The following is a 69,053-nucleotide window of genomic DNA, read 5'->3' as shown; positions in this document are numbered from 1 at the left end:
GAGAAGGAGAGTGTTAGGAGGTGCCTGTCAGGCAAAGCCAACAAAGGGTTCAGATCTCTTATGCAGGGTTCGGTCTCAGGTCAAATGCCTCTCAGGTCAAATGCCTCTCCCCCAGCAAAGCCCTTGCTGACCTCCCAGATGGGGTGGTGCTCTAGGGCTGATATCCTAACAACCAATCAGTGCTTTTTCTAACACATCATAATCACAATTAAGTAAATGATTATGATTGGCTGCTTGGTGTCTCATTCCCTCCCTACAATGTAAGCTCCTTAGGGACTGAAGCTTGCCCTGGTCACACAACCTGTACCCATAGCAGTGGCTGTAGGCTCTCAATCAATATTGTTAGACAGAAACCAAGAGTCAGGCTAAATGGTTTCCAGCTTCCAAATCCTGCAAATCTAATCAGAACAATTCCTGAGGACAAATCCTTATACTGTAGATATGTTTAGGATATATACTTTTTCATTGCATAATGAGCCTTTTAATATTGAAAACACTAAGGAGAATATTAGAAGAATTCTACTGGTGATGGAAGAATGCAGTGTCTGAGGGCAAACAATTATTTCAGTGATAATATCACCATTTTTTTCTTAAACCAGCTAAAATTCACAAAGAAATCCACTGGAAAACAACAAATGAATTTTTAAAAAGTAAGCAAACAGCATCAACTAGGTTCAACATTCTAGGCCAATGGAGGCTACAAGTGGGTAGAAAACTGGAGTATCTGGCAGTCCATGTCTTGAGAGGCCACCAGATTTCCAACCCCACGTCCTGCAACGTCACGTGGAAGTACGCTATACTTTAATGGTCAAAGTCAAGGTGTCATTTTAACCAAGATTTGTTGCCTGCCCCATTTGATAAATTTGATTGAAAGCCTCTGGCTTTAGGTAAAGGATTTTGTTTTCAATTTTATTTCCTTTCCACATCTTTCCTCTTTTCTCTAATTGCCGTCTTGAGATAAGAGTCTGTGAGCTTAGCCTAGATGTGAATTCAATTTCCTGGGATTTCACAAATTTGTCGGGAGAGAAGTGGAGGATTCACTTGGATTCCCTTTGCCCTTTCACAAGAGCCTGTGGTTTCCCCAACACTCCCTGGTCCCCCCATATGGCTGCTATGTGGCCCTAGGGGAGTGGCGGGAGCTTTTAAGATCTAAGCTCTGTCTGGGCCCAAGTCCAACAAATCACAGAAGGCTCAGTCTAGAAAAAAGAAAAAATGTCCTGATGGTGCAATTCTGCCCCAAAGGTCATCTCCTTCTGATTCTCCTGGTATTCCAAGCACATCAGTGAACACAGGGTTCTGGGAGCACCAACAGGCCCCCTCTAGAGTGGGGTTTTTGGAGAACCAGGAAAGGGGAAAGAATGATACACCATTTTCTGCAGTTACTGACAATGTTTAGTCTCTAAACTGTGTATGCGGTGGGACATGTGTGTGTGTGTGTGATAGATGACTCTAAGGAAAATATGAATGTTACCACATGGTAACAATCCCAAGGGAAAAACCACAAAGAGGCATTTCAAAAAAAGTTTATATTTCAAGAAAATTTGTATTTTCTCCTCCAGAGAAATAAAGGACCTGTGAATAGTGATTCTAAAAATATACAGGATGGCTCTGTTAGTTTAAAGGGGAGTAGAAGCGACACGGCCAACTGCAAGCATTTTTTCCCAAATCATACAAAAGGCGAGATGAAAAACACTCAGTTTTGAACCTGGAGACTTAAATAATTGCTGTCTTTAAAAAAACTGCTTCAGAACCTGAGTCATTTGAGGTTCCTGCCCAACTGGCAATGACTTGAAAAGAATGAGGAAGCACATGTTTTCTCCCCGACTTGTAGAACACAAACGTAAATTGTGCCCACTGCCTTGAACTTGCTAGCCTGGCTGCACAACTGGGATAAGCAACTGGCAGACATCAACTCCATGCCTACTTATGTACAAGAGAAGAAACTAGGAATCGAGGGGCAGGTCGCACGTCCTTAAGGAGCTAAATAAACACTCAGGTTGAAAAGATGAAACACAGAACATACACATGAAAAGTGAACAGAACAGCAATACTGTCCTCCCCAATAAATTTTCATAATGGGCAGGGTTTCCTGAGGGAAAGAAAACGGAAAGATAAGGATAAAAAGAGAAAACAGGGCTTCCTAGGTGGCACAGTGGTTAAGAATCCGCCTGCCAATGCAGGGGACATGGGTTCAATCCCTGCTCCAGGAAGATCCCACATGCCACAGAGCATGTAAGCCCGTAAGCCACAATTATTGAGCCCATGTGCTGCAACTACTGAAGCCCACGTGCCTGGAGCCCATGCTCCGCAACAAGAGAAGCCATGGCAATAAGGAGCCCGCACACCACAACAAAGAGTAGCCCCCGCTCGCCGCAACTAGAGAAAGTCCATGTGTAGCAACAAAGACCCAACACAGCCAATTAATTAATTAATTAATTAATTAATTTAAAAAAAAGAGAAAACAATCACTCACAGTATAGCTTCTGGAGCGCATTGGTCATTGGTTATTTGAAAGACCAATCAACCGCCCAGAAGACAAAGTCTTCTCCCTGTAATATATACAGATTTTAACTGATAGTGGAAGGAAAACAGCCTCGGGGCTTTAATCAGTTCTCTGATGAAAGCAACCCAGTTCCTCACAGCTGACCCCAACTGTTCTGGAAACATGCATCCTTACTGTTCATTAAAGATACTCATATTGAACACTTACAGAGCAGCAGGCCTTGTGCTAAGCAACAGGGATAGAGATAAAGAGGTCCCAATCCTTACCTTCGATCCAGACTTTTTTTTTTTTTGGCCGCTTGTGGGGATTTTAGTTTCCGGACCAGCGATTGAACCCAAGCCCTCGGCAGCGAAAGTGCAGAATCCTAATCACTGGCCCCCCAGGGAATTCCCCAATTTAGACATTAAAGTCACATTTTATCCCAAAATTATGATGCAATCGCAGTAGATGCAATAAAATAGAATTTTATACTGTGTTTGGCAACATGGTGGGTTGGCTCCACCACTTCCAACCCAAACGACATTGGACGAATGAGTCATTCTCAGGCCTGATTCTTTATCTGTAAAACGAGGATAATGTGAGTATCCAGCTCCGGTCTAGTGCATAGTAGAGGGCAGTAAGTATAGTCACTATTCGTTATTTTATTACGTGTTATTATTATGATAATTAGGCTACGGGAGGAAAGATTAGTTCAACAGGTAGAAAATCAGCCCAAAAGAATGCTCAAAGCACTTGTGAATATGCAGGACCTATTTTTCTGGAATGGAACTGAGTCACAATTTACAGAGGGGTAGTTCCTCCTCTGCAAAATGCCAGTAATTCCCATTTTGTAGCATTGTGAGAATTTCCTGATAATAAACGTCAAGTTCCAGGGTGCAGGAGCCGCGGTATTCCGCTTGGGAACATGCTCAGCAACCGGGAAAACTGGACAAGGGCAGGTCCCAGACGTCGGCTCCAGCCTTCTGCCGCCCAGGACCGCTGGCCGTCAGTCCCTATTCGTGTCCGCCGTCGGGTCCTGCCTTTGGGCGTAATGTCCGCAGGCCCCGGGTCCTCCCTGCATCGGACGGGATGCTCCTACCCCGCGAGGCCTGCCCGGCGCGCGGCCCCACCTCCGCGCAGCGGTTCCCGACAGGCCGCGCGGAGAAGGCCTCCTGGACAAATCACACAAAGACCAAACCCAAACGAACGGTCGTTCCTGGAGCGATCAGCCTTCTCAGAAGGCGATGCTGTTGGGTCTCGTCTGCCTGTCACTCTGCAGGCCGCGACACCAGGTCTCCCATAGCAACTGCGGCCAATAGCAACGAGCGCCCCCGACAGGCCAGCGTCCTCAGCGCAGGCGCAGAAAGGTGCCGACAAATGGCTTCCGCTCGCGCCCTGCGTCCCTCAGAAACGAGGGGCGGGGCCTGCGTGATGGCGTCATGGGGCGGGGCCTCGGGCGGCGGGAAGAGGCGGCGAGAGAATGGAGGCGCGGGAGAGCGGCGCTGGCTCCGGGGATTGTGGGGCCCAGGACCCTGCCCCGGCCCCCAGCAAGGCCCCCGGCAGCGCCGGCCACTACGAGCTGCCGTGGTGAGGACCCAGGCCGTCAGCGATGGGTTCTCTGGACGTGTGGGTGGGCGAGTGGGCAGGCCGTGTAACGCAGGGGCCGGAGTTCATTCGGGGGTCACCTGAGCGGAGCAGCAGGCCCCGGGGTGGTGTCCGGTGGGTTATTATTTGAAGGAGGCAAGGGTGTGGGTCGCTGAGCCCACTTGGGGTGGAGAGTGGCCAGTCTGAACTCTGGAAGCGGGGTCTTGGTCAGAACAACGCTGATTGTGATCGTAGCCGCCCGCTGCGACCACCCACTCTGCCCCAGGCGCTGAGCCGGCCGTGACTCTGGTGGTCGCTCGGCGGGACGCACATGCGGAATCGGGGTGGTGTGCAAAGGGTACCCGCCTGTTTTCCGTGGCTTGCTCGCTTTGAATAGCAGCATCCTGGGTAGCTGGGCGGAAAGGTGACTTGGGAAGTCACCTGCCACTGGCGCAGGTGTGGGGCAGGCTCTGCGCTCGGGTTCCACTCCCTGTGTGCACCTCTCGGAACTCTCCACTGGGCGTGGAGGTGGTTTCCTCTCCACTGTGTATTCCCATCCCTCCAGTCCACCCGTCTTCTTGGTGAGAGCAGATACCTAAAGGAAGGGCGGTATAGCTTATCGGAAGATGTGCACCGCGCTGTCCATCCCCCAGCCACTAGCCACATGAGTGATGCTAGTCCGAATTGAGATGGGCTGTAATCGTACAATATACATCGGATTTCAAGGACATAGTTTAAAAAAAAAAAAAACTCAGTAATTTTTATATGGAGTAACACGTTGAAAATGATAACATTTTGAATATATTACGTTCTCTAAATGATATCAGTAAAATTAACTTCACCCATCTGCTTTTTACCTTTTTAAATGTGGCTACAAGAAAGTTTAAGATTGCATATGTGGTTTGCATGGTAATTTTCACACACAACCATATTTTAGATGCTTAAAGATACTTCAGTGTACAAAACAAACTCTGTTGTCACAGAGCTTACATTTGATAGAGAAAGACAACGTAAAAAATAAACAAGTAGACATATAGTATACATTTGGTGGTGACAAGTTCTGGTGTTGTGGTGGTCAGGGAAGGCCTCCAGTGAGATGAGATTTGAGTAAAGACCTGAATTCAGGGAGGAATCCATGTGGCCCGTGGGGGGAGAGAGAGCTTTCTGGCAGGAGGAGCAGCTGTCAAGTCCCTGAAGGAGGAGTATGTTTGCCTTATTCAAAATCTAGCTGAGATTTCAGCTCTTAACACTCCCAGGAGGCGACTGCTCCCTCCTCTGGGCCTCCACAGCCAGTGGTTTATATAAGCAGTGTAGCATCGCGGTGGGATTTGCCAAGCTCTATCTCCCCTCTAGTAGGAGAGCCCTTGAGAGCAAGAACCGTGTCTTGCTCATCTCCGCACCTACCACCTTCCTCCCCGCACCTACCACCTTCCTCCCCTCCAGAGCTCTAACTCCTTACACAGCGCTTGGCACCTGGAGGCGGCTGGGCTCAGAACGAAGACTAAATGAGTAGGAACAAGCGTGCTGTGTCTGCTGACCTTGAAGGAGGGCTGTCGCTTTATTTTTTGCTTTGCGTGCAGCTCCTTCTGGAGCAAAACCAGTACCTGGAGGGAGTACACGCTAAGAGTAAATCAGGGAATACAGTAAAGGGCAGTGAATGTCCTGATGGTCAAAGTATTGCACATCTACTTCCACTTCTATTCTCAGAGCTGGAGAAGGTCATTTTCTCTCATAGCATAGCTTGCATATTAATTAAAAGAGAGAAGTATTGGTCTGAAAAGGCCACTTGGTTGTCCAGTCCACACAGCCAAATGGGATCACAGCCTAGGCCTGCGGTTTCTGTCTAGCCAGCCCTGCTGGGCACCTGGCACAAGTCTGCAGACACCGGCAGGTAAGGGAGGAGAAGGGGGCTCAGTTGCATCCATGTCTGTCAGAGCAAATGATGTCAGTGCTGCGTGCGCCGGACCGCTGTTGTGACGGGCAGACTGTGTGGCCCCACAGTGTCACGTTGCGCCAGATGGCCTACTCTGGCCCTTCTCCAGCACCAACAGGTGTTTCTCTGCCGTGGCGGGTTTGAAGCCTTCGGTGCACAATCTCACACACTTGACTTTTCAGATGGCGCTCGGGCACCTTTTTAAATTTAAAACCTGCAACCACTTTGTATATTTTTATTGAATGTATATCATCTTCTGACAAAGCTCCCAGAACTGCCCTTTAGTTATGCTTTCTTTTGGGTAGCGTGAAGATAGCCATGTCGACGTCTTTATGCATTTTCTTAAAAACAGGGTTGAAAAATACAGACCAGTAAAGTTGAATGAAATTGTCGGGAATGAAGACACCGTGAGCAGGCTGGAGGTGAGTGAGTTTTTAAAAGATGACCTTACATCCCAGTACTGTGGCTTTGATAAACTTGAGGCATTTCAAGGAAGACAGCCAAGGTAGTGAGGTGGGGGCAAGCCACAAATCCAGAAGAATTAAGGGAATGGGAGACATTCCATTTGGCGAGGAGTCTAGAAGCCGGTGTGGGTAACTTCAGATGTTTGAAGGACTGGCTCATTGGAGAGGGCTTATCAGACTTGTTTTGTATTCTTCAAGAGCAGAGGTGGCAAACTTTTTCTGTAAAGGCCGATGAATAGTTATCTTAGGCTTTGCAAACCATATAAAGTCTTTGCCAAATATTCTCTGTTTTGTTTTGGGGTTTTTTTAGCTGCACTATGCGGCATGTGGGATCTTAGTTCCCCGACCAGGGATGGAACCTGTGCCCCGCACAGTGGAAGCGTGGAGTCCTAACCACTGGACCGCCAGGGAATTCCCAAAAGTGTTTTAAGAGATGTGTATTTTAGAAAATTAGTTGTGTTACAGTCTGGGAAATGGATTGGAATGGGACAAGATTAGAGTTAAGGAGACCAGTCAGTGGCCCATTGGAAGCAATGCAGGCAAGAGGTAATGGGCTAAGAAAGTGGCAGTGGGCTGAAGAGCAGGAAGTGGCCTCCAGATAAAGGAGAAAGAGGGGCCCAGCCTTTGTCGTTGAGGGGCTGCGTGGGGTGAGGGAGAAGGCCAGTCAAGGATGACAGTGACCTCCAGGTTCCTGGCGTGGGCGGGAGGGTTGATGGCGTTGACAGTGCATGGAAGGGGGAGCATGGGGGGACCTCAGGTTTGCGGGGGGAGTGATGAATTCAGTTTTGAATGTGTCAAGGTGAGCGTTCCACGGGGCATCCACGTGGAGCTGTTTGTAGCCACATTCGCTACACGTGTGTGGCTGGGGAGACCTGGCTCCTCAAGTTTGCAGATGAACGAGTTTCAACGAGCATTTCTTCCTTCAGGTCTTTGCAAGAGAAGGGAATGTGCCCAATATCATCATTGCTGTGAGTACGGGGTCCTGGCCCTGTCCGACATCTCAGTCTGGTGTTCGCCCCGTCTTAAGTGCTTTCTCGTGTACAGAGCTTCCTCCTCAGAGAGGCGCATGATCACCAGAGCCCATACCATTCCTCCCTCCCACTGGTCAGGCCTGTGGGTTGGTCGCTGTGTTGGTTTGGTGTGTGCTATGGGTAGGGATCAGGTTGGGAGGGTTCTAGACAGGCGTGAGCAATAACAGTGGTGAGCAGTCAGTCGGGAGTTCTCATTACGTTCTATTGGCTTGAAGCACTTACTGGAGATCTCATTCCTAGGGCCCCCCAGGAACTGGCAAAACTACCAGCATCCTGTGTTTGGCACGAGCCCTGCTGGGCCCGGCCCTCAAGGATGCCGTTTTGGAGCTCAATGCATCAAATGACAGGTACGCCTGGGAGTAAAGTCTGAAAGGTGGTGAGTGTTTTATATTTTGAGCTGTCACAGAAACACTCTTTTTTCAGGTCTCTGTAGCACTTGAAGCTTGTTCTGCTGGCTTTGTGTTTTCCTTTCATCTTTCCAGTGAAAGAGAACTGGGATTGCTGGCTTGTTAACGTGGCATCATGAGCACATGACTTACTGGTTTAGTTTGTTTTTGTTTTTCTTAAATGGGGGTTCGAAAAATTATTTTTAATTGTGCCAAAACACACATCACAGAAAGTTTACCATCTTAACCATCTTTAAGTGTACAGTTCAGTGGTGTTAGCTACATTCACAGTATTTTGCAACAGATCTCCAGAACTGTTTTCTTCTTCCCAAACTGAAACTCTACACCCATTAAACAACTCCCCCTCCCCCAGCCCCTGGCACCCACCATGCGACTTCCTGTCTCTATAAGTAGGCTATTCTAGGAACCGTGTGCAGGTGAAATCATACACTATTTGTGCTTTTGCGACTGGCTTATTGCACGCATGTTGCGGGTTCCTCCATGTTGTAGCACGCGTCAGAACGTCCTTCCTTTTTCAGGCTGAGCGGCATATGCCGCGATGTTTTGTTTATCCATTCATCTGACAGTGGACACTGGGTTGCTTTCATCTTTTGACTACTCTGAATTGGGAATAACGCTGCTATGAGCAGGGGTGTACAGCTATCTCTTTGGGACCCCACTTTCAATTCTTTTGGATATGTACGCGAATGGAATCACTGGATTATTTGGTAATTCTGTGTCTCATTTTTTGAGGGACTGCCATACTGTTTTCTGTAGTGGCTGCACCATTTTACATTCCCATCGACAGCACCCAAGGGTTCCCTTTTCTCCACATCCTCACCAACACCTGTTGTTTTCTGTCGTTAGTAACCATTCTCATGGAGGTGGGCTGCTGGTTTCCTTTATTTTTTTTAACATTAAATTTACCATCTTAACCTTTTTTTAAATTTATTTACTTTTAATTTATTTATCTTTGGCTGCAACACGCAGCTTGTGGATCTTAATTCCCTGTCCAGGGACTGAACCCAGGCCATGGCAGTGAACGTGCCAGGTCCTAACCACTGGACCGCCAGGGAACGCCCCCGGTTTACTTTTTAGATATGGGATAGTAGAGGATTATGGAATGAGGACCTGTTGAATAAAATGTCTGCAAAGTCTGCCTTTGGTTGTCCCCTGAGGACATGGTTCTCTACTCTGCACCATTGTTCTGGTTTTGATGATGTGTGTAGACCTGAAATGGGCTCTGTCTTGTGAATGCGGCTAACTTCTCATCGGCTGTCACGAACACGCCTGCAGTTGAGCCATTTTGTAAATGCCAACTCCAGATAGCAGATTGGAACAGAAAACTTTGAAAACTTTGGTGGCTCTTAATTTCGTTGAAGAGAAAATGGCCCATAATTGCAAATATTTTCAATTTTAGATTTATTAGAGTGATCAGTACAATGGCTTTTTTTGTTGTTCTTTTATCATCTGCCTCCTTCCAGTGGCCTTGTCATACACACCTGCCTTCAGCTTTTGATCACTTACAAACTGTAAACATGGGTGTCTGAACATCATCAAAGTTGAACAAATACTGTCACATGTTCTTTTAGCAAAACGGGATGGTCCAAGTTCTGGTCACAAGACATTGGGGAGCGAAGTCCTTCCTGTTGAGTGACTAACGAGGTGAAAGTATGTTTAGTTTTTGTCCTTAGAAATATGTTCACTCCTTGATTCTTAAGTTTGAGAGAATTCACGGAGAATTTTGGCATCTGAGGACTCATCTGAAATTTTGTTCATGTGATCAATTTCACCCTTATCATCAGAGTCTAGAATCCTGCTGTCTCTCTGCTTCACTTTCTTACTTGTCTAGAAATGATGGAACATCTTCCGCTGTCATTTCTTTTCTCTGTGACATTATGGGCAGAAAATGAAAAGTTTTGAATTTCCAGCTGTGGTCAGTGAAAGCTTTCAGATGATGTATCTGAACTACTTTTGTATTTTCCAGAAAGATAATATAGTACCTCGTGAAACACAATAAAAAACTGAAGGATGAGGCAGTAGCAACAGTTTCTCCCCCCAGTATTGTATTGATCTTCTAAGCAATTCCATCATTCTTTCATTTTCTTATTATTTTAGTGTTTTTTAGCGTAGTTGGGAATAATTGATGAGTAATGATGAAATAATTACTAGGAAGATGACATAGCAAACGTTTCAAGATACAGGAAGCATAAACTTACTGAGACCCCCAAAATGTATCTTAGAGTATAGAAGGGTCCAGTGGACCCCTATGATAATTGCAAGATAAATCGAGTTTCATTCTGTTTTTACAAAGTAAGTAAATTTTTCCCTTTGTTCTTCTGAAGACTTCCAAGAAGGAATAAAAGTAACAAAATGTCCATCCTTATAAATAGTTAGAATTGCCCAAAAAGAAACTTAAAAACCAAAATTGGGTCCATGATGGTGTCATGAGGGTTAAAAGTTCCCATGAAGGTGACCGAGTTGGTCTGCGAAGGCAACAGTAACGTTGTGGCTCATTGTTTCAGGGGCATTGACGTTGTGAGGAACAAAATCAAAATGTTTGCCCAACAGAAAGTCACCCTTCCCAAAGGGCGACACAAGATCATCATCCTGGATGAAGCAGACAGGTAGTGTTTTGCCAAGAATTTTTTACTTTGATCTCTGAGTCTCTTAGCTGGCTGTATTAAATCAGGGGAAAAGCTCTCACCTTTGCACTTCTGTGCTAGATTTGCTTATCACATCTTCAAAATTGATTTAATAGAGGCCTAAGCCTTAAACCTGATCTTAAGTAACATAAACTTTTGTCTAGGACTTCCTGGGTGGAGCAGTGGTTAGGGATCCACCTGCCAATGCAGGGGACACGGGTTTGAGCCCTGCTCTGGGAAGATGCCACATGCCGCGGAGCAACTAAGCCCGTACACCACAACTATTGAGCTTGTGCCAGAGCCTGTGAGCCACAACTATTGAAGCCCACGTGCCTAAAGCCTGTGCTCCACAACAAGAGAAGCCACTACAGTGAGGGGCCCGCACACCACAATGAAGAGTAGCCCCCACTCTCATCAAGTAGAGAAAGCCCATGTGCAGCAACGAAGACCCAACGCAGCCACTAAATTAAATAAATTAATTAATTACAAAAACAAAAAACATTTGTCTAAGACAGTTAATGTGTTTGTTCCAGCATCATTTACATGCATAATTTAAATGTTTTTTTTAATTGTGAAATACACTAACAAAATTTACCATTTCAACCATTTTCTTTTTTTCTTTTTTATAAATTTATTTATTTTTTGGCTACGTTGGGTCTTCATTGCTGTGCACGGGCTTTCTCTAGTTGCGGCGAGCAGGGGCTACTCTTCATTGCGGTGCGTGGGCTTCTCATTGCGGTGGCTTCTCTTGTTGTGGAGCACAGTCTCCAGGTGTGTGGGTTCAGTAGTTGTGGAACATGGGCCTAGTTGCTCCGCGGCATGTAGGATCTTCCCGGACCAGGGCTTGCACCCGTGTCCCCTGCATTGGCAGGCAGATTCTTAACCGCTGCGCCGCCAGGGAAGTCCCCATTTCAACCATTTTAAAGTGTACCGTTCAGTGGCATATAGTGCATTCACAGTGTTGTGCAGTCATTGCCAGTGTAAATGAAAAAAATGTTGTGACATTTAGAAAAAAACAGTTAATTCATGTTCTTTGAAGAAATTTTTAAAAATATGAAGTAATATCTTGTTTTATTGTATCTCCTGTTTTTCTACGCTGCATTTTTACATAGTCAAGCTGATAATAATTATAATTTTTGTATCCTGGTTTTGCCTTTTAACATGAAAAGCAGGGTTCCATGCTACTACAGTCTTGTTGTGAGCATAGTTTTTAATTGCTATATTCTATTCTGTAGAGGGGATGCATCTTCACCATTTTATTGTAACATTATTTGCAGCAGTAACAGCTGCTAACATTGATCCAGCACGCATATGTCTGCGTTTGCATCATGCCAGGTGCTCTGCGACACACTTTACGTGTTACTGTCCGGTTTAATTGTCATAACCACCCTCCGAGGTGGGCAGCAGCGTTACCTCCTTATAGGTGGTGACACTGAGGCTCAGATAATTTGCCTAAAGGTCGCATGGCAGTGGACGAAGGCGCTTCGAGGTGGGCCCAGGCAGCGTGCCTCCAGGGCCCCTGCTCCGTGTCTGTGTGCAGCCTGCTTGCCTGAGTCCCACATGGCATCCCGGAGAGAGACTGGGCATGCTCAGTAGGAGTGCAGGCTTCCCAGGGTCCGTAGGAGGGATTTGTGTCCAGTGGGCCTTGGGTCCCAGCTGCAAACCGCCCCTGTGTTTTTCTTCTCAGCATGACTGATGGAGCCCAGCAGGCCTTGAGGAGAACCATGGAAATCTACTCCAAAACGACCCGCTTTGCTCTTGCTTGTAACGCTTCGGATAAAATCATAGGTGAGGGTCAGCTCTGCCTGGCTTGGGTTCCACGTGGCGTTCACATTGGCTCTTTAGCAGCAGAAGCAAAGGGGCTTTTTGATCGCCTGCCGTGGGCTGAGCACTGTATAATCTACTTTCTCATTTAATCTTATATAATTCTGTGCAGAAGTATTATTAGCTCCACCTTAGAGATGAAAAAAATGGAACTCAGAGAGGTTGAATAGTTTGCCCAAAGTCACAGAGCAAGTAGAAGAGCTGAGATTGGAACCCCAGATCTGTGTCACTCTTGCATCACAGGCACACGTGATGTTTCGGTGTCCTGGGCGCGGTGTCCTGGGCGCAGTGTCATGGTCACGATCCCTCTGTAGACGTGCTCTCACAGTTTCCGTGTGTCCGGAGCACTTGCCACACACTGTGTTTGTACGCTGGGCTTTGTCATTGCCTCCCCTGTGAAACCTCTTCCTGGGCTGGCGTTGGTCCTTCTCCCTTCCTCCCTGCCATCTCTCTGCAACTTCCTGCTGGTTTCACATCCTTCCCTTTCTGATACAGACTGTGGGCACAGTGCAGCTTTTTTTTTTCCCTCTCTCTGACCACTTCTCACGCTCTCTTGTCCCTCTGTCCTTGCCCCATGTCTGCCCTCGTAACCCCCAGCCTGTGTGAGCTTGGCCGTCCGGCTCCCCCTTCTCCACCCAGACAAGTGTGGTACCAGCCACGACACCCCCACAAAGTCATCATCTGCAGCCTCAGTGGGCTTGGGTCCCTTTACCTTCCCCAGGTAGTCATCGGGTGTTCACGCATCTATTCCACAAACATTTACTCTGTTCTTAACAGGTGTCAGGCACCGGGCTAGTGCAGAGCAGACAGTTTGATGAGAAACATTGTCTACCTCCCGGTGGAGGAGACTGTGCTGAAAGGTCTTGATTTATGGCCATGTGTGTCGCTTGTCTCCTTAACCAGTGGTAGGACAGGTCTGTGACGGCAGGAGCTGTGTTATACTTAAAGAACTGCCCCCACCCCCCAGCACATTTTGCATAGGGCTATGGGTGGATGAGTCTGTTTAGTGGTTTGAAACTGCAGTTGTTGGAGAAAGCGCTGGCCTTCCCTTTTCATGAAATTAATTTTTCTGGTATATATAGCATTCTGATTATTTTATAATTTCTAAAGGGATATAAGAAACACGTAAGTGAATTCTCCAAAGCGATATATGGCTTAGCTTTGGAGGAAATGGTTCATGATCAGATCGCTGCAGAGTTGATTTTTGAAACTGTCAGTATCTGAACCTCATTTTAGCTCCTGAAGTTATACCAGTCAAGGGAGAGCTGTGCTTCCTTGGAGGAAGGCCATGGCTGCTTTATTCTGATGTGTATCTGAATTCGCAGCATTTCTGACTGGTCTTTCTCTTATCTGTGCTGATAAGCGAAATATGTAAATAAGGTTCTGTCATGAATCTTCCTGATTTCAGATAAATTGAAGTGGACTCTTAGGAAAGCTGTTCTTTGAAATGTCTCATCCATCGGACAGATACTGAGCACAGTATTCCATGTGCACAGCACCTCCTCTGCCCAAGGTGCAGCGGAGGCCATAGGCCTGCACGAGGCTCTGCCCCTGCCCACCTGGAGCTCACACGGGGGGAGGGCGGCATCCCGAAACCAGCAAGCCCCGGACCATCTCAGGTCCTCCTTTTTCTGCTCACCACCACGGTCAGCCCCTCACCAGAATCAAATCCAAGGTTGTCCCACTTCCCCACTGTCTTGAACCCCAACCCCTCCTTCCCTCCCTCAAGCTCTGGCCTCAGTTTCTCCTCTTCATTGGTGCAGCGGCCCTGCAACTTCTGTGCACCTGAGTCACCAGCTGGCTGCCAGGGTCTTCTAAGCAGGTCTGACCCTGCCACTCCCCCGCTTAACCCTTCAGTGGTCCCCGGTGCCCACACAGCCACACCCCCGTTCTAGCGCACAGAATCCCGTTACCTGCAGCCTCATCTCCCTATACCCTGTGCGATGCAGCTGCACAGCGTCTCACGCTTCCCCAAAGCCCCTGTGCCCTTTCATCACTCTTGCCTTTGAATGTGCTGTTCCTTCTGCCTTTCCAGCCTGGAAACTTTGTCCCTAAAGGCCCAGCTTAGAACTCACTTCCACTGAGCTGATGGCTCTCTGGCTGGGTTCCTGGAGCCGTTCCTACAAACCTCTTCTGTGGCCCTGTCCCGGGTGTGGGAACTTCCCTGTTGGTGCCTCCTCTGTCCCCATAAAGCTAAGCTCAGGGCCTGGTCACGATATTCGTCCACCGCATCCCCAGCACAGGGTGGTAACTGGTTTCTTTAATGCAAATAAACTAACAGGAGCATGTTCCTTGAAGGTGTGTGTGAGAGCAGACAGGGGCGGTCACTTCAGTCTGGGGTGGTCTGGGCTGGCTCCAGGAGGAGGGGGGTGGGAGAGGAGCTTTCAACAGTGGCTGTGATTTCAGTGGGAAGAAGCTCTTCCCTCGGTGGGAAGAGCTGCTGGGAAAGCGCAGGTCGATTGTTCCAGGGGAGGCACGCGGAGTGAGGAGAGGAGGGGCGGGTGAGGTTTGCAGAAGATTTTACAGACGAGGGTCAGAGGTGGTCTGTACTGTGACCTTGGAAGGATTTGCCTGGGCAGAGGTGGCAGATCAAAACATCTTGAGGAAGGCCAGTGGGGCAGCAGAACGGGATGGATCAGGGAGAGACCTACCGGGGCTTGGAAATCACAGAGACGCTGTTGTCGTAATCTGAACCCAAGGTCAGGGGCAGCGTCCAGCATTCTGCAGTCATCCGTCTGGTGGTTCTCATGTGCATCAGAATCTCCTGCGGAAGCTTGAGGGAGCCATGCAGGTGCCCCGTGCTCACCCTAGACTGGCTGGGTCGTGACCTGCCCAGAAGGGCCCAGACGTACCACGTTCACGGTGGTTCTGGAGTCCACCTGGGCCGACGCCGACTCTCCTGTGGGCTGTGGCACGGGATGTCCATCCTGGAGTGTCTTTTCCCCTTCTGGAAGCCCTGGCCAGCCAAGGTCAGCCCAGGCAGTCCTGGCTGGGGCCTCTATTGGTTGATATTTTGAAATCAAGCTCTGATTGCCAAGTCGCTCTTGAGCACCTGCTGGGCGGGGGTTGTGGCGCCAGCACAGCCGGGCCGCGTGCGGCGGCTTGCTAGTAACTAAAGGACTGACGGGGTCATCCCATGCTCTGCCGAGGAGCCTGAGTCTCTTCCCATCTCACCCAGAGCCCATTCAGTCCCGGTGCGCGGTCCTCCGCTACACCAAGCTGACCGATGCCCAGATTCTTGCCAGGCTGCTGAACGTCATCGAGAAGGAGAAGGTGCCGTACACAGACGATGGCCTGGAAGCCATCATCTTCACCGCCCAGGGCGATATGAGGCAGGTGCGTGTGGCTGCTGCCCGGGCACCAACCTCCCTGGCTGGCCGTGGGGAATGTTGACCCAACACACTGGTGGGGCTGATGGGGAGCAGGCTGCAGGGAGGGGGGAAGCTTGTACCCCAAGAGGAGGGATGGGGCGGGCAGAGACTGGAAATCACCCTGGCCTTGTTTCTGTTCCTTGGCAGGCGTTGAACAACTTGCAGTCTACTTTCTCAGGATTTGGCTTCATCAACAGTGAGAATGTGTTCAAGGTGAAAGCTGGCGTGGGCATCACAGTCGACAGGGCAGCAGTTAACTTCCGGGTTCCATGGTGGGGTGGGGCATGGGGGGATGGTTAGGAGGGGCACAGACATCACCACTACTGGGCTCGCCCCCAGGGGAGGGGGAGGGGAGCACGTCCTGCTCCCATTTGTCCAAGTCTGCTTCCCCCGCACCACCCCAGAGAGTGGAGGGGCGTGGCTGTGGCACAGTGTGGGTGGGGGACATGCCCTTGGGCTTTCACGTGCGTCCTGTCTGGTCCTCACACATCCCTGCACGCCGATGTTCTCATCATTTTGCGGCCGAGATCACGCTGAGGCTGGGGGCCGTGTCCAGGACAAGCCTGTTCCTATTCCAGGTGGGAGATTGGCCCCAAAGACCTCCCAGCTCTTAGGTGGATTCAAAGAATCCACTGGGCAAGTGATCCTCTCAGTGATGTAAGACAGGTGACTCGTGGCTTTGAAGCTGCCCCTCGAGTGTACACTCCTTATTGGCTCTAGTGAGTTCATCTTGTGTGTGAGAAATCTGTAATGATGTGTCAGAGGCTTTTCCTCACTGCACTGGGTCGACACCGAACTTTCTACTTGGTGACGACCTTGGTGGCGAGAGAGGCATTCCCAGGCCTGGTTCTGTTTGCTGGAGGAATGAACGCAAGCAGCAGGTGAAGGTGACGGTTACCTAGGCTGCCACGCGTGGGTCTGCCGGGCTCCTCCTCGGACGGTCCCCCGCAGCCCCTGAGCAGCCCCTCGCTCTGCCCGCTCAGGTCTGTGACGAGCCCCACCCCTTGCTGGTGAAGGAGATGATCCAGCACTGCGTGAGCGCCAACATCGACGAGGCCTACAAGGTGGGTTCCTCCCCCTCTCCTGACTCGGGGTGGGGGCCTCGTGCTCCTTGAGCAGGGCAGAGGGGGCGCTCCCTGTGCTGGGGACTTGGCTCCACCTCACTTTTAGCTGATGCTAGGAGCTGGGTACCCTATAGAGGTGAGAAAGCTGGCTCCGAGGCTAAGCTCGTTGCTCTAAATCACACTGCTTAAAAGTTATCAACCTGGAGTTCAGACTCATGCCTTTCTACTCTAATTATATTCCCTGCAAGAGGAATGTGTCCTCCTAGGACATGAGGAAAGACCAGCCCAACTCCTTAGTTTGTAGAGAAGTCATCTTTCTCTCTGTGGAGAGAAGCCGTCCCCCTCTGTCTTCCTGGAGAGGCTGGGGATGGGCATCCTGGGACCCAGAGCCTGGTCCTGTGGGCAGATTCCAGGGGGCCTCACTGGGGTTCGGGTGACCCTCAAGTCCACATGGAGGGCAGTGGTGTGATCTGAAGCCACTGGTCTGATCGCACCCGGTTTCCCTGTTCCTTTTGCCCCCAAACTAAGTTCGAAGCTGACTGGGTTTAGGGCAGAGCGTGACCTCTCAATGAAACTGGCGTGCAAGGCAGGGAGATAGAGCAGAGACCCAGGCACACGGCCTGAAGGAAGCCGTCAGATTTATGGTCACAGAGCTTCCCCACCCCCCGAATTCGCCCCAGGGAGCCAAGACAAAGGCAAAAGCAACTGACTCCAGATGCTGCAGTTGGGGTGGGGTGGTGTAGGGGTTGGAACTGGGGCTTGGGGTTGAGAAGGCGGGAGGCTGAGACCACTGTGGTCATCTCTCTCCTGGTCAGGACTTACTCAGGTCTCATCGTGCCAGGGGGTGTGCGTTACAAGTGGCAGCACAGAGAGCACAGGAGGCGCGCCGGGGTGCTTACTGGGGTGATTAACGTGGTGTTTTAAGAGCCTCGATAAAGACTTTACAGGGTATGGTGGTAGGCCGTCTTGCAGTGTGGTTTAAAACATCTGCAGTGTTATCTCTGCCAGCTGGAAAGATTGATGACCCCACATGACCTAAAGGGCGTGGCCCACCAGCAGGGCCCCTGTGTACAGCTGATTCTCAGAAGCACTTGTGCTGTCTCGGCCTGTCCGCTCCCCGCTGTGTGACGGGCTTGACACTGGTGTGGGTTTAACCTCACTTCCCCCAGTATCCTTGTCGTTCGCAGTTACACAGCCTCCATGTGTTTCCTTTCGTCTAGATCCTTGCTCACCTGTGGCATCTTGGCTATTCCCCAGAAGACATCATTGGCAACATTTTTCGAGTGTGTAAAACCTTCCAAATGGCAGAATACTTGAAACTGGAGTTTATTAAGGTCAGTGAGAGTAGGGCAGTGCTTCTCTCCTCAAGGATGTGGGTTTTGTTTTACTCACAGGCCAGGTGCCTGGAAGATGCTCAGTTAATGGCCAGTCGACCTGGGGGCTGGGGGTTTGTTTAAGCCAGTCCTGCCTGACAGTGACCTGGTGCTCCTTGAGGTGACTCTCTTCATGAAGAGGTATTTATTTATTTGTTGTTTAAGTGAGATTAATTTGAGGTGTAATTTAGAGTAAAATTCAGCCTCTTGGGTGCATTCTGTTGACAAACGCATTCAGTCTTGTAAACACCAGTACAATCAAGACAGGAATAGCTCTGTAATCCCCCCAAAATGTATGGGCCCCTTTGGAGTCAACTCGTCCCCCTAGCACCTGGAAACCACTGATCTGTTTTTCCCTCGGGGGACAAAATTTTCCAGGTCATACAAACGGAATCAAGCAGAATGTACCCAAGTCCAGCTTCTCTCGCTTCACTTAATGCACTTTGGATTTGTTCACGTTGCTGTTGCCTGTGTCGTTGGGTCCCTCCTTTTCACTGCTGAGTCGTGTCCCCTTGTGTGGACATCCCACTGTTGTTCACCAGCTGAAGGACATTTGAGTTTCCAGATTTTGGTGGCAATGAATAGAGCCACTGTAAGCATTCGTGTACGTGAGGTAGTGCGAACATGAACCCCAGTTTTCATTTCTCTTGGGTAGCTTCCAGGGAGTGAGGTTGCTTGGTTGAATGGTAGCATAGGGTTAACTTTATAGGAAACTTCCAAACTTCTCCAAAGTGGCTGTAGAATTTTGCCTTTGTATCAGCAGTTTGTGAGCATTCCAGACGATCCACCTCCCTGTCAGCACTTAGAATGCTCAGTTGGTCTTTTTTAAGCCATTCTGATAGGCGTGTAGGAGTTTCTCACTATGGCTTTAATTTACATTTCCCAATAACTAATGACATCAAGTACTTTTTCATGTGCTTGCCGTCCGCAGTCTTCTTTGATGAAGTGTCTAAGTCTGCCCATTCTTAAATTGGGTTGTTCATGTTCTTATTACTGTGTTTTGAGAGTTCTTTATATATTCTGGTGGCAAGTCCTCTGTCAGATATGTATGTGTTATAGATATTTTCTCCCAGTCTGGCTTTTTTTTTCCTTTTTCATTTTCTTAGCAGCTCCCATCAAAGAAGTGTCAGCATCCTTTTAGGAAATACATTGGACTTCTCAGAGTTCATTTTCCAGCTGGGGTTTGAGTTCACTGCATGGATTTTAAGCCAACTGTTCGTTCACGTTCAGATTTTAAAAATTAAACTTCTCCCTCACTTATTAACAAGTTTTAAATTTGATTTTTTTTTTTCTTTCAGGAAATTGGATACACGCATATGAAAATAGCGGAAGGGGTGAACTCCCTTCTGCAGATGGCAGGGCTCCTGGCCAGGCTGTGTCAGAAGACAATGGCCCCAGTGGCCAGTTAGAGCAGAGAACTCACTCGAGAGCCCCCGTTGCTGAGAGGCAGGAGTCTCGGCCTACTGATTTGGAAACAGTGCTGCCTTGGGCCGGCCCTGAAGCGCGTCTTGCTGGCCTGCACCTTGCTCCCAGCACACCGCCGGTGCTCCTCAGGCATTTACACTCAGCCTCAGACGCGTGATGGGGTGACAGCGTGGAAAGGCCCAGGGCATGGCACCTGATCTGTGCGTGTGTTGGCATTTTACTAATAAAACTGTACAGTTTTGTCGGCAGAAAGGTGAAAGTGCAAGCCCGCAAGGAAAGCCGGCTTCCTGTCTCTGTGCATACCCCTAGCATCCTGCAGGTAGAAAGGTGACTTCAGTAATAGGCTGGACAGGCTAATCTCAATTTTTCCAGAAGTCTAGAGGACAATTCCACAGGGTGAGGCAGGGTTTGCTGTAATTTACCAGCTTCTCAGAACAGCCCGGGGCCCTGAGACCTTCAGAAAGGACTTGGCGAGAATCACCGAGGAGGGTGGTGCAGACAGGCACGGGGGACCCTCCCGCCAGGTTGCCTTTTCTGTGCAGCTGGGTGTATTCAGTTGCTTTGGAATTTCCCAGGGAATTTTGTATTAATTTGAAGAATTGCTTTTTTTTTTTTTTGGAGAGGTGCTATTTTTTTCCATATTTAAAAATTATGAAAAATATCAGTTGTGCATGAAACAGAGAATGATAGTGAACTTTCACATACTCATCATCCATCTTAACAATTTTACCAACACGTGGCCAGTCTTGTTTCCTCTCCAGCACCTTACCCCAGCTTCAGATTGTTCTGAAGCAGAAATCCCAGGCAGGGCTAGCCACATGTCTGGACCCCGTTAACAGACAGAAGAAAGCCTCCAGAGTCACTGGCTCTTTGGGGTTAGGTTTTGATTAAGAGGGGGGCAAAAATTTAAGGTCCTCAAAAACTTCAGGGTGAAGTTTCACAAAATACTTTGGCATACCTTCTCGATCTTTTTTTTTTTTGGCTGCACTGCACAGCTTGCAGGATCTCAGTTCCCCCCGCCCCAGGGATCTAACCCAGGCCTCTGCAGTGAAAGCGCCGAGCCCTGGACTAGCAGGGACGTCCCTACCTTCTCAATATTACTTTTTTGTCTGGCGCCTTGGGATCCTTGAGAGATGAAGGGGTGCTTGTGACTGTTGTACAAGTGACGCCCCAGCTGCCCACACTCGGTGAGGGCAGAGCAGACCCCCCTTCCCTCTGGAGCCTCACCGCAGCCCTGCTGCACCTGTGCTCAGGCCTAAGCTGTCCTCTCTGCATTGTGAGGTCAGGACTGCAGGGTGTGAAGGCACAGGTGGCCACCAGCTGTGTTCAAGATGATTTTTCTTCTAGTTTCCTAACTTGCAGCATTAATTTCTTATGGAAAGAATCGGTACAGCATCTGGAAAGAGGGTCAGACTCGGGGACCAAGTTCTTGTCTCCAGCCTTCTCTCCAGGCCTCAGGGTCCCTTTCTATAGACAAGAGGCCGGACCTTCACGGCCTTAGAAGGTTCTATGCGAAGCAGGGAAAGCAGACAGGAGAATCACTGCTCTTAAACTGGAAAGATTTATTGAGACATTCCGGTTGGAGGAGGCATTTTGTTCCCCTGACTCTGGCTTTTCTGGCTCAGAGGGTCCCTTGGGCCCCTGTCCTTCCCGTGAGGTTATCACGTTTTTGCCCAATCAGCTGAGGCTCCAGGCCACTCCACTCCACCTGTCCCCTCCCCAGAACTGTGACGCACTCTGTGCACATCAGATGCTCCCGCTGAAGGGTCGTGACAGTGGCTGTGACCTCATCTCTGATTCAGTCAACTGAGGCCCAAAGAAAGGAGCTCCAGAGTTCCCTGATGAAATTAAGTACAGGTAATACTTACAGGAGATAAGACAGACAACCTCTACCCCGAAAAGCAGACTATTAAATATGATTCCACCTGTATAAATTAACTGTACAAGCTTATCCATCACAAAAAAAATCCCACCAACCAACATTAGTAAGCGATTTGGGATCAAAAGCGAAAAAGGACACAAACATCGTGTAGTATGATGTTTTAAATGAGGTTAAGGGGATGCGACCTCCCTGAGTCCTAGGCATCTGACCACGGCGGGAGCCAGCCTCTGCCCCAGGCTCCAGCCTTCCTTGTGGGAGCCAGTCAGAGGGCAGGTCCACATAGCTGTCCTTTCCCGGGCTGGGTGCCCCGTGGCCGGCTGGCTGGTCCTCAGGACGTGTTGGTGTCCCTCCCAGGAGTAGCCTGGATTTAGAAGTAGGCAGTCTAGACGTGGAGCAGCTCTGGAGAAGGGGTCCTGGGGAGGCGATAAATGGTTCTCTGGCTCCTTCAATGAAGAGGAGGAGTATTTGTTACAGAGGAAAAGGCTTGCCTGGCCTGACGCCTTGTCCCCTCAGCCCCAGAGCGGCCAGCGCTGGTCTGGGGGATGCACAGCGATGGCCAGTGCCCGGTGAGCGGAGAGCCCACCCGTCAAGCAGCCCTGAGCATGTTTCTTTTTCCAGCAGCTTCTGCTTTTTGTTTGAAATCCTGACTGCTCAGTTCTGGCCCGGGGCCTGGGTTAGTCCCACCTGCCTTGAGTGCAGGAACGCCCTCTGCACAGCAGCTGGCAGCCTTCCCCCGCACGAATCCTGGGACTGGTACTGTTAAGCTGCATCCTCTCCCCTTGAACCCAGAAGGGGCCTGACAGAGGTACCAGGCCCTAATTCCACTCTGCCTCCCGCCTTGCGTGGCAGCCCTTCCGCCTGCTAGAACACAGGGATCAGGCCTCTCTGGTCTTGTTGGGCTGCTGCGGGCTCCAGCCTGTGGAGTTCAGACCGTTCTATGTGTGGAGTCCAGGGTGTCAATTCTAGCCAGCTGTAGCCCGGCCCCAGACTCGAACCTCCCGTATCGTGTGTCAGCATACAACATACTCTAATTTCTTTTGTCTTGAGACCCTGCACAACCTCTCCACTCCTGTCTCTCCCTGAATCCAGGCACAGATCTCTAAGTGCCCCTTTCATACTTCCTCCTGCACGGCATCTCCAACGTAACAGGCCCAGAAATAAACCAGCTTTGCCACAGGAAGCCCGCTCTGCCTGGAGCCTCCCTGATCCCAGTTGCCAACAGCGACCCCTTGCTCTACCTGGCAGCCGACACACGGCACATCCTTAAGCCCCATCGGTTCCACAAACACCCCCTGGATTCCCGCCTGAGTGCACTGGTCTCCCTGCCTCCACCGTGGCCCCTGTATTCACGTCTCTACGCTGCGGCCAGTGATCCTTTAGAAACATCAAGTCACGCTTCTGTTCCAGACCGCCTGCCGCGCAGATCCCCGGTCTCAGCAAAACCCAGGGGCTGGCCCTGCAGGCCTCCCGCAGCTGCCCTCCACCTCTGCTGCTCCCCCATCTCTCTGTCTGCCCCCACCCCACCGTGTCATCAGACTCACGCTCCTGCTGGGGTCTTTGCTGGTCCCCCTGCCTGGGTGTCCTTCCTTCCCCTAGAGGGGCAAGGAGGGGAGCTCCAAAAGCCTTCACTGCCTCCCTGTTTAAATCACGGCACCGCCCCCCCCCCCCAACGTTCCTCCCCACCTCTTCCCAACGTCCTAAGGTGCTGTATTTCCTTTCTCTCTGCTTCCAGCTGGTTGTCTGTTTTCTCTCTTCCACCAGAATGGAAGTTCTAAGTGGACAGGGAGTTGTGTATCTTCTGTGTATCCCTGTGTCCCCAGCCCCTAAGGCAGCACGTGCCCCTGGCCGCTGCCCGCGAGGTACCAGGTGAATGAATGGACCGCGGGCTCTTCCCGTTGGGCGTAAACTCCTGCAGCTGAGGCTGCTGCTGGTTCTCAGACGGCCCAGGCCAGCCGCCCACTGAGAGGATTGCCCGTGTCCCCCAGATCGGGACTCTGGGCAGCCTTCTAGTGCCCACGGGTCGACCGGCCCCCCACGGGGGCAGGGCCTGGGTTCCAACGTCTGAGGGCTCGGGTGTCCGTCCCCTCCTGCACACACTCTAAGTGGGTCCTCGGGCAGGTGGCTGGTCCACTCTGAGCCTTGGGGGCGCCAAGGGATGGCGTGTGAGCCCTCGGCACCGTCCCCTCCCGAGCCTGCCCCACCCCGTCCCTGAGTCCAACACAGGCGAGCCCTGCTGATCCTGCTTTCTCTGCAGGGTCTTGTCTAAGACGCAGGTCCTAGTAGCTCCCTGTTGCAAGCGAGGAAATGGGTTGTGGGAGGTTAAATCACTCGCCCAAGGTAGCAGAGGCCCACCCCGAGCCCACCCCCTCCCCCCACGACGCGCCAGCCTGCCCTGCCTGACAGCCCCTGGGCCTGAGGGGGTGCCTGCTGTGGATCTGTCACCGGCCACAGGCGTGGGGATGGGTGGTCAGGGACTGCTCAGGAGGCCCTGCGCCCAGGCAGAGGCCCAGCACCCCGAGGAGCCACCCCTTCTGGGCACCCGTGGGTGCTGGCCTACGGCCCCCGTGGTGGCACCTCCAGCCCCAGATCTCTGCTTTTCCTTTGGCATGCGGCCCCTCAGGCCTGTGCGGCCCACCACCCTGGACCGTACCTTGCTCCAGGTCTTCTCTAGGCTTCTGTGGCCGCCACGTCCCCGTTCACGTAATCGGGCTCCCCGCTGTCCTCATCTGGGCTTCCTAGCGGGGAGGGAGGCGCTTCCCTCGGGACTGGCTCTGCAGACCCGCGGGCGGACGGTCAGAGGGTTCACACGGACAGACACGCCCTGCCCTGTGCCCGCAGACAGATGCCACCACACAGCCCGCAGGAAAGGCTACACCGGATGGTGTGTCTGTCCTGTCCTCGCGGGGCTTTGCCAGTGATTTGTCCTGCCCAGGAAGCAGGGTGCGTGCGACTCCGTCCGCAGCCGGCCAGAAGGAGCCAACCTCAGGAGGTCACGGTGCTGCGGAGGGGGGTTCCTGGTGCAGTGCGCGCCCCTGCAGCCACTGACGCGCCAGAAGCTTCGCTGTGGAACCAGCCGGACGGGCCACAGGGGAGCCCACCCGGCGTCGCCCTCCCAGGCCAGATCCCCTAAGCTCCCCTCTCTCCCCCTCCCCCCGACTGACTGTCCCAGGCCAGGCCCCTCCAAGCCTGCGGAAGGTGACGGACCGTCCGGGGAGCACCTGGGCTCTGGCCACATACCCACGACTCTCCTGGACTCCCGCCACTGCTGGATAGATGCCGAGTTCTGATAATCCTCAGACTCCTCGTCCCCTGCAGGGAGAGCACCAGGAGAGGCGCTGGCAGCAGGGCAGCCACCACGGCCCGTCCTTCGGCCCGCGAGGTGCCGTGTCCGCCCCTCCAGAGGGCTGGCCGCTGTCATGCTGGGTAGGCGCCCTGAGGGAGGGAGCGAGGGAGGGAGAGCCCAGGACGGATGGGGCCTCCGCCCGGGACACAAGGTCTGATAGCGGGGAACCCTGCAGTGGGCACTTCCGAGCTCAGCAGGGAGGTGGGCCTGGCCGAGGAGACCTGCCCTCTCGCCCTGCTCCCGGGCGGGCCGCCTCACCTGACTCGGTGTTCCTTGGCTTACAGATGAGCACGTTCTCGTAGGAAATGGTGTCGTCGTCAACTGCCAGGGAGAGAGGAGAGAGCGTGGGATGCCGGTGGGCCCTGCCCGACGGGCCTGGCCCTTCCTCTCTCCCTCTGTCTCATCAAGCCGCCAGCCCTCTGTGTCCCCGGGGGCCTCAAACATTCTCCTGGACAAGCTTCTTCACGGGTGCTGGCCTGGCTCCAGCAGCCTCCACCCTGGGCTCCTTCTCCGTCTTCCAAGGTTACCCCTCAATGCCCCGGGGAGGGGAGGCTAGGGGGAGGGGCTGCAATCAGACCCACAGCGGATGGCTGAGGAAGGAGGCCCGTCTCTACGGGGCAAAGAGGGGCAGGGAGAGCTTCTGGGGGCCCAGGAGACAGGAACCGGCCTGACCCTTCGGTGGGGGGTGGGCTGAGGATCTTTGCCCGGGGCCTAGGCTGGTTGTGGCATATTGGAGCCTGGTACCCTGGCATTGCCCCCCATCCCCGGGGGGGACGCTGAGCTCTAAACACCACCCCACTCTGCGTCCATCTCTGTCGAAGAGGCTCTGAGACGTGAGGGCTTCTCCCCAATTTAGAAGCGCAGCAGGGAGAGGAGGACGCCACTCCCAGCCCAGCCCAGCCCAGCCCAGGAAGGAGCCCAGGCAGCAGCTCAGGCCTGTGCACCAGTCAGCAGGCACTGCCCACCCTCAGTTCTCAGTTTCTGTAAAGCAAAGTGTTCCAGCATCCTGAGAGCCTGCAGGGGTCAGCGTTTGTCAGCAAGGCTGCCGGGTCCAGGGCCTTCTTTTAAGGTCCCGTATGTGCCCCGCCTCGTGAGGGGCCTGGATGACAAGGGAACCAGCCTGCCCCTGCCCCCGCCCTCAGCTCCCCTTCTGGTCCCCCTACCCCTTTTGCCCGCCCCTCCCTTCCGTCCCGCATCTGGCTCCTGCTCCTGCCTGCAGTGCCAGCCTCCCCCAGGTCCTCCCACTCCTCCATCCATCTAAACCTAGGCCTAGCCTCCTCCTCTACATCCTCCCGACCACCTCTGGCCCCACCCCAGGGGTGTGGCGTCTGAAGCTGCACTCCCAGGCCACCTCCTCCCTCTTCCTCGTCCTCTGCCTCACCTTCCAGGGGCTTCTGAAACGGCCCACAATTGGAATAGTCCGTGGCGTTGGGGTCTCTGGCAAGAAAACATAGACACAGCACCAACTGCTGGGCAGGCCCGTGGGCGGGGTGGGGGCTTCATGAGGGAGCAGTGAGGCCACGGCTGCTCCAGCCATCACGCCCCCTGGGCTCGGCCAGGGTCTCCCCTGATCCTTCCATCCTGCTTCCCTGCACCCCTGAGCCACCCTGGGGCTGAGAGGGTGGTGGCCTGGCTCTGGCCACCTCACCGTGTGACCTTAGGCAAGTCATGTCCTGCCTTGGGCCTCGGTTTGCCCAACTGTGAGATAAGGAGACATCCTGGGGGCCCTTCCTCTCTGAGGGTCCACGGAACTCATCTCCGACTCGGTGATGCAGGATGAGGCCTGCCCAGACGGCCCCTCCCCCTCCCCAGAGTAGGTTCACATCCCCATCCGTGTCCTCATCCCCACAAAGCCACGGCCATCTGAGGTGAAACAGTACTACAGAGAGCCTGCCTGGGCCAGCGGGTTCCAGGGCAGGAGGCCTTTCTCCCATGAGGAGGCTGAGGGCAGGGGTGGGCGAGGGCGGGGAGGAGGTGGCCTGGGCCTGGAGAAGGCGGCTCACATGTAGTCTGCATCTGATCTGGGTCTGCTTCCTGCAGGAGGAGGTGACCGTTAGGCCTGAGCATAGGCTGCAGGCCCCTATCGCAGCCCCCTCCTCCCCAGAGCCCACCTACCTTTGCTGAAGTACTGGTACCTGGAGGACGGAGAATCTGGAAGAAAGGTCAGGCCCATTGGCTCAGTGCTGCTTCCCCAAACCCCACCCCTCCCAGCCCAGGTGTTGCCAATCTTCACACCCTCACACCTGCTCTCTGTCCTCTCCCCCTGCGGGGCCAGCCCCGTCAGGCCTCCCAGCCCAGCTCAAGTGTCTCTCCTCTGGCCCAGTACCTGTCCCACCAGGTAGTCACTTGTCTTGGTCCCACCTTGCCCCCCCCACCGCCCCATGTCCCAGGGCACTCACCCTCGAGGCTGGGGGAGAACTGCAGTAGCTTGTCCTTCCTGCACGGGGAGGGGGAGGAGCTGAGGAGGCCCTGGGAGGAGGCCCTGGGGTTCCTGGGAGTCTGGAGGCCACAGCCCCACAGCCCAGTGGTGGGGCCCTCAGAATCAGAACTGGGGCTCTGAGGCCCGAGGAGGGAGCAAGGTCTCGGCCTGGGCTCAGCCAGGTGGGGACCCAGGGCCCTCCTCATTGCCTCCCGTGGGGCTAGGATAGGGGTTCATTCCTACCTTGTTGATGCCACGTTGGAGGCCGTGTCCACCAGGGGCCCTGGCCAGGCCTCCCTGACCACTGCAAAGGATGAGGGGGGATTGGCTGGGCCCCCAGGCCAGCTGACCAGCACAGCCCCCTCACCCCATCACCCCACTAGATCAAGCTTGGCCACAGCCTCAGAACAATAGGACTTAAGGGACTTTGATGTGGACACGCTCAACCCCGAGCCCAGGCCTGGACCCTTCTGTTGGGGGACTCACAAGTGTAGGTCCGGGACACGGCAAAGCTCTGCTGATTCTCTTGCCTGGAAACACATGGAGCTGTGCTGAGCCAGGGCCTGGCCTCCCACAGCCCCAGGGACAGAGAGACAAGACAGATGGCAGGGGAGGGACAGACCAGGGTGAGACTGAGAAGGGGCTGCCAGCCTTCCAGGACTAAGATCTAGGGCTTCCCGAGACCCCCCCTTCTCTAGATTGCTCCCCTGCCTGCCCACCGGGTGCCCACCCTTCTCACATGGCCCTGGGCTGGAGCCAGCTGCCAGCCAGACCTATGCTCCAACACAGCCTCTGCAGGACCCCCGCAGATGGCCTGGAGAGTCTGTGGGCAGGGCTGGGGCAGCTGCTCAGGGACCTGGCAGTGACTTCAACCTGGAGCAACAAAGAGGCTGCCCCCCACCACCTACCACCCCAGGGGTGCTCAACATTCCTGAGAGAGCACAGCCCTCTTGAGATGTTTACACATGCCATTTATTTCCCAATAACAGATGCGACAACTTCAAGGCTTAGCAGACACAGTTAGGTAGCTAACCATCAACGTCTTCCTTTGAAACAGAACCCTGATTTTTATTTAGACAGCCACAAGCCCATCTAAAAGACTATACTCCCCCAATAAATGGGACTACATCAAACTAAATGCTTTTGCTCAGCAAAGGAGATCATTGGCAAAACAAAAAGACAATCTACCAATTGGGAGAACGTATTTGCAAATGATATATCCGATATGGGGTTAATATCCCTTATAATATAATATATAAATAACTAATACAACTCAACAACAACAACAAAACCTGATTAAAAAATGGGCAGAGGAACTGAATAGATATTTTTCCAAAGAAATACAGATGGCCAACGGACACATAAACAGATGTTCAACATCACCAATTATGAGGGAAATAAATGCAAATCAAAACCATAATGGACTTCCCTGGTGGCGCAATGGTTAAGAATCTGCCTGCCAATGCAGGGGACACGGGTTTGAGCCCCGGTCCAGGAAGATCACACATGCTGCAGAGCAACTAAGCCTGTGCACCACAGCTACTGAGGCCACGTGCTGCAACTACTGAAGCCTGCGCGTCTGTGCTCTGCAACAAGAGAAGCCACCACACTGAGAAGCCCGTGCACTGCAACGAAGAGTAGCCACAACTAGAGAAAGCCCACAAGCAGCCGTGAAAACCCAAAGCAGCCAATAAATAAATAAATACATAAGTAAAATTAAAAAACAAAACAAAACATAACAAAGTATCACCTCACACCTGTTAGAATGACTATTACCAAAAAGGCAAGGAATAAGCGTTGGTGAGGATGTGGAGAAAAGGAAACCCTTGTGCACTGTTGCGGGGAATGTAAATTGGTGCAGCCCCTAAACACAGCATGGAGATTCCTCCAAAAAACTAAGACTAGAATTGCCATATGAGTCCGCAGTCCCACTTCTGGGTATTTATCTAAAGAATACGAAATAACTAATTCGAAAAGATGTATGCACCCCATGTTCATTTCAGCACCATTTACAATAGGCAAGACATGGAAACTACCTAAGTGCCCATCAACGGGTGAATGGATAAAGAGGATGTGGTCTCGCAGAGGGATTAAAAGGGAGCTGCCCCTGAGGGAGGAAAACCTAGGGAGAAGCCTGCTGGAGGTCAAGTGGACTGCATTGTAGGAAGGAGCAGGCACGTCTACGGGGTTACCTGTGGTAAATGGGTCGAGTAACACGAGGACTGAGAATGGTAGACTTGACAGGTGTTCGGTCTGAGTTGCAGGGAAGAAAGCCTGATTAAGAGCAGCTCAACTTGGTGTATCCCCCCCAAAATAATAAATAAATAAATAAAATTAAAAAAAAAAAAAAGAGCAGCTCAAGAAAACAGCAAACTCACAGGCAGCATATTGTCCAGGAAATGTCATGAAGCAAGAAGTACGTGTTTTTATTACACATGCATCTGCTTAAGCAATAGGTGTGTAAATGACTCATTTGAACCATTAGACATTTTTCCTTAAAATCTAATTAGACCATGAGTAAATATTGCATGGATGTAAAAAAAATAGAAAAGAGGATGTGGTATATATACACAATGGAATACCATTCAGCCATAAAAAGATGAAATCTTGCCATTTGTGACAACATGGATGGAACTTGAGGGTAAGTGAAATGTCAGACAGAGAAAGAAAAAATGCATATGATTTCAATCACATGTGAAATATAAAAAACAAACAAAAAAACAACACTAAATAAACAAACTAAACAAAAACAACCACATAGGTACAGAGAACTGTGCAGTGGTTACCAGTGGTTACCAGGGTGCGTAAAGGGGATCAACTGTATGGTGACGGATGGAAACTGAACTTTTGTTAGTGAGCTCAATGTAGGGTATACAGAAGTAGAAATGTGTCGTGCACATGAAACTTATATAACGTTATAAACTAACGTTACCTCAATTTTTTAAAAAAGGCTATATTTCCCAGGCTCCCTTGCACTTAAGTGTGACCATATAATTAGGCTCTGGTTAATGAAATGCAAGCCAAGGTTGTTGGGCTTTCAGGAAAGCTCCTTGAAGGAGGCACTGCTAACTGGGATGCACCCTTTTGTCTTTCTCCTTCATTCTTACTACTGCCTGGAATGCAGAGATGAGGGCTGCAGCTCTAGCTGCCATTTTGGACCATGAGGTGCCTGGGAATGAACACCACTGCTAAGGACAGTGGAGCCGATTAGCTAATCATTAAAGCATTTTGGGTTCCTCCCCTGGATCAGAATGGTGACCTGGCCCAGACTTCCAGGAGCTCCTGGAGGGCTGGGGGTCAGAGTGATCTGATTTAGGAACGATGCCCTAAATCCACAGAAGAGAGTCAGGCATGGCTTCTCAGAGGAAATGATGCAGGAGCTGGGCCTGGCACACACAGGCTGGTAGGACTGAACCCAAATGAAGTGGGAAGAGCCCAAGTCTTCCCTCCCACCTCCTCCCACTCAGGCCTAGTTTTCTCACCTCCCACAAGAGGAGGTTTAACTTGTGGCTCTGACTATCTTCAGTTCTGAGATGAATCAGGGGCCTGCAGTGGGCAGGGACTAAGGGAGGAGGGGAGAGGGGAGATACTGAGGAGCTTGCCTTGGGGCAAGGGTTGGAGGCGGACCAGGGGAGCCCAGCCCACCCCTGGTGGAGGTCATGGGCTGGTGAGCCAGAGGCCCAAGTGGTCCCAGAAGCCTGGGAAGGTCCAGCCCCGGCCCCGGGAGTGGGCATGAATGGGAAAATTCTATTTTCAAATCTCCCTGTGGTTTTTCAGTTGCAAAAGGAAATGAGAGAGGGTGTGTGTGCGAGCTCGTATGTGAGTGTCTGCCCAGGCGTGCAAGCAAGCGCTGTGTGTGTGTGACGTGCACGCATGAGCAAGTGCTGGGGGATCCGTGGGTGCGCGTGGGCGTGTCGGCCTGTGCACGTGTGCACATGCAGGTCTCAGAGCCCCCCGCCAGGCACTGCAAGGACACCGCTGACCGCTGCCCTCCTGCCCGGGGGGTGTGCTTGGGTCACCCCCCTGACCTGCAGCGCCCAGCACTGCTGACCCTCCCAGGGCTCACAGCGCAGCCAGCCTGTCCCCACGGCGCCTGGAACTCCCTCCTGCCCGGGTCCTGCCACTCGACCTGGGGTCAGTGACTCCATTTCATCTCCACCCCCACCGGCCTGCTTCCAGCTCTCCTGTGGCCCCCGTTGGCCTTTAGGACAGAGGTCAAGGCCTCTCTCCACAGTCAAGACTCTTCTTCCTCCGCAGTCAGTTCATCTCAAGACACGCTCACACCGGCAGCTCATCCCCAAGACACTGTCCCCCCCGGCCCTACGTCGGTGACCGCCCACACCGTTCCCTCTCTCTCTGGAATGTCCCCTTCCACCTTCTTTCTCTCTTAAATCCTTCCCGCCTCCTCCAGGAGGCCTTCCCTGATCACCCAAGTTTCATGCCCACATCCTCCCCTGAGTTCCTTTAGTGTTTTCCAGGGGACACTCGGACATAGTGCCCAGTCTCTGGCACCCCACAGCACCAGGAGGGTGGGATTCCTGTTAGCCCCCAGCACGGGCACAGTGGGCTCCCTGGGGCTGGGGCCACAGTGGGGATTTCTGGAGACGCTCCTGGGCTAGCTGGAGTGTGGCATCCCTTCCTCCCAAAGCCCTCCCCTACCAGGCTGGGACAGGGTCTGTACAGCCCCTGGGCACCCCCCTCACCCTCCCCAAGCGCTTAGGACACACTAGAGCCCAGCACGGAGGAGGTGTGAGTGAAGGGGTGGGGGTGGGGGGCGGGGATGCCCGAGGGAACGCCCACACGGATGCCCACGCCCAGGGCACACAACGTCACCGGGCTGGGGCCACAGAGACACTCACAGTCTCCTCTGCTCATAGATTTTCTCGGACCTCTTTGCACCTGCAAGAACAGGACCAGGTTAGCAAGCGTCCCAGGGCTGGGTGGGAACCGAGATCCTAGACCCAACCATCCTATCTCCCCCGTGCCCTGTGCAGGCCTCAGACCGGAGGTGGGGGCTGAGCCGCCAATCACTGGGGGCCGCCTGACGTTGGCGGGGCTTGCTTACCATCTATTTAGGAGAGCGGAGCATGAAGGCGGACACCGCAGCCTCCCCTCCCCTCCCTTGTCCAGGGCAATCCATCTGCCCCAGACACACGCCCTTGACCCAGCAGAACCAAAGCCCCCAGTGAGCCAGACCCACTGTCTTCAAGAGGGGGTTTAGCGGTCAGGTCCCGGGTTTCACTTCTGCCTCTCGAGGTTTATCCGACCGCCCCTTCCAACGGCAGCCAGGTCTGGGCCCGGGCGGCTCTCTGAACACGCTGCCTGCTCCTCCCTGGCGCCTGTGACCCCCAGCTTTTACCTGGGCGGGAGCAGCGCACACACAGGCCGGCCGCCACCCCGAGCAGCAGCAGCAGGGCTGCCCCCGGCCACAGCAGCTCCACGTCCACGCTCATGTCTGCTCCTCGTCACTCTTCCTGCAGGGCTGCAACGTGGGGGCACTGTGAGCCGGGGTGGGGGCTGCAGGGCCACCCCCTCCAGGACCCCCAGGTTTCTGACCCCCACTGTCCCCTGACAACCCCACGGCTGGGCCCAGGGTCACCTCCCCTCCCTGCCCTGGGACCAGGCGGGGACAGAGCCAGCCCTGTTCCCCCATCTGACCCCAGACCGCACCCCGGGCCCCCAGGGCCATCATCAACTCTTGGTAAGGGCTGGAAGATTCTGGAAACCCGCCAGAGAGCACCACGCTACGTGCACACTCCCACACACACCTTCGCTTCGTCCACCCAACTGTCTTAAGGGAGAGGCTCACGCCATTTCACAAACAGAGAAACGGAAGCCAGAGATCCCACAGCTGTCAGGGGAGAGACGGGATTTGAACTCCGGCCTCCAGACCCTCACGCGGGCTCTGCCCACTGCATCCTGTGGCCTCCTGCAACCCCAGCTTTATTCCCCAAGCTCAGAGTCCGCTTCTGCACGGGACCCCCCAGCAGCCCCCATCCCCCCGGGGGTGCTTCTCCGCTCCCACCCATGGCCTTCCGGGGAAGCTGGGGGAGAGATTTCCATTCTGAAAACAGCCATCTGCCCAGATTCCTCCTGTCCTGAGAGCCTGGAGGAAGGAGGACAGGAAGGCTTCTTGGAGGAGGTGGGCCTGAAACCAGAAGGGGAAGAAGGGTGCCTGGGCAGAGGGACCTTGGCAGCTGGTGGTGGGATGTGCTGGGAGGTGGGGCCAAGGGGCCCTTCTTGGTCAGTGGCCGGCACCAGCCTCGCGGCCCAGCTGATTGTCAGGCCTCGGGGACGCCACAGGCAGCCACACAGGAGGGCCTGGTGAGTGCAAGGACAGCCCTCCCGAGGGGCCCTCCAAGGGGAATTGTTGCGACTGGAAAGAGACTCAGGCCCCTGGCAGCAGCCAGTGACGGAGCTGAGGGGTTCCTGGGGGGCGGTGCCCCGTGGTGGGCACGTGGAGCCCAGGCTACTGAGCGGCCCCTCCGTGAACACCTGTTCCCCTGCCTCGGCCACCTGGGAGGAGGCTTGTCGCTGCTTCACAGCTGGGGGAGGCGAGGTTGGGGGAGACCCGAGCTTTGTGTCCACCCCCTGCCCCGGGCTCCCCAGAGGCCTGCACTGCACCCGGCCATCCCCCTCACCACTCCAAGCTTCCTGAATCCCCGTGGCAAAGACGACCAAGGAATCTCCAGGCAGGGCCGGGCCCTGGCCAGGGGCCTGTCAAGAAGTCACCTCTCCTTCCTCCAAACGCCAAGTGAGTCAGTGGGAACCCTACCATTCCCAAACCTTGTGACCTGGTGGCCTCCACACGAGGAGAGAGGATGACCTGGTCACCCCAGGATGTGGTCCGAGGGGATCTCAGCTCCCTGTCTTCTAGGAGCCCGGGCACTGCCCTCCCAGGCTGCACACCCTCCTCCCTCTCCCAGCCTCGCTCTGCCCTATGGCTGGGGCCACCTCCCTCCCTGGCCTCCAGCCAAAGCCCAAGTCCATCTCAGGCTGGTGAGGTTGGGAGCACCTAGCCTTGGAGGGGGGGACCTCCACCTGTGCCTTGGTGTCTCTTGGCCTCAATTTTCTCGTCTATAAAACTGGAATTAACCCAGGGCCTTCCTCAAAGCGTTGTTGGGAGGACAAAAACGTCCAGCCTGGATCTCAGTCAGGGTTTCAGGAAGAGAAACTTGCTGAGGGTCTCACTTCCGGCTGGCTGTATGGACAGTTCCCTCGAGCTCCCAGCCTCCACATCTTTGTCCTTTGGTCAAGACAGAGACTCTTTCTGCCCCCTGGAAGATTTGGGCACAGACCCATGGGAGGGTTGCACCCAGGGGACAAGGGGCCAGCACTGGCCATCCCCTGGGGTCTGCTTAAGATCCCAGGAACGAGTCCACACACTCAGCTTACATTCGAGGCCCTGGGACCTGGGCTGCTGCCCTCTGCTGCCCCCCCTCCCAGAGGACACCGACCACCAGAAAGCCTCTTGTTTCCCATCCCTGCTGTTCTGGGATGAGCAGCGCTCATGGCCCCGGCCCTGGTCCCTCTCCACCCGCCTGGCTCTGGGTGAGAGAAGGGAGCAGAGCATGAGAACACAAATTCTGCCCCAGCTGTTGAATCCCAGTGTCGCCGGCCTCCGATCACCCCTCTGCGACACAGGGGAAATAATGATGCTTGACCCTCGGGCTCATCATTGGAGGCCTGGTGTTGAGAGGACACCTGTAAGGTGCTAGTGCCGGCTGGTGGGGCACGGTTGGCCGTGACCCCTGTGACTTGCGCTCATCACGGTCCCCGTGGGATGGGAAGAGTCCGCGACATCCTGTCGGGGCCAGAGCTGGCTGGATGGCCTGCGCTGAGCCGTGTGGGGCAACCCTACCCGAAGCCCTCGCTGCCTGGTCCCCCAGACACACAGGCCTGAGCGCCAACCCTCCCCGCCCCAGCCCCATACAGGGTGTCGTGGTGGGACCCTGGGAGGGGCTGGGATCTGAAGGAGAGCGTGGCCATTGCCCCAGCCCCTCCGTTGTCACGGACGTGAGTAGCGTCACCTTGGAGATGCCAGCTCCTTTCTTCCAAGGGGAGGAGAGGGAGGCCCAGAGAGATGAGTACTTTGCCCACGGTCACCAGTCACAGTTCCAAGATCTACACCCAGGGCAGGCTGACGCCAAGGCTTACATGCCTTTACATAAATCTTTGCTTATATTACATGTGTAAGAATCACACAACATTTTTAAAAAGAGAGACTCATTTGAGGAAACTCTGCGGCTGCTCCCCAGACGGAATCAATCTGTCCTCTCTCCTTGCTTTCCCAACCAGGTCTGAGAACAGGCGGGACGGGGCGGGGGCGGGGAGAGGAGCTGGGCCCCTGTAGAGGCAGGCCCCGCAGCCCCAGGAGGGCCCCAAGGGGCCAGCCCCGGCCGCCTTGGGTGGGGAGGGGAGGGGAAGCCGCCACAGCCCGTGGCCTGAAGGCCAAAATAGCAGAAAGGGAAGTGGGCAGTTTTCATATGAACAAGGTTTGCAACAAGCTGCCGGCGGAAAAGGTCTCAGGGCTGGGAACGAGCGAGCCTCAGCAACCTGCCTCCCACCCCGAGAGGCCCTCGGCGCCCCTCCTGCCCAGCCTCCCTGCCCTCCTCATGCTGTAGATGGAGAAACTGAGGCCCACCAGGGCCGAAGGGCAGGCTGCAGGGGTAGGGGTGGAGCCAGAGGTCCCTGTCCGAGTCCTGGGAAGGCTTTATCCACTGGGCTCTGCTCCGTTTTCCCGAATAACCTTGGCCTTCGGATGAGGCCGACTGAGAGGCCTCTAACGGAGGCTCTTAAAGCTCAGGCGGCCCATGTAGGGACCCAGGCAGCCCTTGTTCCGGGTACAGGCGGGGGATGTTGAAAGCCAGGGCCACCTGTTGAGAGCACGGGGCACCAGGAGCACCCCAAGGCCTACAGTTTCTCAGACGCCCCCAGCAGAGTGCTGGTGGCCAGGCTGGGGGTTGGGTTGGGGGTGGCCGGGACAGCTACTTCCTCCGGGCCTGGGGCAGGACCTGGGCCTGCTTGTCTGTAGCGTCTCTCCCATTCTCCCACAGCCCCATTTTACAGATTAAGAAGCCAAGGCTCACGGGCTTGGGCCTGGGGAGCCGTTGTCGCAGCCGCTTACCAGTCTCTGGAAGTGCTGGGACCACCCTGGGGGCTTCCCAGGGCTGTGCAGGCTGGGCCGGGGAAGGCGGGGGCCGGAGAGTGGCCAGAGCCCCAGAAACACCTGCGCCTCTAGTGCCGCAGGGTCTGGGCTGAGAACTCCCTGGCTGGGGGCGCCTGGACAAGGCTGGAGACACGGGAGGGGGTGCCGGGCATCCCGGCTTCTTCCCCGCCCACCCAGCCCGCAGCCGAGGGCTCCTGCTGGGCCAGCAGGACCACTCCCACCCCTGTGGGGTGTCGGGGGGACAGCCTCAGGACCCCTGCCCCGGGGCCAGGCTCCAGGCACCCCTGGGAAAGGCTTACCTGAGAGCGGGGGGCTCCTCACTGCGGCCACCTCATCCTGAGCCCGCACACCTGCCAGAGCCGATGCCAACGCCACAGACACTGGCGGGCAGCAGGCAAGGCGGAGGGCTTCCTGTCAGCCACTGAATCATCCCTCACACATCCGCCGCTCTGCCGGACAGGCTCTGCCCTCGACAGGCAGAGAGAGAGACAGAGAGACCGAGAGAGCACGAGAGACACCAACAGGCACAGGGAGAACAGAGAGACATGGACACACACACACACACAATTCACACTAAACACACACACAGAAACACATCTCACGGAGAGGAAGAGACACACAGAGGGACAGGGAGCAAAGAGGACAACACGGGGGTGCTCGCATAGACACGCACAGGCAGTGAGAGAGCGGGGAGACGCGGAGAGACGCACCGAACACACACCCAGAAATACACGTTCACACTGCAAACACACACACAGACATACGTGCAGGGAGAGAATGAGAGAAACACAGATACACACACACTCACACACACACACACACACACACACACACACACACACACACACACACACAGAACGTGGGTGGGCGGGTGGGCACAGAGAGACACACGCCAGGGCAGACATAACAAGTGAACGGGCGGAGACAGAGACAGATGGACGGAGGTGTGGACCGTCGCCGGCATCCGAGGAAGGGTCCAAGCTGAAGGACAGTAGGAAGGACACTCACGACTCCTCCGCCAGGCCTGGGAGGACCTCACGCCCATTTTCCATCGGAGGCTCATGGAGGCGCGGAGCCAGCCTTGGGCTGGGGGGTTAGAGCTCGGCCCCCGCTCCCTCCGCCTGCTGCCCTGGCACCTGGGCCCTTCCCTCACAGGTGGAGAGACGGGTGCCCCGCACACACGCAGTGTGCCCCAGCGCCTCCTGTTACTGGTCCTTAAATAACTTGCCCAAGGCAAGGCACCCCGTTTACTGGAACCCCCAGGGGAGCCCCCAGGGGCCACCCCGACCCCCATCTGTCTGGCATCTCAGACCCTGGGCTCCCCAGCTCTGAGCCCCTCTCCGCCGGGACGGTGTTCCTCTTCCAGCCCCGGTCCGGGATCCGCAGACTTCCCAGGCCCGGCCAGGTGACCGTGGAAGTGCTGCCAGGAGACTCAACGGGAACCAAAAGAGAAACGCAGGGGCTGGGCGCCCGCTGCTGCCACCCTGTGGGGGAGAAGGGTGGCGCAGGGACCGGAGCATCAGGGGTAATCTGCATGCCCACACGTGGTGGCACCAGGGCTAACGTCAACCTCACCTGACTCCCAAATCTGAGAATCACTGCTGCCTCCCTCGTTCCACATGGGGCAGTACTGCTTTAAGTTCCATGGCAACTCTTGGAGGGAGACCTTAGTTTTCTCATACGGGAGAGCTGATTGGAGGCTCAGAGGCTAAGCTGGACTTGACTCCAGACCCCAAAGCCTCCAAAGCCTGTTGTCTTTTCACCACGCTTGAGCGCAGGTGCTTGCTGGGACTGCCTGCCTGGCCCCTCCTCACCCACCAGGACAAGCCTGGTTTCCATCCACCCCTGGACTACCTACCTGCCCAGGGTTTCCTGCCTGCAGAGACGCGCTGAAGCTCCATGTCCGGTGGGAACGGAGCTCCGTTCTACATGCCAGCTTCTGTCGGGGGCTCCTTATCGATGGCAGATGCTGGTGAAGTGAACGCCAACCACCAGCAAAGGCTCAGGGTCCATCTGCAGTGGCACCTAGGAGCCTTCTCGCACCCTCTCTGAGCCCATTTTCCATCTATAAAAACAGGGGCCTGTCAACCCAAAGACTCTTTTTGAACTTGAGTGGAAGGAGGATCCTGCCCTACTTTTAGGCAATTCTCAAATTCCTCCAAGTTCTGTTTTATTTATAGATCATTCAGTTGTGAATTAGAAAATAGGCTTTTAAAAACTAGACATTTCAAAAAAAAAAAAAAACACCCCAAATCAGACATTTCGTGTCCAGTTGTATAAATGTAGTGTACTTGTTTTTTTCTTTGCATCATGGCATGTGGGATCTTAGTTCCCTGACCAGGGATCAAACCTGCGCCCCCTGCTCTGGAAGTACGGAGCTTTAACCACTGGACTGCCACGGAAGTTCCAGCTTTGTTTGTTTTTTGTTATCAATTCAATGGTTGCTGGTATATTACATTTTAAAAAATTGTGACAAAATATATATAACACAAAACTTACCACTTTAGCCACTTTTGTGTGCAATTCAGTGGCATTAATTATTCACAAACTTGTACAACGATAACCACTATTTTCAAAGTTTTCATCGCTCCAAACAGGGCTAATTGGCTTTTCAGCTCACAGCTGTGTCAGTTGTGTGCACACTTGTTACAGAAGCAAGATATCTAGATAGTAATGCAGAAGTTCTAAGAACTCAACAACCCTAAGGCTGAGAATCTTCTGGGGTCACATGTCCCTTAAAGGCTGATGGGAAGTGATGGATTTTCTTCAGCAAAATGCAACTTGAGAAGCGCATACGATTTTCTAAAAGTCCCTGGAGCCCGATTATAAAGTTGTCTGCCACCCTCAACTTTTTTTTTTTTTTAAGCTGAAACCCTCAACTCTTAAGGTAAAAACGAGCATCATTCCTGTCCCTCATCTCCAGCCATTTATAACATTTATCTTTGGTCGTGAACTCACTACCCAACGGAACCTAGGATATTCTGTTCTTCTGTCTCCCCGCACCTACATGACTTGTCATCTGTGTATTTCTAAAGTGTCTCATATATAAAATTTTCATGCTGCATGGCTGTTATTTCTCTTGGGTGCACACACCCCTAGGAGAGGAACTGCTGGGCCAGAGTGTGGGAACAATTTTCAGGTTAATGCTAATTTCAAATTAATTCCCACAGCGGCTGTACTCACACTCTCATTTGTAACATGTTAAGAGACCCACAAACTTGCCAGCAACTGGTTTGTCAGGTTTCTTGATTTTTGGGGTGTAAAATAGTATTTTCTTTGTAGCCTTGATGTACAACTCCTTGACTGCTAATGAGGCTGACCCTCTTTTGGCCATATTTCTTCTGTGAAATGCCTGTTCATATTTTGCTTAGTTTTCTATTGAGTTGTTTTTCTCTTACCGATCTGCGGGAAATCATTGTGTACCCTTCATGTGTTTTTAGTTTGTAATATCTTCCTTTTATTTACATTTTGATACATTACTTCTTAAAAAATCTAGTGAGTGTATTCTTAATTTCAAGAGTATAATGCATGTGCGAGACTTTTACCAATTCTGAGGAATCTTGATGCTATTTATAGAACCTCTGGTCTACCTGGAAAGCTTCTCTGCTCTCCCTCCCTCCCAATCCCGTTTAGAAAGGTAAGCTTCTAGATCAGTAATGATTTTACCATTTACCTTGTCTCCCACAGTGAATGCAAGAACAGGTACAGGAAACAGATTTTCTCTAAGAGCCTGAACTGAAAACCAAAGAGGCTGCCGCTGCGAAGGAGTGCGCTTTTGTTTGTATTTAATATTTTACAGTTAGAGTGTGGTTACAGATGGGGGAAGAGATTAGTAGTAGGTTATGATTAAGACATAGTCTTCATTATTTCAGCTTATTTTCTTGACAAAGAACTGCAAAAAGAAGACTCTCAGATACTAGAGGTATTCCTAAGCCTGTTAACCTCTCCCAAACGAGAACGTTAACTCACACGTCTCAATGTTGTTAAAGATTGGCCAAGAAAATGCAGAAGACAGAGCAAAGCTCCTCACCAATACGAGCAGATGTGGCCAGGCCCAGGCCAGCTGCTCCTGGAAAGAAGCACAAGGCGCCCAGCCAGTGTAGCCTGCTGTCCACACAGCCTCCCTTCAGGGGGACCTTTCAGGATGACTCACTACCCTACATGCCAGGCAGGCTGTTTGGGGAGGGTGGGGAGAACCAGGAGACAGCCATCTGTGACCTGCGCCTTGGACCTCCTGTACAGATGACCCTTCAGAAAGTTCAGGATGTGACCCGTCTCCCTTCCCAATTTCCCTACAAAAGCACCGGTGAGAAGTTCCACTGTGCAGACATCAAGGAGCAGATGAACTGAAAACAGGCTGCTGACGCCATCCTCCACAGGACCAAGCACCCCCACAGTGCTACACTGGGCCTCAGGGGCCTACTGAGGTTGTCGTTCCAAAGAGTGAACCTTGTCATGGTGCTAGTGACCCCGCATGACCTCAAGAGCCATTTGGAATTTGAGGACTGAGGGGAAGCAAACGTGTATTTGAAGTATAACTTGTGAAGACATTATAAGGTTGTTTTAAAAAACAGGCACAAGAATCTCTAGAGGCTGCATTGCACCATCTCATGACGTAGCAAAGAAATGCTGTTTCTAGCATGTCTCAAGCCAGAGTGGCTTTCACAAATTTGAGTGAATCAGTTTTTCTTTTTCTAGACTTAACCTCTACCAAGTAATTTCCTTCACCGAGAAAACCAGGCTATTCCTTAGCAATCGGGAATTGAAAGGGGATGCTAGGTAACAATTTCAACATCTTCCTTCCTCGCCTGAAAGCACACCCCTCCTGACCACTTCCCTCTTTCTGCCTCCAGCTCACGAAGACCTCCCTGAAGAAACGAGACATTTGAGTCACGATGGGAAACGCAGGCCTCTGGAAGCCTGCTGTGGAAACTCATCCTCTCCTGGGACCTGGAGAGACAATCTGGCCTCTGACAAAACGCACTCCGAGGTAAGAACATTCTTAGAAATCTGAAGCCCTTATTAAAAGGGCCTCACTTGGCACTCCACGAAAATGTTTCTCTGAAGCCAGCTCAAGAATAGCAGACAGAAACCAGATGTCAACTATCTGTCTAAACCTATCTCTGGAACATTCACGTAGTTGGTACACTTTTATGAAAATGACCCTATTTATTTACTCAGGTACTTATTTGGAGAAAGACATACCTTCCCCTCTCAACTCAGTTACTTATGGGTGAGATGCAGGTACTAAAACGCTTTCTGTGACGTCTAATATTACAAAAGTATTACAGGCCAAGGGCAGAGGTGCTTGAGAGGCAACCACTGCACAGTTACAGCAGCATCTGGGGAGGCAGAAAGACAGCGGCAGTCTCATTTCAATCATAAGAAACCTCTGCATCACTGGGAGACCTAGATGATCCTTGCAAGGGTCTGAACATTCCACAGGCCCTTAGAGATGGAATCCAAAGGACCTTTGGAAAATAGGCTCAGAGAGTTGGATTTCAAGCCTCTGGCCACCAGCCCCAGGAAATCTCTCCAGGAGACCAAGTCCCAACTCCTTGACTCTGGCCAGAGGGTTTTCAGCCTCAGGAATGCTCCTGCTCTTTTAAGAAAACACCAGTCGGCATCAAGTTCCCTCCTCCAAGCCCTCTTAGCTGGGGAGCAGCTAAAGTAAACAAGTCCCTCATGCACTTGACGGAATAGCACCCATCCTCCCCGCCTTATTTCTCTAGATTAAGTTGCAGTCAGGCTCTCACTGCAAGGTAAGCGAATTCTGCGCCGCCCCCGCCACCAGCCAGGCCACTCCCAAACGTAGCTCAAAGCCCTGCACCTTGCCCACTGGGCCATAAAATCACCAAAGTACACAGCAGCGCCTCCTCAAACACACGATCTGCTTGCCATGGAGCAGCACTCATCATGAACATGAGGAGCACCTAGGATTTCCTCTAAAATAAGCAGTTACTTTTAAAAAGGTCCTCTACCCAACCAAAAACTATGGCCATATCATGTAAGATCTGTTAGAAAAATTAGATTTTTAGGAAAGGAAAAAGAAAAAAAAAAAGGAAAAAAGTTGGCATCCCATTTCTAACCACCACTAGGCTTTTAAAATAATTTCACAAATCTTGTAGCTTCCAAAAGCAAGATGCTTTGCTCACTTAACAGTACATTCCCCCTAAATCTGGACACTACTTTCCAAATTAAAAATTGTTAATTTCACAAGCAGCTGAAAAACAACTCCAAAATAAAGACAAGCATTAAATATTACGTAAGGTTTTCTTTTATTTAAAAGATCATTCACAAAATACCATATCCATAGATTTACTTTCTGTCTTATAGCTGAATGTGTTAAGTGTCTGGAATTCCATTCTTACATTTAAAAGTCAACTGGATTGCCCAGAAGTTTAGATGAATTTGTTTTGTTCTTAATCTTTTCCACATTGAAGATGTAAGTAGGTCATCTGAAAGCATCAGGTTTGATTACAACCACATAATGCATGTCTTTCTTAAGGTAAGTATTGGTGTTACACAAATGGTTCTTATTTCAGAAGCAAAGATGACAGGTGGAAGGAAGGAAAAGAGGGTGAGTTCTGTAAATTGCTGAGACCTGGTGACAAAGACAAAGTAAGAGAAGCTGAGGACAGCAGCTAGTGAGGAGCTACTTTCTAAGCACACCGTGTGGGCCAGCCTGCTCCCGGCCCTCCAGTCATGCTGGTGAGGCTCCCTCTTTTCCCGGGCTCTAGCTGACCCCGAACTGCTCCCAAGGGGATGAACCAGGACTCGGGCGCTAAAGAATTTGTTCACATATAGGTGTTCAAGCTCAAAGCTACTGCCTAGCTGCCTAGCCCTGGGTGAGTGCTGAACACTGTATGTGGCAGTGAACTCCTAAAGCTGAGACCAAGTGACCTCAAGCCACCTACCAGTTATCTGACAGTTCTGCATAGTCAAATTCTCAATTCATCAAGTGAAAGAGAGTAAAAAGTGCCAGATTCTAGGCCCATTTTTTCATTCTAAAATTAAGGGATGGTGGGAAGCAGAGTATTTCATTGTTACTTACATGAGGGAACAGCTAAGCACAGGGAGTGACGCAGAATACACAGACAGCAGGGATTTGAGAGGAAGCAGTGTCCGCACTATGAGGTGAGCCCAGCATCGCGCTACCCCCTGCAGTCCCCAAAGCACCTCTGCGCCCGGAGGAAAGGAAACTAGATGGCAGTTTGCTACACCCAGCCACAGAGGAGCCTCTAAAACGGCCAGTGAGGTGAGAGAAGGGAAGCAGTTTGGACACGGTGGTGAAAGAGAGATACTCAAACCACGCGAGTGCAGTGATGCCGCCCGCCCTCCTGTGGGCACGCCCCGCGACAGTTCACACTGCTCTTTTAGGGTTTGCTGTTTGACATGTGAGCCTGTTCTGCCTAACAGTCCATCTGGGGAGGGGGTGATGGAGTCCGGACTACCTATAAAGAGTCATAAGAAGGAATTTGCAAAGATCAGCAGATATTTTATCCTTGTTCTGAAAGCAAGGTGTCCCAAATTCTGTATGTTGATCACAGCTGAATAAAAACAAGATGCTATTCAATTTGTGACTTTTTTTCTTGGAAGCCACAGCAATACAGAACTCAACATGCAGGTCAGAAGAGAAGCACTGAGAAAAATCAAAGGGAATGGCAAGTGTGGCTAAAGTAAAAAGAGAAAGCAAAGCAGAGAAATGAAGCAGCACTTCAATCCAAAGAACTCCCGCATGGCTGCCTTTGTCCCTCTAGAGAAACTCACGTGCTGGAAGGAAACAAGAAGCAAGAAGGAAAAAGGACAGAAGGAAAATAGGAAAGGAATGGCAGGGGAAAAAAAAAAAAGCATAAAACAGGCACTAGGTAGATACAGCAAAGCCAAGAATGTACTAAAAACCACTTGTTAACTGCTGACATGCACTCACAAGCTCTGTGTTTCCGTTGTAAGAAAGGAGGGCAAAGGTCAGGCGCAGGAATGGTAACTGCAGGACTGCCGGTCCGGGGGGCGGGCTAGCCAGGCTGTGGTCTCGCTCCAACTCCCCCCACACCCCATTCCCTCCCAACTGCAAGCTCATTCTTGCTCCTTGTGAACGACTTCCTCTCTGGGCCTGGCTCCCCCGAAGATAGCAGAGTTGGGGTTGGCTACTTGATTGAGGGGCGTTGCAACTGTTCGAGGTTTAAGCTGGAGCCGTGGTCTCTGTGCTCTTTCCTCTGGGGGAGGGAAACACAACATGGTTAACAAATGCATCATGAAAAGACACCCTCCAGACCTCCATTTACATGTTCACATTACTTCCATACCTTCTGTTGGTTCTCTGAAATCCATATTGGACCCTCGAAGGGGAGGGCCGTCTCTGAAACGACTTCCCATTGGGGGGCCTGTTCGTCGGTCACCTGGACGACTCCCTCCCCTGCCTCCTAAGAAGTCATCCCTGAAACCTGAAGAAGGAAGATGACAATGAATTATCTTTTAAATTACTGTCTCAAAGCTGATTACATAACTCGTGTGAACTGATATTAATTTTAAATTCTTTAGTTTGTCCAGCATCAGAAGTTTTTCCAAGATAAAATGCATTCAAAATGAATCCAAAGGTGAATCTGCTGGGTAATTTCAATGCTAACAGACTTCTACAATAAAAAAAGAATCTTAGGAGAGAAAAATAAAATGAGCTGTTTAAATTCTTAGTTTGTAGGAAAAGTCCATAATATTCTATTTGTGGCTTAAAACAAAAATCTCCAAAGCACATTTTATTGTTTTCTAACATAATCTATACAGTTATTAAAAAAAGATGAACCTGAAATTTAGAAGTTACAATTTAGAACACAAAATCACAAGAAAAAAACTAGATATGAAGACAAAATAAAAATACGAAGTCACCTCTGGGTGACACTCCCCACTTTTCTGTTTCTGCTGCGATTCGGGTGTGGATCATTCTAAAAGCAAAGCACCTGTGTGTAAACAAAGCTGCGATCAGGCCCACTCCCTTCCCAGAGAGGGCGCCAGAGAGCAGGAACGTCAGACCCAACCCACATCTCCTCTGGCTGCAAAGGATTTTTCCCCCATTCATTTGTGCATCCGCTAAAATAATTACCAACAGAAGAAACTGCATCTCATTCAGAATTAAAAGTAAGTTGCAATTCTCATCAGTGTGAAGAATATTTTTTTAATGGACTTTAAGAACCTTTAAGCCTTATTTAGTTTTGTATTTAACTGAAAAATCATGAGGGGAGGTTAAGATAATTAACGTTTTAACAGTATGACCTATTTTAACTTTCAGTAAAAATTTAACAAATAAGGCTGTAATTAAACAAATGAGCTTGCCCCCTCTGTTTAAGCTCCTGAAGGTGACTACTTTTACTCTAAGGATGGTGCCACTGCTCAAAGCTTTGTAGAAACTTAGCCGTGAAGAAGGATCCTGAGCTTGAGGAATATTCTTTATAGTTGATCCCCATTATCCAGATTTCATGTCTGCAAATTTGTCTACTCACTAAAATTTATTTGTAACCCCAAAATCAATACTTGGGGCTTTCTGCTGTCACTCAGACATGCACAGAGCAGTGAAAGATTTGTCCCCTGACACACACATTTCCAGCTGAGGTTGAACAAGCCAACACTCTGTCTTGTCTCACTCAGTTCAAACAGTAAAGTGTCCTTTGCACAAACTATTTAGTGCCAGGTTTTCCGCTCTTTTGTGCTTTTTGTTAGTGATTTTGCTGTTAAAGCAGTCCCCAAACATTGTGCTGAAGTGCTGTCTAGTGCTCCTAAGTGCAAGGCTGGGATGTGCCTTGTTAGAGAAGCCTCACTCAGACATGAGTTACAGAGCTGTTGGCTCTGAGTTCATTGTTAATCAACTATATACATTAAACAAGTTGTCTTTAAACAGAAACACATAAAACAAGGTTATGTATTGGCTGTCTGACAAAAATATGACCACAGGCTCACATGAGCCTGACCGTGTATTTCCTCTATATGCGATGGCTCAGTATCTGTCAGTTTGGTGTTTGCAGTGGTTTTGAAGAACCGAACTATTGTGAATATGGAGAATCAATTATCTGCAATGGTGGTTTTTTTTTTTTTTTTTTTTAAAGGTAACAAGGAATTCGTAAATTGATCAAGTTATCTGTAACTCAGTTCAGAGACTAAATTGAACAATTTCAATTTTTAACAAAACAAGTAATGAAAACAATTCCAAAAAGATTTAGACCAACAGGAGCACTTCTCTGGGGGAAAACCCATTTGGATACATATAATCAAGTATAAGGTTCTTTACAAAGTCTTTTTTAACAATCAGAACATATACCATTCATTAAACAAGCTTAATTAGTACTCAAACATTTAACCTGACACTTCCCCCAAACGATACTGTGAAGTGTACCTTTATATATTGAGTATGAAAGTAAAGTTACTTTCCTTTTAATGAGATTAATTTCTGCTACCCATGTTTTATGCTAAACAAATCAGCTTACACCCAAATTGACAAGGCACATAAACACAACTGCTATGTTGTCCAGGTTCATGATACAAAGTATAGTGGGGGAAAATAAAACCTCCAAAACCAGCATACATTAACATCAAGTAACAACTTCATTTCAAAATCTCTTATGATATGAGCAATGGGAAGATTATAAGGGGGGAGAAAAGCAAGCTTTGACATTAACAATTCTCTTTTTATCAAGTTTGAGGACAGATTTCTAGGAGGCACACTATTCATGAGAATCTTCTGAGCTTTCTTTACAAAGTTTAACTTCCCTGGCGGTCCAGTGGTTAAGATTCTGTGCTTCCACTGTGTGGTGGGGGCGGGGGCGGGTTCAATCCCTGGTGGGGAACTAAGATCCCACATGCCACAGCCAAAAAAACAAAACCAAACCAAAAAAACCACACTGCCTATTTCTGGCTGACAGGGACTTTATTTGCTTTCTTCTTTGTATTTATTTTGTATTGCTTGATTTTTTTTTCCAAAGTCATCTGAAAGGTTAAACTGAAAAGACTGATTTTTTTTTTTTAATGATGAGAGTGTCATTTAAAAAAGGCATTATTTTAGTTTCTTTTTTTTGTAAAGTTTATTTTGGTTGCACTGGGTCTTCGTTGCGGCATGTGGGATACCTTTAGTTGTGACACGCAAACTCTTAATTGCCACATGTGGGATCTAGTTCTCTGACCAGGGATCAAACCCGGGTCCCCTGCATTGGGAGTACAGAGTCTCAGCCACTGGATCACCACGGAAGTCCTAAAAAAGGGGCATATTTTAAAGAATAAAAAAGGCCTACCTATACAAATAACGTATATAGGCTGTACTCCACCATGTGGACACTGCTGGTTTTAGATTATCACCAGAACACTGTAGTTTACACTGGTTGGTGGCAAGGCAGTTTCTCTGGCTATGTTCACTGCATGTCTTGCTTCAGAGTAAAAAAGCCCAAGCTAAGCCAGTAGGAGAAAGATGTTAGTTCCTTTACTGTTTCTACAGTACCAGGAAATGCAAAACTGGCAGATCAGAGACCACCACTCATCAAGTCACTAACTACTACACCTGAGGTGGCTTTGAGATGACATTTGTTGCATTTTTCAATCAGAGACTAGCTTATACATAAAATTACAGGTTTACTGGATTATACTGTACTTTTATGAATAAGCTCATTTCTGATTGGCTCTAGGACTTTTAGGAATTAAATTACTCAACAGATAAAAGCAGTCATCTGTTTAGCTAAAGCAGTACTAGAAAATGAATTTTTAATAAAATCTCAGAAGACCAGTTGTTCCCATACTTACCAGTTACTTTCTACTGAATTTTGTTTTTTTTTAGGGTGGGGTGGGGTGGGGGGGGGTGGGATGTGTGATAAAGTGGGTGGGACAGGAACTAATGTTCTCATCTCATATGGTGGCAAGTACAGAGACAATCTCAAGGTTATAGGAAAGAAAACAGACTTGTTTTTCATTTTCTACCTTATGGTTACAACGGACATTTTTACCACGTATGAATTACTTTCATAATTAAAAAAAAAAAAGTAAAGAGATGAAGAAATGTTAAGGAGATCAACCCTTCACAGTCTGGCATGGGAAATGCCCTCCCAAGTTGACACAAGGAGACACCCACTGGTACGCTCTGGCGAGTTAAGAAAAGCAACCACAAAGTGGATTATACCCACCATTAAGGCTCAGGGGCTTCACACCCTTTAAGAAACAAAGAGGTCATCAGGACTATGACCTCTAAGAGGGGGCTGCCAGGAACCATTAGTATGAGGTTTTCTGTAAGCTTCTAGAACCTCCACACTACTTCTAGAAATAACATGACTTCTATTCGTAGCGTACAACACAAGCACCACCAAGGGGTTCCCCTGGGCTAACCCCTGAGAAAGACTCAGCATGAGATAAAGGCACATAAAAGAACAGTAGGCTAAGAAAAGGTAACAAGATAAGATGGATCAGTCCAATTTGCCCACAATGTGGAAGCTTTCAAGTCCTACCCCAAACATTTAGGTTCTAATAGAGGCTTATTGCATGCCTGGGTACCTTTTGGGAATGTTTCATTTGTGAAAGGAACTAAAGTAGTCCGGCCAGGCGGGCTACTCACAAGAAACGTACAACAGCAGCAAGGCCACTGAAAAGGTAAGTGGTGATACTTTAAATACTGATACCGGAATTGAAGTCATCCCGGGAATCCCATCCACCTCTAGATTCTCGAGAGCCACCCATTCCTGAGGATACACAAAAAAGATAAAGTTGAGGTCGTATCATTACCTTGCTGCACAAACATGGAAAAATTCATTGGGAAGACGCACAACTCATGTGATGGGAAGTTCAATGAAATTATAAGTTTTTGCTGCCAACAGGAAGAAAAACAACAACAAAAACAAAAAAACCCCAGGCTTGCAGAAGCATCATCCATTCTTTCTAAGACTTTACACATTTTTAAAAGCTGGTAAACACCTATCAGACCTACGAGACAGAGTTCTACTGGTAACCTTCAAGAGTTGTAATCAGTGGGCATACAGCAAGTTTTATGTTCAGCTGTAGAAGAACCAATCACCTCTGTCATCTTTCCTGAATCCAAAGCCGCCTTTATCTTGTTTTCTGCCTTCTGCAATGTCCACACGAAGTGACCGGTCACCCAAGATCTAATAAGGGGAAAATACTTTTAAGTGTTGGCAAGAAAAAAATCTCAACTACTAACACCACAGAGAAAACCTGAATATACTTACTGCACCATCGTATGTCAAGGCTTCCTTAAGGGAATCCACTTCATCAAATTCTACATAGCAGAATCCTGTAAGAGAAAACAAACCCCCGTTTCCTCAAGAAATACTGGGTTAAAGATAGGGTGGGATCCCTGTCTGTACCATTTCCTTACATCATAACCACCACTTTTGTTGCATCTAGGTGGCAGCAAACTCACAGAACCTGAAAAAGCATATTTTACTTTCTAATAAATAGAACTTGACTGGCATTCCTCCCTCTTAATTACATTCTATCAGAAAGTGCTAATCAAATAGGTAGTGAAATAGTAGCTGTGTTTTTATAAAGCTTTCTTTATATTTTAACCATAACATTAAAATCTTCCTTAGGTCTATGAAGAGCCCTTAGTCCTGACTTCTGAATGACTTTAATATAACCTAACAGGAGCTTTAAGACACAATTTCAAATGTGATACCAAACATGCTTTGAAGGAACAGGCTGAAGGTGCCTAATACTTACCACTCAGGTAGCTGGTATAAAATTTTACAAAAGCTAAAAAGCATACCCTGGGCAGCAACCACATCCTCCTCAGGATGCTAATTCATGAGACAGCTGGCCTAGATGCAAGCATGCTTTACTGACAACCCGAGTCCCTGATGCTAGATTCTGTCACAGGCCTGTAAGCAGACAGCACTCCAGGCAGTGGAACCCACACCCTCGCTCTCACCTCCAACCTCTGAATGAGCTTTCCCTTCCAACTGTAACACTCTTGTCCATGCCCTTTCCTTGCCATCTGGGTTAAATCTGGGTTAAGCACTTCCCCTGCCCCATATGCTCACACTGCGCCCTGTATGACCACCCTCCTCATCCCCATCACTTCACCTTCAAAGCCCACTAGACTGCAAGTGCTTCTAAAGCCTAGGTCCACACTTTTCCTGTTCACCATTTGCTTACACAAACAATGTACTGCTTGGCTGGAGAGTTCCCGTCCCCTGCTCCCAACCCATACCCCACCTCCTCATCCATGCCTTTTCCCCTAAGTAGATTCAATGTTCAGAGGAACTGAGAAAACCACTTCCAAGTTCAAAGAAGCAACAACAGCCTAGTCACTCTAGAGTTCACACTCACCTGATACTCTAGAACTGCTGAAACTAAAGGTGTCCTTCTATAAGACAAATTTCAAAACTTGCTACTACTGACTCAGCCCAAAGGTTGACTTCACCCACACATGTGTACCTTAAATTTGAATTCCTAACACCTCCTAGCAGTGGGAACTTCTACAAGCTTAACAGATACATTTTTTTTTCACTGTTTAATCACTTACTATACCAAGGCTCCAGGTTGCTATGTCAGAAAGCTTTCAAAACGACAAAATATGGAACCACTCTGCCAAGCATGACCTCTGCTTCTTGTATAGCCCCCACCACACGCTCTCTGTACTTTTCATGGATGTACTTCTGGGTAAATAAAGCAAACCAAATGCCCTTGTACCTTGCATCGTGCACTTAAATACAGGGCACATTTCCCTTCAGGAAGCCTTGAAAGCTAGATGTTAATGTCCATTTGATTCCTTATTCTTACTCCTCTGCTCAAGAGCCCGAAAGACTAATTTACAGACACTAACTTTATCTGAAATCTGAGCCAAGTATTTCCCCAAACACATGCTCTGAAGTCACAAATGTACAATGACAACAAGTACTAGGTTCCCTTTTGGACTTCATAATAAACTAGATTACAGGAAAACTACCCCAAAATATGCACGAGTTGGTTAAGGTGATATGCACCTGAAAAGTCCTGAGTTTTATCTGTTCATTTCTCTCCTGGTAACTCCTTTTCTGGCAGAGACAGGACTGCTATACAGGTCAGGCAAACTCCAGATTTACTTGGGCATATGCCACATATTTCTACAAACTAGATTATGTATAAAACATTTTTTCCCCTTAAGCAGAACTGAAGGCCCATGTGTTAAAGAGCTAAGGGTTTATTTCAACTTCATGGACTAGGCAAATGTTTGAAACACTTTAATCAAAATGCTTTCATAATTAGAGCTCTCCGGCTTAGACCCTCCCCCGCTTACAATAATGCACAGTAAAAATCCCCCAAACTCACCTTTAAATTTGTCTGTGTCTTTGTCTCTGACTAGCCGTACACTCCTTATGCTGAGATCCTTAAAGATAGCGTCTATGTCGCCCTGAACCGTATTAAAAGGTAGATTTCCTACATATGCTGTGTAGGGGGGCTCTGTGGGCAGCTCCTTCTGGCTACGGGAACCATGGCCACCAGCACTGCCACGGGACCTAGGAGGGGAAACAGACAGAATTCAAGTCTGCCCACATATTCTTGCCCCAGGGGCCAAGGAAAATGTCTCCCACTCAGCCACACCACCCAGGCGAAATAATCCTATCTAATGTATACAATAACATCTCCTTGAAATGATAGAGTATTCCAAAATATTTATGAAAAATGTGTCTATCTGTGGATGACAGAAATGTCCACAGAAACAGAGAATCTATGTAAACATACATTTCCCTGTAGAATCAAATCCAAATATAACATCCTCCTACAGACAGGTGCTTCTCTCCTATCCACTAAGGAGAATAGGACCTACGCCAATGCCCTCCCCCTCACACCCAATACTACCAACACATACAGAAAGGAACTGTCCACTTATTGCCCTGAAGCTGAAGTTTAACTCATTCACAATACAACTGTTTCTTGATGATCACAGATAATAAGCTCTAATAAAAACTTTGCATTTTGTGCATGTCCTATGTATTACATGCTACTCTCCACTCCCCACGCACCGCCTCACTGGGGCCACAAATGTGAGGTGTGTATTACTAATCCATTTAAACCTCAATGCCATTTCTTCAGCTAAGACAAGAGGTGTTTACTTGCCCACGGTTTTTATTTTTATTTTTTATTGATTAATTAATTTATTTTATTGGCTGTGTTGGGTCTTTTTTGCTGTGTGCAGGCTTTCTTTTTTAGTTGCGGTGAGCGGGGGCTACTCTTCGTTGTGGTGTGCGGGCTCCTCACTGCCGTGGCTTCTCTTGTTGCAGAGCACGGGCTCTAGGCACGTGGGCTTCAGTAGTTGCAGCACATGGGCTCAATAGTTGTGGCTCAAGGGCTCCAAAGTGCAAGCTCAATAGTTGTGGCGCACAGGCTTAGCTGCTCTGCAGCATGTGGGATCTTCCTGGAGCAGGGATCGAACCCGTGTCCCCTGCATTGGCAGGCAGATTCTCAACCACTGCGCCACCTAGGAAGCCCTGCCCACGGTTTTTAAAAAATTAATAAACAAATTTATCTATTTATTTATGGGTGCTTTGGGTCTTCGTTGCTGCGCACTGGCTTTCTCTAGTTGTGGTGAGCAGGGGCTACTCTTTGTCGTGGTGCACGGGCTCCTCGTTGTGGTAGCTTCTCTTGATGCGGAGCTTGGGCTCTAGGCACACGAGCTTCAGTAGTTTGTGGCACAAAGGCTTCAGCAGTTGTGGTGCACCGGCTTAGTTGCTCCGTGGCATGTGGGATCTTTCCAGACCAGGGTTTGAACCCGTGTCCCCTGCATTGGAGACGGATTCTTAACCAGTGCACCACCAGGGAAGCCCCGTCCATGGTTAAAGAGCTTAAAAGTGGCAGGACCTTGACTCCACCACATCATCACTATTTTGCAGAGGCACTGGTTTAAATCCCAGCTCTACCGTATACTTACGACTCCACCATGCAACCTTGAGGAGTTATTCAATTTCTCTAAGCTTTATTTGGAAAACTGGGTTAATACTAAGATAGACCTTGTATTATTGAGAAATGACACATGGGGCTTCATACACTGCCTGACAAACAGTATATATGTGTAGAGTAACAATGACCACAACCACTGCCATCTACAACCTGAGGTTTACAATGTGTTATAGATAATTTAAAAATAAATGGGGCCATGGAACTTCCCTGGTGGTCCAGTGGCTAAAACTCCACATTCCCAATGCAGGGGGACCAGATTCGATCCCTGGTCAGGGAACTAGATCCCTCATGCCTCAACTTAAAAACAACAACAAAAAAGACCCCACACAAAAAAGACCCCACACACGGCAACGAAGATCCCACATGCTGCAACTGAGAGCCAGTGCAGCCAAATAAATAAATATTTAGATAAACAAACAAACAAATAAATAAATAAGGCCATTATACAATTGTCAAAGCCCATACAATAGAATGGACAACGAGAGTGAACCCTAATGTAAACTATGGACATTGGGTGATAGTGACATTGTCACTTTAGGGTCATTGACTGGAACAAATGTACTACTCTGGCGCAGATGTTGACAGCTGGAAAGGCTGTGCCCCTGAGCACTGTGAGGGCAGGGGGTATATGGGAACTCTACCTGCTGATCAATTTTGCTCTGAATCTACTTTGCTCTAATAGATAAGTCTACTAAAATTAATGAATGGGAAGGGGAGCTCTTCTTTACATCAATAAGGATGTCAGCTAAAAAGTGTAGAAGGAATCATGTAATTACAAAACCACTACTCTACAACCACCAATGTAGTAATGACTGATTCAAGCAGGGCTCAAAGGATGCCAAAACCACTGATAAAATGAATCTGCCAGTCACCACTGTAACCAGGTAACTGAACTCAGTATCACTAATAATGGATGGGACAAATTTAAATGTGCCTTCTATTCTGGCACTTTCTTCAAATACGTAAAAGTCATGAAAGACAAAAAAAGGCAGAGGGGGGCTTCCTAGGTGGCACAGTGCTTACGAATCCGCCTGCCAATGCAGGGGATACGGGTTTGATCCCTGCTCCTGGAAGATACACCGCAACAAGAGAAGCCACCGCCATGAGGAGCCTGAACACCACAATGAAGAGTAGCCCCTGCTCGCTGCAACTAGAGAAAGCCCGTGTTCAGCATCAAAGACCCAACACAGTCAATAAAAAAAAAAAAAAGGCAGGGAACTAATGAAATGATAACCAATGCTACATGTGATTTTTGGATCCTGGAACAAACAGCCATAAAAGAAAAAGCAGGTGGAGAAATCCGAATTGGGTGTGTATAAATATTATTGTTAGCATTAAATTTCTTAGGAGTGATCACTGGTATTGCAGTTAGTAGGATGCCTCTGTTCTCAGGAGACAGGGTATTTAGGAGTGAAGCATCAGGGCACCCATTTATTTTCAGCATAAAGGACACGTGTACGTGCATGAATATATAAAGATGAAGCAAGTGTGAAACTTGTAACATCCACCAGTGTCCACTGTATTGTGTTCTTTCAGCTTTACTGAAGACTTGAAAAATTTCAAAATAAGATGTGTGCAGAACACAGGAGGAAAAAGATTTAAAAGAGTGAGGTGCTGTTTTTAAGAGACATTTAAAGCAAATGAGTCTCCTCACAGTCAAAGATCTGCTCAAAGTCAACCTTCCTTTCTTTCTTCAGGCTATATATTAATACCAGGTCTTGGAAAGTAACTCGGTTTTTAAAATTCATATATTGCTAGAAATATCATGAAAGAAATTTCACATCTTGCCTGACACAAATTCCAGACATCTCAAATATCTGATAATAAATATCTTTAATACTTTTTTTTTTAGCAGAAAAATCAGGCTATGATGTAACTCTTAGATGGCTAAAATTTTTAAGTTTAATTAATTCACAACTGCTGCTTCCCAATAGAAAAATCCTGCGTTCTGTCCTAAGAATACCAGAAAGATAGGCTTACAAGTGAATGTGACTTATTTTGCATTTCAATAACCATAAAACCTAAAATATTTTCAGTAAGATACGCTTTGGGACTGGGTACTGAACATATAAAATACAGTATAAACACTTGGAAAACTGTCAAAATAGGGGACCAACTATAATTAGAAACACTTTAAATTTATTTATTCAATATCTATTAAACATCTGATGGATGACTTCAAGCTGCTTACACCTGAGCGGCACATATAAAACATAGATAACTGTAAATGCATACACACGTTTGTGTATATATTTACATAGATATGCAAAAAAGCAAAGTGCTAAAATGATTTATTAAAAATTCAACATGAAGGTGAGGAGGAAGAAATGAGTAATTTGGCAGGTGTCTGTTTGATGAATCAAGAAAATGGAGGTAGGAAGGCTTGCTAAAAGGACACGGGGGAACTTCTGTGGGGTGCTGGACAAAGGACTGAAAAGATGGGGTCAACCAGCCTCTGACTGAGTGCAGAAAGCCACGTAAGCCTTGATACTGCTGCCTGGGTGAATGCGAATGGGGGGGCAACTAGCAAGAATGCAGCTGCATCAGAAGCCAGCTCAGGCTTTGCCTGGATAGAAGAATCCTGCTTCAGGCAGGCAGTACTTTAAGAGCTGGAGATGTGGAAAGAGCTAACCCAAGGCCATCAACTTGCGCGTTTCACCCTAGCCCCACAAAACTGCAGTGGCTTAACACTCTAGATTTTTTCAAGAATAACAGATGCGGTCCTAAATACTGCCCTACCTGATGTGGTCAGTTCTATAGGACTTGAGTGGTTTTTAGCTTTTCATTGAGTAGTTCACTGAAGACACTACAGTGCAGTGGGATTGGGGCCAGCCAGGCAGATGTCAATTTATTCACTCTATGAAGAGTCTACAGTGTGTCAGCAACTTGAGAGACAAGGCTGAAGGAGACAAACCCCAGAGAATGCTTATGCACATAATATATGCACGTAATAAAGCAATACATTCTGCCATCAACCAATCAAATAAAAAAGTGTCAGAAATTCTTTGAGCTAAAATTCTTAGGAGATACTTCTGACACTAATTTAAGTTTTGAGGGGACTATTATCTAAGTAAGCTATGTTACATGAAAGCACCTCCTAAACAGGTTAAAAACACAGAAGACTCACCTGGTACCTTAGTTAATTAGCTTGGTGTTATTTTATAATTATTTAAAATTTCTATGTTATTAGAGGAGTTTAAAACTGACCATAGGGAGGGTGGGGGGGGGAGTCAGGGGAGGGAGGGAATACGGGGATATGTGTATAAAAACAGATGATTGAACTTGGTGTACCCCCCCCCAAAAAATAATAAATAAAAAAAATAAAAAATAAAAATAAAACTGACCATAAATACACTTCACAAAGACTGACTGCTTTATAGAAGTTTAACAACAATTCTAAAGTGTTATGGGCAGATTAAACACACTATAGGATACACCATTCATGCAGAAGCAGGTTGACTAGCAGCCGTGGATGTAAAACAGGCAACAGATGAGGCGAAGCTGCAGGGCTGGCAGACACCCCCATCTCCCCATCACCCTGCAATTCAGAATAGAGACTTGAAGGTCTGTGCTGCAAACTTCCAGGCTATATCACCCCTACCACTGAGCAATGGTCTTGCCAACTCATTACTGTTGCCCATAGGGACAGTCTATTGATAAAATGTGTGTGTGTGTGTGTGTGTGTGTGTGTGTGTGTGTGTGTATGTGAAAGTTTTCAAGTAATACTTACATCCTTAGTCATCCAACTTTCAACTCCAGGTGTGACCAAAATCCTTTACAGACAAATCATGTTTCTTCACTCAAATCAACAAAGTATCGGAATGTCTATTAAATACAGAGCACCATATTGAGGGCGCAAATCTAAGACTCAGTTCCTACCCTTAATTCAGCTAAGGGGGTCCAGGCATCTCGAAAAAGGAGAAATCACATCCCAAGTAAAAGACTGCAGAAAATTCAAGAGCACTGTCTCTGCAGGGTGGAGCAAAAGGCACTTGGACTCTATTTTCCAGACAGCAGACAAAACACTGACCTCTTTTTTTTTTTTTTTTAATTTAATTTTTTTTTTTTTTTGGGGTACACCAGGTTCAATCATCAAAACACTGAACTCTTAAGATGATAATGTGTGAATAAGCAAAGAGATACAGGAGTAAGAGGAGACTGGAGGAAGGGTGACTTTAAGAAGAAAGAAGAGAAGAGGTTATTAGGGCTTGGATCAGAGTCAGTGAGTGTATGAAATAAAATTAAGTGCTCAAGACTTGCTTCCAAACTGGTACAAGAGTGTAAAGCAATTATATTCCAATAAAAAAAAAAAAAAAAAAAAAAAAAAGACTTGCTTCCAAAGTATAAAAGATAATAAAAAATGAAGGACAAAATGCTATTACTTCTGGAAAAGAATTTTATAAAGATTTCCAGGTGTATTAGAAACTATTCAAAATTTAAGTACTGTTGCTGTCATTCTTAAAACTTGAAGACCAGTGAGTGCCAAGATACCATTACTCTAGAGTATTAACCTCTCTTTGGTATTTGGAACATTACTTCCCTCTATTACTTCTAGGTGATAATTGAGTTAGTTTCAGTAGGGCTGGTTGACAACTTTGGTCTTTCACGTGCCATTCAGAAACACTTATTATTAGCATATATCACGTGGGATGAGGCACTATCCTAGATCCTACAAAAAAAAAAAAAAAAAACCACAAGACTGCCTTTATGAGAATAAAATGCAAGTAAGCAACAAAGACAAAATCCTCTGAGCACGCAGAAAGAAAGAAAGAAAGAAAGAAAGAAAGAAAGAAAGAAAGAAAGAAAGAAAAAGAAGAAAGAAAAAGAAAGAAAGAAAAGAAAGAAAAAGAAAGGAAAAGAAAAAGAAAGGTCAAATGTGTAACCTACTTGGTTTCTAGAAAATAATCAAAAAAGGTTAGGGTCTCAAAAGCCAAGCCCTTATTTCATAAATACCAGTGGGGGGTGGAGGGGTGGGATGAATTGGGAGATTGGGATTGACATATATATGCTACTATGTATAAAATAGATAATAAAAATTTATTTTCATAAACACCATTTTACACTACCTGTTAACATCTTACATTAGTAAGATACACTAGTTACAATCACTGAACCAATATCAACATGTTACTAAAGTTCAGTTTATTCAGATTTTCTTCACTTTCACCTAAGTCCTTTTCCTGTCCCAGGATCCCATCCAAGATGCCACATTACATTTTAGTTGTAGCTTAGGTTTTAAAAAAACTAGCCCACCGGAACTTGGATTAAAGACACTTTACTTCCAAGTAGATCTTCCTCTAAGTGTATGTATTTTCCAAGGCCTTCAATTAGCACTCAAAATTAAATCTCTTTATCCTGACAACTGTCATTACTACAGGATGTGCATGAAAGTCTCTCAAAATTTCTGGTAAACACTGGGAATGGGGAGGGAGCGGTGTCTGTGGTGAATTCTTCAATGAGCCCTATTTCAAGGAGCTCTTTTCTGCTGTGAATGGGATCTTAATAATTTAATCACATCTGTAAGATATAAAAAGCAATGCAGGGAAATGCAAAGTCGTTCTGAAGCAGGAACTCTTGTCTTGTTCACTGCCTTATCTCCAGAACTATTACAGTATCTAGTACTTAACAGGGTGGAAGGAATGAAGCCACAGACCTACCAACTACTTTATGACTGCAAGTAACTTCTTTCACCATATGGGTACTCTTATTTGGAAAAAAATTTAGATTATAAGAGAGGATTACATGTATTCAGATTGACATCCCCAATTATGTACTTAAGTATTTTTCAAAAAAAATTTTAGGCTGTGTACAATAGCAAGAAATACATTTTACATCACAACTTAATACATGCATACATTCCTGCATGTTAACTATACAAATAATTTTTAAAAAGCCTGCCAACAGTACTAACTCACAGTATAATGCACACTATTTTCTATTCTATTTCACCTTAAAAAATGCTTGCCAGGACCCATACTAAGTTGATTTCATCATCTACCAACAGGACACAACAGGTAATTTAAAAGTCTTGTTTTAGATGAATAGTGAATACAAAAAGGACTTCTGGTTTACAGAGTCTTTTAGGGAACTTTCCTTCTTACTGGGAAAAAACTGTTTATCATAATGAACTAAAGTGTTGGACTCCCACACATTAAAAGAAAGAAATGGGTTAGTAATTTAATAACTTCATGTGTGTGAAAAAGGTTACTCAATCCAAAAGTTCTAGATTTTTCAGAGGAAATGAAATCTTAAATCTCAAGCTATCTACTGGTCCTCAGAAATACTGCCACAAAAAAAATCTGTTTTAAAGCTATGGATTAGCTGTGAACTTTATAGGTTCTTTTCTTCCAAAATAGAAGACTTACTATTTGAGATTTGATATTCCACATACTACCAGCTCCATTTCATTTTAAATGAAACCATATTTTTAGGCAATGTTGAATTTGATATGATCCACAAGTAACTTACAACTATACAATTTATTTTAAAATTTCAATTATTTTAGCTAACTACAAATTGCCATAGATAGACCATCATTTAAAACCTAGACTTCAGGACTTCCCTGGTGGTGCAGAGGCTAAGAATCCACCTGCCAAGGAGGGGGACACAGGTTCAAGGTTCAATCTCTGGTCTGGGAAGACCCCACATGCTGCGGAGCAACTAAGCCTGTGCACCACAATTATTGAGCTCACATGCCACAACTACTGAAACCCGCGTGCCTAGAGCCCATGCTCCGCAACAAGAAAAGCCACTGCGATGAGAAGCCCATGTACAGCAATGAAGAGTAGCCCCTGCTTGCCACAACTAGAGAAAGCCTGTGCAGAGCAACAAAGAGCCAATGCAGCCCCAAAAAAACCAAAAAAATGAACAAAAAAAACAAAACCCCAAAACACTAGACATTAAAAGCATTTAGTCAGAGCTAACAGTTCTTCTCTTCATTTAATATTTGAAAAGACATAAAAACCTAAGTAACCTGTACTAAAACACATATGCATTAAAATAAGACAATACTTATTAATAATTGTTTGCTAATATCAAATTTTAACTTACTGATAGTTACAAGATATAACGTGTAAATCTTGTAACTCACATGTTACAAGAATTAAGTGTATTAAAAGTACCTGCAGGACTTCCTAGGTGGTGCAGTGGTTAAGAATCTGCCTGCCAATGCAGGGGACACGGGTTCGAGCCTTGCTCTGGGAAGATTCCACATGCCACAGAGCACCTAAGCCTGTGCCCCATAACTATTGAGCCTGTGCTCTAGGGCTCGTGAGCCACAACTATTGAGCCCGTGTGCTGCAACTATTGAACCCCACGCACCTAGAGCCCGTGCTCCACAACAAGAGAAGCCACTACAATGAGGAGCCCATGCACCACAATGAAGAGTAGCCCCCACTCGCAGCAACTAGAGAAAGCCCATGTGCAGCAACGAAGACCCAACACTGCCAATAAATAAATAAAAAAGTACCTGCAAAAAGCCACACATCCTTTAACAACAAACAGCCAAGAAACAGCCAAGAGAAATAGCCAAGAGAAAAAAAGAGGAGGCTCCCCCCCCCCACCCCGCCATCTTTGGCAAAGAATGTTTTTGATAAAGTGGTAAAAATGATTAATTTTATTAAATATTGACCCGCTTTAAAAATAGTCCCTGTTACGAAATGGGAATAAAGCACCTCTGCTGCTCATAGAACCTCCAGCATAAGCACTCCTGCAAGTGAGTTACAAGCTGAGCTATTTTTTTCCTGGAACACCATTTTTACCTGAAAGAACTGACAAACTATGGTTCAGACTCGGATGTTAGGCAGACACTTTCTTGTCAATGAAGTGAGTCTGTCACTTCAAGGAAAACAACAGTACATCTGCTACCAATGACGAAACACAGGCATTCAAGCAAAACCCAGAATTTTAGAAAACTTGTATCCATCAGCATAAGCTCAACAGTCTCCCAAAACCTGAAATTTTTCTGATGAAACTGATGATAACATTAATGAACACGATTTTGATCGGAATTCCCTGGCAGTCCAGTGGTTAGGACTCCGTGATTTCACTGCCAAGGGCCCAGGTTCAATTCCTGGTTGGGGTAACTAAGATCCCAGAAGCTGCCCAGTGTGGCCAAAAAAAAAGGGGGGGGGGGGAGGGGGCGCTCCAAAAATGCAACTGATTATTTCAATTACAGAAGAATAGTGTGTAGAACAAGGGAGACCACCAGCTACATCTACCCTACACTGGAGTACAACGGAGATGCCATGTTTTCAACAAGTATCAACATAGTGGAGCACATCCAGAGGGTCCTATCAAGAAGAACATTTTAAAAACCATGATATGGGGCTTCCTAGGTGGTACAATGGTTGGGAGTCTGCCTGCCAATGCGGGGAGCAGGCGTCTGATCCCTGCTCCGGGAGGATCCCACATGCCGTGGAGCAGCTAGGCCCATGAGCCACAACTATTGAGCCATGTGCCGCAACTACTGAAGCTCATGTGCCTAGAGCCCATGCTCCACAACAAAAGAAGTCATAGCAATGAGGAGCCCGCGAAGCTCGCGCACCACAATGGAAGAGCAGCCCCAACACAGCAAATAAATAAATAAATAAATAAATAAATAAATAAATAAATAAATTTAAAAACCATGACATGGTTGGCAAACTTAAAAAAACCAAGGACGTTCAATTATTTAAAAAGACAACTTAGACATTACAGCTGTTAAGTGCAACCAAAATCAAGTGCTTATTTCGTGCCCTGCGTGCAGGTCTAACCAGCTGTACAAATGATGAAAAAGCAAAGAGGTGTAGCATGGTCTCCTGCCCAACACTCTTCTGTTTCTAGAGAAAGCTGGAAACTGGAAGATGGATCTGATCTAGGACTGACCCCCCCACCCCACCACTGCCAAACATTCTGCTTTGTATGTTCCAAGTTTCTGGGAACACTTCTTGAATTTGTGTGAAGTATTTCCAGGACACTAAGGTTAATTTCAAATAGAAATATAAATTTTAAAAGTATACTAAGAAATTTTTTTAGAAATCTCAGAAGCATTTAAATATTCCAAGCATGAATTCTGTTACAAACCAATAATGTACAAGAATGAATTACTTGGTAGTAATTTACAATACTTATGGTATTATATTATAAATGCTTTACGCCTATAAAATGAACTGCTCTCCCTTAAATGGCTTTAGAAATAGAGCCAGGAAAATAAAAACTCACTCCAGCTAACTCTCAACAGAAAATTTCCCACTCTTACTAACTCCAAAGGAAATATTTTAAGAATTAAAAAATTATAAATCAACAGCTACCAATTATTAACCATTTTTTATGTACCAGATACTGTGCTGCACAGTTTAACATCTCATTTAATACTCCCCAACAGCCCTATAGAGGAGTTTCTATCTTACATGCAGGGAAAGTGAGGCTCAGAGAGGTAAAGGAACTTGTCCAGATCACACAGCTAATACACAGCAGAGAGGACACTTAAGCTCTGGTCTGCCTGATTTTAAAGCCAGGGCCCCTGCCTGAACATCTCTGACATCTCAAAGAGCCCGTGGTAGAACCAAGAATTTGTGGTAATAACACTTCTCAAAGAGGACAATGATTTGGAATCAAGCATCGGGAGACTGAGGAGTGGAGAGCAGGATGACAATAAACTCAAACAACTCACCACTGGATAGGTAAACAGAATTTTAAAACATGCATTTCAACACCTTTACAGAGCCTCTTAACAGTGAAACTAGCTAGCTTTTATACACTTTCTCCCCTATTTTAAGTCTTAAAATATACTTAGAAATTTAGAGATGCCAAGCTTAAGTCCTATAAGACTCAAAGACTAGAATCCTAAACCCCCTAACTGGAACCTAACAAAGAATATTTAACTTTGTAGTTTGATCAATTTTTAGCAGGTACCATTTCAGCAATATCAGTTCTTCCTAATTCTAAGTTCCAATCTAATTCTCAGAATTGACGCTTGTTTTAGGTTAAGCACTCAAAAGGCCTTTTGCAGTTAAAAATGTAAAAATCAGTGTTACTCTCCACTTTACTGCCAACGGTAAATGAAAAACTGGAACCCCAGAAAAATAATTTAGCAAAGTGCAAAAACAAATACATTCAAGATCTGGTACAATCAACTCCTGATAATGTGGAACTCTGTTTTGACTTGCTTTCTGAGCAACCATGCAGTTCCTAGTTCTCTCCTCTGCTGCTGGGGACATGCCTCTATAGGCTGGGGAAATAAAGCAGTTGTTCAATATTGCTTCCTGACAACCGTACTGGTTACTACACACAACTACAAAATACGCTTATGGGGAACGCATAATTATTAAAACCCACGTTTTTGGATTTTGACTCTACATTTCAAACCTGCCATTCCTTTCACCTGTGGCCCACGACCCACATCTTATCCAGCTAAGGTGTTTTAGACTAGAGGGAAGTTGCCTTACAAAAGTACCAAACAAAGCAATACAAGACCAGCTTTCCATAGGTGGTAATTGTCTATAATGCTTAAGCACTGTATCTGAACACAAACAGCACTAAGACATGTATTGATGTGAACATAATTCAAATGTCAAAATTATCATTGAAGAATATCTGGTCAACTATCCTATCATCTTGCTAAATTTCAAAGATCCCAATAACTGATGACCTCCCATCTGATGAAGTTAAAGTAACGTTAACCATCCAGAATACGAAAGCTTTGGCACAGATCACATCACTACATATCTGGTCCTCTGTGAAGTTTCCAGACCCATGTGAGATACTGCCTAAAAGTACACACAAATTCACCAACAGGTTTTTAAAACTACTTTTTAGCAATCTGAGCAATATTTCCTACATATTTTTACATGAAGATGAAGTCAAGTGGAAAATTCCAAGAAAGTCAGATGTAGAAGGTACTTAATAGTAAAGGGACTTTTTATTAGGAAACCTAGGAGATGTATCGTGTCAGCTATTATTCTCTTACACCCGTTTCTGGAGTACATCTGGGCAAATGGCCAATACCATCCTTTGTCTTTTGATATTCTGACAAATTAATTGCATCTTAAAAGAAAATTTTACTTTTGATCAACTTCTATTGTTCAAGGTATTCCAACTGTCAAAATCTGATATCCATCAAAAGTCTAATAACTTGTACATCTCAAGTTATCAGAACATCTAGTAAATTTGTCAAAAGGCAGAATTTTAAAAAACCCACAAAATCCCAAGGCTCTGTATAATACGACAAATATTGTAGTCCCAAACCAACTAAAATTCCTTGGATCTGCCTTATTCTGAATTACTCTGTTTAAGAGTTTTCCTGGGTACTTCCGGATGTTTTTTGAAACTAGAAAAAAAAAATCCTTGTTATTAAATTTCAAGATGACTGAAGTACAAATTTGATGTCTAGAAACCTACCCCAAGGCAATAATTTTACATGTAATCCAACATCTATTTCTTTTTTATTAGCAAATAAAGTATTCTTTGAAATAACAGGTGGCTCCACCTACCCCAACTTCCATGTTCTTGTGTCATGAATGATAATGGCTACACTCCCGCACCCAAACAAGCTCTTTTATTTGAGCCATTCCCAAACCAAGGTATTAAAAGATCATTCTTCACCAAACAAAGATACTTTTGGGATTGAAACCCAGGAGACTGGACACCTCAGTAGGTACTATTGTGCTATCCTGGGAAAGTAATCGTTTCTGTAAATCACACAATGGCCAAGTGTGCCCTTGACAAACAGCAAGATGTTTGTAGCCTATCTTCTAAATTCTGTATGAGGTAACTTGTGTCTAAGAGAAAAAAATAATCTAGGGCAGGTTCCTGGAATTAAACACCATAAGCTTTTTATTCACTAGGGATCTTTCTTTTAAACAAGGTGCCTCAATCACATATAGTCTGTGTATGACCAGAATCAGAACGAAGCTAAATGCGATTCCTTCTCTAGGTCTGGAGAAACCAGGGAGAGAATAACATTTTCTGCCAGTAACCATGTAACACTTGTCAATACGGCACTCTGATCTAAGAAAGGATAAAAACAATGCTATGACATGTTTGTTTTGGTTGGTGTCCCCCGACCCCGGGGTGAATCGGACCATTTCAGGGCTCCAGCTGCCAAATCCTAGCCTCTCTCGTAAAGGGAAGGGATCACCCCTCTCTCGGCCTTCCGACCATACCCAGCCCAAGGCGCCAGGGCGCCTGCAGCGCAGGCTGACAACAGGAAGCCGCGACCGGGACCGGGACCCGAGCAGGGCAGGCCGCGGCCCCCACCCCCGCGCTGCAGCACAGCCCCGCGCTGGCCCTGCCACGCTGGGGGATGGGGCTGGAAGAAGCGGGAGCTCGTCCTCCCGGACACTCAGCGCCGCTGCGGCCCGGCCCTGCGGCCGAGGCAGGGGAAAGACACGTCGCCGGCGGCGGGGGCGCACAGGGAGGCATCTGACCCGCGAGCAAGACCCGGGGAGCCTAACCGCCGCCGCACCCTCCCCGAGCGCGCCATTTCCAGGCCCCGGTCCTCCAGGCGCCTCTACGAGGCCTCCAGCCGGGCCCCTACCGCTCGCCGCCCCTGCCGGGAGCGCGGGACAGGCCGCCGCCCAGGGGCCCCGGACTCCGCCCGCCTCCCGCGCCCGGCCAGGGCCCGCGCACGCCCGCCTCACCCCCTGCCGCCGCCGAAGCTGCTGTAGGCCCGATCGTCGTAGGTATCAAAGTCCGCCATTTGCCGTCTCCGCTCCGAGAGGAACCAGGGTGAGCGAGGAAGGACCCTGCAATATAACTCCCCCCCGCCCCGCCGCCGGGGCTGTCCGCCGCGCCGCCTGATCGCAAATCGCACGCACGTACGCGCGCGTGCGCGCACATACGCCGCGCCGCGCCCGGCCTGGCCGGACGGGCCTCCGGTGGCCCGGCGTTTGGCGGCCCACGTGGTGCGGGCTGCGCATCGGTCGGGCACCAGGGCCCGTGCCCCGGCCCATTGTGTGCTGGCCCTGGGGTTTCACCCGCAGCTGCCTCCGGCCCCCCCACCCCGCCCCGCCCCGCCCGTGGACGTGAGCCTTGTCCTACCTCCTCTCTCCTGGCTGGCCTTGGAATCTGCGTCTGGCCCTCGGTGCTTTCTGTCCCCTAGTCTTCCGAACTCCAGGCCTGGCGGGGACCCCAGAGGTCTCCTGCGCGTGGCCCCACTCCAACACCTACGTGGCCAGGGGGTTGCTCACTAACACCAAAGTAAGGGCCACCCCCCCGCCCCCCCAGGACGGAGACCCCACAGAGCTGAGCATTTGTGGAGAATGCACAGGGGCGAAGGGCCTGGAAGGGTGAGATTAGGGTCAAGGTCTGAGCGTGCGAGGCGATGGGAATGCCCTTTTGAATCCTGCCTTCAAGGGTCTACTTCCCGCCTGGGTGTTGGTGGTGGGGGAGTGTTGAGATTGGAGTGTAAGTGATTAGAGTGTAGCTTGTTGTTGGACCTGCGAGAGGGTTGGTGCATCTTGCTTTTGGAAGAAAATTCTATCCTGACGTGAATTCCATCTAGCAATAGCGAAGAGTGGATATGCAATGAGAATTCGTTACATTGGTAATTTCTCAGGTTTGTGATTGAGATCGTGGTACTATTGGCTACTCCAGACCCTTCCCTGTCTAGGAAGAATTTAAAAGAACCTCATAGAATTTTTGCAACGGACGCCCAGTGCTGTTATATTTAAGCATTTCTGCTACTTTATCCCAGTGCTGGCATTGACAAGGCAGCTATTAACTCAGTTTTTGCTTTTCTGCTTCTTATCTTTCCAAGTATTGATAATAAAACAACTTTACCATCCAATACACCCAAAGTAACCTGGGTGCTGCATCTTACTAGCCATGTGACCTCAAAGCAAGTTACTGAACCTCTTTAATATCTCAATTTTATCATTTTATCGTAAGGGGAGGATATCACCCACCTCCTCAGATTGTAGAGATTAAATGAAAAGTTTTTTTTATTCCAAAGTCTCCCAGTCCAAAGTCACCTCAAGGTGAGATTCTGGAGGACAGGAACCTGTGTTGAGAGAGGTCTGTCATCTCCCACAGGGCCCTGTGTGAGGGAGAAGAGAGTGATTTATTGTGAATGAAGTAAAAGGAGGGAAGACTTCTAGGAAGGCACGTGGCTGGGGCTCTCCCAGCACCAGGACCATCCATGGGCCATCCTCTCCCACCAGGCTTGATCGCCTTTTCTCTACTTAGCCAACACGGAAGCCAATCTCGGACCACACTCTTAAACCTTACTGTCTGTAGGCCCTTTCCCCTTCTGTTGGTCTCCAGCACACAACCTGTGTCCCATGCAGGATCCAGAAGATTGACGCCAACCCTAAAAAGTTCCATAAATGTGCTGACTACCTCCATGGCAAAGCTAGATGCCCAGCCTCTCCTGAGGTTGTCCTCATGAGCTTTGATCCTAATTTATTCCCTAACTCCTTCCCCAGAGTTAGATATCCCAGCCTTTTTAAGTTCCCTTTAATCCTGGGAGTTGGGGGTGCAACCTGCTAGAGGACTCAGCTCAGATGCCACTTTCTCTGAGATGCCTTTAGTGTAGTGGTGAAGCTTGTGGGTTGCATTTCAAACTGCCTGTGTTTAAATACTGGCCAAGCTACTCAACTACTAGCTGTGTGACCTCAAACAAATTGTTTAATCTGTCATTTCTTTGCCTATAAAAGAATGATAGTCATTTGTGGTAACAGTTTTCAGTATTCTGCTATTTTTAAGTTCCGAAATGTTGATGTTTTGTTGGTGAAATGCTGTTAACTTATCTAAACACAAATATGAATCATTTTTATGCTGAGATTAAGATCAATGACTTAGTCAATTTATGTGAAAAAACATACTGATACTCTACAAATCTGTGCACATCCGGCCCTGTGTGAATCTCAATAAGCATCTGTATTGAGCTATTGCAAAGCTTCTGTTACAAGCATAAGTGTTACTCTAGGTCAAAGACTTTCCAAACAAGTAAATGTGAATCTGAGGAAAATAAAAAATGGAATCTCTGTCTATACTTGATGAAAAGAAAAAAAGTACTGAATATGCTTTCTTTGTAACCAAAACTATAGCTTACTGGCACTAAAAATGTGCAGACTTTGCAAAGTAACTCAAAAAACTGTTCAAAAAGATCTCAAATATATCAAATAAGATGTGAAACTATTTGGAGAAGAAGGATGCTTCAACTCTGCCTCCTTGGTCCATTTTGCACAAAGCAGTCTTAGTGTTTCCTCTAAAACCTAAATCAGGGAGTGTGTGTCATTTTCTCTGCTCCAACCCTCCCATCTTCCTGGTTAGGAGGCAGAGCCCCTACTATGGCCTAAAGCCCCTATTCTGTCTGCTCACCCTTCTAGCCCCTCCTCCCTGTCTCTCCCATCACTCATCTGCCCAGCCACCCTGTTTTCCTTCCTCTTCCTCTAACACCCTGATCACCTCCCCACTTCAAGCCTTGCCTTTTCCTGTCCCCCGATACCCATATGGCACCCACCTTTGCTTCCTTTGGGCTTCTGCTCAAAGGAGGCTTCCTAACTGCTCTATTTGAAATAGCAACAGCCTCCAGTTTTCTCTTTCCTACCCTGCTGGTTCTTTTTCCCAGCACTTGTCTCACCCGACTTCTTGTCTGTCTATTTATCAGTTTCTTATCTAAAGTCCATCTTCCCTGAGAGCAGGGAATTTGGTTCGCTGGCTGATGAAGTATTGGCACCTAAAGCAGAGTCTGTCTCATAGAGGAAGTTCTGGTTGCTTCTTTGAGAACTGGGAATTAGATAAAAATATTTGGAGTTT

At 48.7% G+C, this 69,053-nt stretch overlaps 3 protein-coding genes across 5 annotated transcripts; 1 reads left to right on the top strand and 2 right to left on the bottom strand.

Annotated features, from left to right (window-relative positions):
- Positions 1–3,933: 3,933 nt before the first annotated feature.
- RFC2 (replication factor C subunit 2) lies at positions 3,934–19,860 on the top strand. Its single transcript, XM_057695996.1, has 11 exons — positions 3,934–4,069; positions 6,352–6,421; positions 7,390–7,431; positions 7,735–7,841; positions 10,406–10,507; positions 12,213–12,313; positions 15,528–15,685; positions 15,868–15,933; positions 16,704–16,784; positions 18,005–18,118; positions 19,456–19,860. Exons 1-11 carry the CDS (start codon positions 3,963–3,965, stop codon positions 19,564–19,566), a joined length of 1,059 nt encoding a protein of 352 aa, XP_057551979.1. The 5' UTR covers positions 3,934–3,962; the 3' UTR covers positions 19,567–19,860.
- A 1,273-nt stretch (positions 19,861–21,133) lies between these two features.
- Positions 21,134–36,765, bottom strand: LAT2 (linker for activation of T cells family member 2). 2 transcript variants are annotated; one of them, XM_057749846.1, is made up of 14 exons: positions 36,695–36,712; positions 32,995–33,077; positions 32,586–32,708; positions 32,086–32,125; positions 27,713–27,756; positions 27,470–27,530; positions 27,207–27,244; positions 26,923–26,958; positions 26,811–26,841; positions 26,189–26,244; positions 25,066–25,128; positions 24,702–24,773; positions 24,115–24,235; positions 21,134–21,907 (listed from the first exon to the last, which is right to left on the bottom strand). In XM_057749846.1, the coding sequence occupies exons 3-13, from the start codon at positions 32,677–32,679 to the stop codon at positions 24,132–24,134; spliced, it is 639 nt and encodes a 212-aa protein (XP_057605829.1). In that variant the 5' UTR covers positions 32,680–32,708; positions 32,995–33,077; positions 36,695–36,712; the 3' UTR covers positions 21,134–21,907; positions 24,115–24,131. The 2 variants fall into 2 exon arrangements, with proteins under 2 accessions (XP_057605829.1, XP_057605830.1); XM_057749847.1 differs by lacking the exon at positions 32,995–33,077 and having other exon boundaries at positions 36,695–36,765.
- A 5,884-nt stretch (positions 36,766–42,649) lies between these two features.
- On the bottom strand, positions 42,650–66,092 carry EIF4H (eukaryotic translation initiation factor 4H). 2 transcript variants are annotated; one of them, XM_057748999.1, is made up of 7 exons: positions 65,933–66,089; positions 51,684–51,871; positions 49,601–49,665; positions 49,429–49,516; positions 49,037–49,096; positions 44,702–44,839; positions 42,650–44,611 (listed from the first exon to the last, which is right to left on the bottom strand). In XM_057748999.1, the coding sequence occupies exons 1-7, from the start codon at positions 65,989–65,991 to the stop codon at positions 44,472–44,474; spliced, it is 738 nt and encodes a 245-aa protein (XP_057604982.1). In that variant the 5' UTR covers positions 65,992–66,089; the 3' UTR covers positions 42,650–44,471. The 2 variants fall into 2 exon arrangements, with proteins under 2 accessions (XP_057604982.1, XP_057604983.1); XM_057749000.1 differs by lacking the exon at positions 49,037–49,096 and having other exon boundaries at positions 65,933–66,092.
- Positions 66,093–69,053: the final 2,961 nt, after the last annotated feature.

The sequence above is a fragment of the Hippopotamus amphibius genome, chromosome 9 (genome assembly GCF_030028045.1).
Source record: "Hippopotamus amphibius kiboko isolate mHipAmp2 chromosome 9, mHipAmp2.hap2, whole genome shotgun sequence".
NCBI lineage: Eukaryota > Metazoa > Chordata > Mammalia > Artiodactyla > Hippopotamidae > Hippopotamus > Hippopotamus amphibius.
This window is presented reverse-complemented; position numbering and strand designations above follow the sequence as displayed.

Bases quoted from the DNA above. Each gene is read 5' to 3' on its own strand.
- RFC2 (XM_057695996.1), top strand. From the start codon at position 3,963: ATGGAGGCGCGGGAGAGCGGCGCTGGCTCCGGGGATTGTGGGGCCCAG. The intron at 7,432-7,734 runs GTGAGTACGGGG...TCTCATTCCTAG, and splicing joins TGCCCAATATCATCATTGCT to GGCCCCCCAGGAACTGGCAA. The intron at 10,508-12,212 runs GTAGTGTTTTGC...TTTTCTTCTCAG, and splicing joins ATCCTGGATGAAGCAGACAG to CATGACTGATGGAGCCCAGC.
- EIF4H (XM_057748999.1), bottom strand. From the start codon at position 65,991: ATGGCGGACTTTGATACCTACGACGATCGGGCCTACAGCAGCTTCGGC. The intron at 51,872-65,932 runs GTGAGGCGGGCG...TTCCCCTCCTAG, and splicing joins AGCTTCGGCGGCGGCAGGGG to GTCCCGTGGCAGTGCTGGTG. The intron at 49,517-49,600 runs GTAAGTATATTC...TCCCCTTATTAG, and splicing joins CCTTGACATACGATGGTGCA to ATCTTGGGTGACCGGTCACT.
- LAT2 (XM_057749847.1), bottom strand. From the start codon at position 32,679: ATGAGCGTGGACGTGGAGCTGCTGTGGCCGGGGGCAGCCCTGCTGCTG. The intron at 27,531-27,712 runs GTGAGTCCCCCA...CATCCTTTGCAG, and splicing joins CGTGTCCCGGACCTACACTT to TGGTCAGGGAGGCCTGGCCA. The intron at 26,842-26,922 runs GTAGGTGGGCTC...CTCCTCCTGCAG, and splicing joins GTACCAGTACTTCAGCAAAG to GAAGCAGACCCAGATCAGAT.